This window comes from Chiloscyllium punctatum, chromosome 26, assembly GCF_047496795.1.
Source record: "Chiloscyllium punctatum isolate Juve2018m chromosome 26, sChiPun1.3, whole genome shotgun sequence".
NCBI classification, from domain to species: domain Eukaryota; kingdom Metazoa; phylum Chordata; class Chondrichthyes; order Orectolobiformes; family Hemiscylliidae; genus Chiloscyllium; species Chiloscyllium punctatum.
Window position 1 is genome coordinate 32,102,105 of NC_092764.1, and position 71,246 is coordinate 32,173,350.

Sequence of the window (71,246 nt, forward strand, 5' to 3'; positions counted from 1 at the left end):
CACATTTTCCAAACAGAAGGGAAAAGCTAAATTCCCAGTGCTACCATTAAATCAACCAATTTCTACTAGAAAAACTGGATCAGGTAACAGGTCACCAACTCAACAGGGATACATTAATACGTAGACAACTAGTCAATCTTTAAAATATATCAACCAGTATTCCAAATGGCTAGGCATTCAAGATCAACATCATCAGCGCCTGTTCAAAGTTCCAAAGACAATGCTTCCCCATACCAGATCCAACCCTCCAACTTGGCATTACCCTCTTGAACTGTCCTACCTGTCCATCTTCCTTCCCACCTATCTGCTTCACCCTCTGCTGTACCTATCACTATCACCCCCCACCTGCATCTATCTCTTGCCTTCCCAGCTACCTTGCACCCCCCCCAACACCACCCCCCCAGCACCCCTCCTATTTATCTCCCAGCCCACTTGCCCCCTATATTCCTGATGAAGGCTGATGCCCAAAACGTGGATTCTCCTGTTTCTCAGATGCTGCCTGACCTGCTGTGCTTTTCCAATGTCACATTTTTTGACTCTGATCTCCAGCATCTGCAGCCCTCATTTTCTCCATACCTTGGTGACTGCTCTATACTGGTTGAGCCACAAGGGAAGAACAAGCTGCATTTAAAATAAGTTAATTACATTATGTGTATTTATATATAGATAATACATACGTGTTGTTGCCAGTTCAAATTTTTACCAAGAGGTTAACCAAGCACAATCAAGACTTGCTTCCCTGATTTGTATGGGCAAATTACAGCTACTTTCCCAAGGTAAGTAATGGAATTGCAATGAGTCACGAGCACGGTGAGTCAGACACTTGCCAATCCCAATTAGCCATTCTGAGTTAGCACTTTGTTTCCCTGATGATGTTGAAATCCTGAATTATTTATAAAACCTTTCCTTAATGAGTAATTTCCTGTTACAGTTGATTGCCCAGGGCACTGTGCATGGGAGCCTTCAGGGGCAGCAGTTTTAAAGCTAATGGCAATTGGACAAGGCACACTGTTGTATAGTTCACTCCTCATTTTAAAGTTTTACATTCTGTACTTTTATCTTTGCAGTATAAATTTCAATGCCCACATCTTTAATAGAACCTGTCTAGGTAAACATTAATTACAAACCTTACCAGTAATGTTACCATCACCTCTTTATAAGGAATGTAGAATTACAGCTTAGAAACTTTTCATGGGCAGTATGTGTTGTAAACATGTGCACAGGCACTTAAAAGGAAAATTTAGACAAGCTATTTTAATAAATTAGTCTCTTTCCCAAACATCTTTATGTCTCCTGTATTTAATATGTAACTAACTATTTTTTAATTAGTTAGAGATTTGTGAATCTGTAACTTCACTGCAACCGTCAGTTTTCATATCCTTCTGGAACATCCTACTGGGTATATTTTTTTAAAGGCTTAAATTTAAGAATTAAATGAAAAATTATGCTTTCATTTAACTGAATTAATCCATACCCCCTCCGTTGAACATCCTGTGCTTCTTCAATTCTTCCTTGCACATTTAATCTGTTTGCTTGTGACTGTGCTTTCAGCTTCCTGAGCCATAAAGCCTGAATTCTCTTCCCCTTTGATCCTCTATTATAACACTCTTTAAAACACACCTCTGTGACCAATCTTTTCTTGTATCCTTACATGCCTCAATTTAAACAGTGTGTTTGATAAAACTCATGTGAAGATACTTGTAATATTGAAGCTGTATTTGTGCATTTTTTTTAAAAACAGCTTTGGGAATCAATAATGTTCCAAACTATATTTTCTGCTTTTACTTCAGGCTTTATTCCCTTTATCAGCTTTGGTACTCACTCCAACGCTACCACTGAAGCAGTTTACAGATAATCAAAACAAAGCCCATGGGAGGTGACACTGAACACTAGCATATCTTAACATACATTATTTTTTTTCTGAACCAGTCACATCATGGACAGTTGGATTTACTAGATTATCCTGTAGTAAAATAAAAAGGTAAGCAAAAGAAATTGGTCAGTTTATTTTCCTGGGCATTTTCCGCTGGAGATGTTATCATTTATTCAGTGCAGAAGCATGGACAAATGTACAGGCAAGTATCAGGTCATAAAGGAGCAGTGCCAAATCGCTCCTTTTGCAATATCAGTACAATAGTGATGCTGAACATACTGCAAGCCACATCTTGGCACCCTATATAACAAAAATTGATACAGACATGTTTGTTACTAATTGCACAAAATCTTACTTGAAGGAAAGATTCATCAGTTATGACGTGTGGAGACTACCTTGTTCACAAAACTATATTAACTTTCAAGACATATGACTGTAATGTAGACATTCATTTATAGGGGCAATACTTCAGAGTTTTAGTTTTGAATAATACATCTTGTTATTGATTTTCCAATTTTAAACTCTCAGATGTTAGAATTTATTACAGATTTATGACAGATAAGTTACTACGTAAATACTTGAACACATCAGCCACAAATATTTCATTGCTAAAAACAGGAAATAGTGGCCAATGTAACATTTGATAAGGCATAATAATTACAAAAATCCATATCCAGCAATTAAATACAGCGCTGAAATATAAGCATAAAAAGTCAAATTGTGAAAAATACATATGAATATACAGAATTTAAAATGATTGTTCAGAATAAATTCTCTCTATACAAAAGATATGACTAATTAGACCTCTTGCTGTAGCAATATGATGAGCAGTATATAGTTATATTCACCAAATAATGTCAAATGACAACACACAGTAATTATAATCATTGAATTCAGTATGACCAAACCAATTACATTCTGACAGGATGATTCTGCAATTAATTTAAATGATGAAAATGTTAAACTATACAGAATACTAATAATCACCCTGTGTCAGGAGTGTCTCAAGTGAACAGCAATATTCAAGCTTTAACAAACTCAAACACAGAAATTTCTGGGAAACCTCAGTTTTCGGGTTGAGTGATCCTTCCTCGGAACTGAGGAAGGATCACTTGAAACAAAACAGTAACTTCGATTTCTCTCCACAGATGCTGCTAGACTTGCTGACCTTTTCCAGAAATTTCTGCTTTTGTTTCTGACTTACAGCATCTGCAGCTCTTTCGATTTTTTTCCAAACCTTAACTGGTGGGTACGTAATCTAAACAGGCAAGGACAAACATAAGGTGGACTTTGAAAAAACAAATTCAGAGCGGTGATAATGTAACCAACACAAGATGAACAGTTTACTGCTCGTGAACTTAGTAAGTGAAAGACATGACACTACAAATTGAAATTTAGGCATGGTAATGTTCAAATTTTCCTGTTTCGAAACAATTTTGCAAGATTATACGGACACTTCAGAAATACAGTGAAACCCAATAGCTATTTCTCTTCCCCACATATTTACTTTTCACCTTGATCTTGTTGTGAAATTAAAGTGACATAGGCTACGGTAAAATCCATCATAAATGTTATCCTACATCTGCAGCAATGCAGTCAAGTCAATGCAAATATAATTCAATGAATGTCTGAAATGATCAACCCCATCCACAGTGACTGGAACCATTGTTTAGAATGAGAGCATTAGCCTCTTCAGAAGAGTTGACAGAGATTGAAGAAATAAGGAAGCTAAAGAACAATGAACTTCACTTCAAGATAATATTATTACTATAAGGTTAGTGACAATACCAGACTTTACTGAAGAAATAAACAAAAAATTAATTACAGAAAGCTTTGGAAATCAAGAAATTTTCCAGAAATTTGGACGAGACTATTGAATAGAGAAAAGATTAACTTTATTAGCGCGTATTATAAAATAGAATCAATCACACTTAAGTAGGAACTTGTAATCTAACACTTAGAGATAATTTAAATCTTCATCAAAAGCATTCTGCATTAGATCAATCAGGTTAACAAAGCACCTTTCAAGTCTTTTTCCCATTACTTCTTGAAAGAATTTTATGATTGTGCTATGTTTAAAAGTTGCATTTTGAAACAAAACAATTAAACAGGTTTAAAGGAAGTCAAATGCTGCAGGGTTGGAAGCTAAATGAGCTGCTGTGCAAAGTTCACCAACAATTACAGCTAGTTGCTTGGTCCCAGGCAATTCCAGGAAAGCCTTCCTGTTCTTAAAAATAGCAGAAGCCCGCAAAGCTCAAAACACAAAGTAACGGTTAATTTAATTCACAGGCCTACCATGACAAGAAACTCAGCTGTACATCTCTCCTCTTCGCCACCAACCTACACCTGCTCCTCCTCCTCACCACCCCTCTGGAGACATGAAATTTATATGGCTAGCTAGGATAAAAAAAGGAGACAAAAAAATGCAAGCTGTAAGCCCAGGGCCAGCAGCTGCAAAAGATCAATGTTGTTTGCAGGAGAGCGTTGCCTTGAAGGAAAAGTAATGACAGGAGCAAACAATCAACAATATTGTTTGCTATTCCTCCTACTTTTTGGGGAGAGAGAGGTAGGTTTGAAATAATACATGGTACTTGTTATCTGTATGTTCACTTGCTGCCCATTAAATAAAGCAACTAACAATTCAAATATGGCCTTGTTTCATTAAGTGTTTCCCAATTAAGCATTGAAAAGTTCAAGGAGGAAATAAGGCAAGTGTGAAAGCACAATACCCAGCTCAGGTCACAAATGGATGTAAATGAGTAACAATATGATAAATACTGGACAGTATATATGTGTCTGAAACACAACACACTGTTTATGGGAGTGACCAACTGCAATGCATCACAGAATTTCTAATTTAGATGTTTAATACATTAGTATTCATGATTCAAAGAGATCAATCATTTATGAAACGTGATCAGTGTGAAGAAGTTAATGATCCAGCAGACACGGTATTATTTTTGAGTGCTTAAATGTTACATCTATTTAGTAACTTCAGTAAGACTTGGTAGTTTGAAATGGACTTTTAGGGGATAGAAATACATTTTGTGGGGTTGGTGATTTTTTCAAATATATTGTCATTCTACACTAGTTTAGGTCTATGCATATAATTAAAAATGAAATGGGTTCACGTTTCAGGTTTAGATTTTCAAGCAGCAAAACTAATTGCTGTAGATAGTAAAAATGAGGAAAATCAAAAGTTACAAAGATTAATAATCACAATACTAATGACAAATGCGCACACGCATATCCAAGTACTGTCATACATTTGAATGAAATTCAAGTCTTCTTGAAGTAACCATGTTATAAATTTGGTTAATTTATTAAAGGAACCTTTGAACTCTTCTTTAGATTTATTTTTATTCCATCATGTGCCAATAAATAGACTAAATGCTTCTTCCAGCCAAGGAGACAATGGATTTACTAGAGTCAGCCCAGTTTCTGAATTCCTGCAGGCTCAGTCCAAACTACTTTCAATTCAGCCACAAAATGTGACCATCACCTGGGTTAATGAAAGGTATCATTTCATGAGCTGTTCCATTTGCCTACAGTTATCACCTTATGGGAGAACTGCTCCAAATTACAGTGCAGGCATTTTTAATTTTATCCTAGCAAAGTAAACCTTTCAATTTGGTTACCACTAAACTCTCCAGTTGACATAAAATACAAAGGTACTTAACACATTTCATGCCAGCTGTTTGTGTGGCAGTTCCTCATTACTCTCCTCCCTCTCCTGGTTCCAGTCCTTCAGACCTTCAGGTAAAGTGGTGTCCTCTTCAAAGCTACCAGTGCCTTCAACAAATTCTTCATAAGTGGATTTTTCTGAAAATGGCCGAGGACCCAAAAGATCAATCATGTCACTTTTATCAAGCACTTCCTTTTCTAGTAATCGTTCAGCTACCTGATAAAAGAAAGAGACAAACAAGATAATTAGAGATCTCAAATTTGTGAGATTAAAAGTAGTGTTTCACACCTGGAAGGCAAGAATATTTGCAGAAAAGCTTCTGATTCCAAATTGCTGTTTTGTTGCCATCAGCTGGTATTGTCAATAAAGCCCATTATTTTGCAAAAATTGAATTTGTTTTGTTGCTTCAGAACTCTGGGAATTCTGCAAGTTTATAAAATTTAGTGTCAGAAAATATGTTCATGTTCTATAGTTCTCCCGACAACCTGTGAATGGTTTATTTGAAGACAGATATCCCCCTGTAGGGGAAAACAACAAACATGATTTAAAAATAAATATCTTCAAGATCTTATGTGCAACAGGGAATTACGGTTCTGTGCATTTTGAACTTGACAATTCAGACTACAAACTGAAGAATGGAACACTGAAAAATGCAAGGACTTTCTTTTGAGCATTAAATTCACTCCTTTGTTCAGTTCTCTGTACAAAGGTTATAAATCACAGGGAAAAATTACATTGGAATCTAGAAATTTACAGCATTAATCCATTAAATTGGCCTCAATCAGAGGCCCTTCTCAGGAGCTGCTGCCAGCTTAAATATATAAAGGCTGATTTTTTTTTTAGATGAACATAAATTAGCACTGAAATATGAAAACATAACCATTAGTAACGAGTGCAGGAATGAAAAGTATTAGAAATCTTGAAAGGTGTAATAGAACTGACTGTGAAGATTTCACAGGTTAAGCACAGAGTATACTTGCTTATTTATAATGGGATGTGAGCTATGGATTGGATAGCATTTGTTGCCCAACCCTAGTCGATCTTATGGTGGTCAGCTACCTTTTGAATTTTTGCAGTTTATGTGCTGTTAGCACATCCACAATAGTGTTAGGGAGGAAATATGTGGATTTTGATACCATAACACTAGAAGAACAGCAGTATAGCTTGGAGAGGAAATTTCACCTGAATGTGTTCCCATTCAAAAGGTATTGCCCGAAGGTGTCTTGGTGGATTTCTGCTATGTATTTTACAGATGGTCCACACTGTCACTGCTGCCTGTTGGTATTAGACTGTTTATGAATATGGTGCCAATCAAGCAGGCTGCATTGCTCTGGATGGTGTCAAGTTTCAAGAATGCTGTTAAGAGTTGTTCTCATCTAGACAATGAGTATTCCACCACTTGCTGACTTGCTACTTGCAGATGACGGACAGGCTTTGGGGAGTCAAGAGATAATTTACTATACTACTGACCTGCTCGTGTAGCCCCAGTATCTTTCTGGCTAATCCAGTTCAGTTTCTATAGTAACGCCCAGGATGATGACAATGGGGGATTCAGTTATGCTAATGCCATTTACTGTCAAGGGATGATCGCTAGATCCTCTATTGAAGGAGACGGCTAATTCCTGATACTTGGATGCATGAATGTTACTACCAGTTTTTTGCCAAAGCCTGTCTAGACATGGACCATTTCAATATCTGAGGAGTCTGAATGATGCTGAACCTTGTGCATTCATCAGCAACCATCCCCACTTTTGATCTTATGATGGAAGGAAGGTCATTGACATAGCAGCTAAAGATGGCTGGACCAAGATATGACACTGGTCAACTCCTACAAAGCTTCCTGGATTGACTTCCAGTGTGACTTTGATCAGTGGAGAGCTTTCCCTCTGCTGACTGAGGGGGCCTTAGTAGAATTAGTCAGGAAATGGCAGGATGCTATTCCTATAGAATTTTTTGGAATACAGTAACATCTCAAGAGAAACCATAATGGATTACCAGCTGGTGAATAAAGGAAACCGAAACATGACGAATAATAGTGTGGAGGAAGAAAATCTGATAATGCATAATTCCTGCACTAGGAACAATGCAAACAATTACCTTTTCAACTTCCAGTTGCTTTTCCTTCAATAATTCCAAGGTTCTCTGGTTTGCTGTACCAATAAGAGCCCGAACCTCTTCATCAATAATCTGTGCTGTGGTCTCACTGTACGGCTTTTCAACAACTGTATCACCTTGTCGTGGAAGGTCAAAGGACACTTGCCCAAGTTTTGTACTCATACCAAATTGAACAATCTGGAAGGGAAAAAAGGATTCATAAATAGATCAGAGCTCCCAGATAGGAACAGTACCAAATGAGTTGCTGAGTCAGGTGGAGCACATGTGACAAAGCTCAATTTTCAACTTTTGCTGAACCAGCTGATTAGATGCAGAGCTCTGACAACAGCTTCACGAAACTTGATGATAACGCATAATTATAAAGAATAAATTCCACAGTAAAAATTCACCACTTACTGGATTGTTTAACAAGTTACATATTCTTCAACTAATTAATAGCATAACTGAGTAAAGCTAAGCATACACACATTAGAGAAGGACTTTCTTGTTTTTTTGTATCATTGTGCACAAGTCAGCATTGATCACTTGATGATAGCCTCCTGAGATAACAAAACTGTTTGCAGATTCAAGAACTTCTACTCCTCCAAAAGTATTTAATTTAAACATCCATACCAATGGATACATAACAAAACACAGACTGATATATAATGATTTTAGTTTTAGGAAAGCAGATGATGGAGCAAAGTTTGAAGGTATGGGGTGTGAATACGTAGTTTTGATCTTCTCAATATTGTAGATAATACAAGATTTAATTTGGGACAAGCAACTTGCAAAGAGGCCAGCTGAGTACTATAAACTCAAATGAGGAATATGCCGTCATGCATGCAGATAAGATTACTGAAAGGAAAAGATACAAGTACAGTAAGATAAATTTCCATTGTTACTGGTTCCAGCTCAATAGTGAAGAGTTGACATAGAAGATCCTTGTAGTGGCTGTGTTGGTTGGCCAAAAATTCCATTTTGGAAATGCTTTCTCTAACTGGAATTCAAACAAGAGAAGTCTCAAGAAGCTGATAATAGAGGAAAGATTTTGGGGGAGGGTTATATGGTTGACTGCACAGATCTTGGGAATAAAGGAAGTAAAGGATTATTGCCACATAAAATGCAATGTAACTTTTTTCAGGGCTAAATCTGTAGTGTGTAAGTGGTCATAACTAATTCAGAAGGATTCAACCAAAAAAGTTATTGCAGTTCTGGTCTCCTTCCTATCGGAAAGATGTTGTGAAACTTGAAAGGGTTCAGAAAAGATTTACAAGGATGTGGCCAGGGTTGGAGAATTTGAGCTATAGGGAGAGGTTGAATACACTGGGGCTCTTTTCCCTGGAGCATCGGAGGCTGAGGGAGTGATCTTATAGAGATTTATAAAATCATGAGGATAGGATAAATAGACAAAGTCTTTTCCCTGTGGTGGGGGAGTCCAGAACTAGAGAGCATAGGTTTAGCCTGACAGGGGAAGGATACAAAAGGGACCCAAGGAGGAAGTAGTGGAGGCTAGCACAATTGCAACATTTAAAAGGCATCTGGATGGGTATATGAATAGGAAGGGTTTGGAGGGATATGGGCCAGGTGCTGGCAGGTGGGACTAGTTTAGGTTGGGATATTTGGTCAGCATGGACGGGTTGGACCGAAGGGCCTGTTTCCATGCTGTATATCTCTATGACTCTATGCCACTTTGAGAGACAAAACTGGTACAAGGCGGAAAGAAAAATACATTTTAGGAAAATATTGGAGAAAGTTCTGAAAGACGAAGTGAAGGAAATCATCAAAAATCAAATAGTGCTGGAGAAATTAATGGCAGTTAATTGTAGTTAGCTTTTCCCCTAGGATGGGGGATTTCACAACGGGGGGCACTTTTTATGCATATATTTGTTGAAAACATGTTTCACTCTTTTATAGCTTTTTTGGTTTCTTTTATAAAGTACAAAAGTACAGAAAAGTAGAAATAATATCGTATTATATTACATTACAGTAACATTGACAATGAACTGCCTACTATTCTTCAAGATACAGCCACCTCATATTTACTTTACTTAAACCAAATTCGCATAAACTCAAATTAAATAACATTAAATTAAATTACAATCCAGTAAATTACACTACATTGTACTATATTACATTACTCCACTCACCATACCTCCAACCAGGCTCCTGTCCACAGGAGCAACAGTTATAATACCCATATTTTCCAGCCCCCCCCACCCCCGGCGGACCCGAACCACCATATAAAGGCCCACCAGTAGGTCCATGCAATTTAGAAAGGACCACCAGGTCTTAAAAAATTGCTCTGTTCCATGGCGCACCATACTTAGAGTCATAGAGATGTACAGCATGGAAACAGACCCTTCGGTCCTTGTCAGGTAATCTTGAGAGACATGCTCCATCACAAGTCTGTGCCACCTGTTATGACCTGGAGGCTTTTCAGATATTGAATACATTAAGATGTTCTTCCTTGCACAGTGTATAAGAATATTGAATAACCTCTTCCGTGCTCACCCAAAGAGGGAAGATTCGGTAGTCCCAAAAGGAGGGACACCGGATCCTCTGTAACTTCCATTCCCAGGATCCTCTTTAGGTCATTCACTATCCGTGCCCCCCCCCCCCGAGTATCCACGGATCTTGTAACAGGACCAAAAGCAATGTGTAAGGGTGCCATTATGGTTTTTACATTTGGCACACTTTGGACAAGATTCTTTCTTAGACTTTACTCTGGCGCCATATGGTCCCTATGGAGGATCTTCAACTGCATCACTTATGCCTTTTACATATTAAAATTTTCTTTACATTCCCCCATATATCCTCCCATGTTTCTGATGAGATTTCTTCCCCTAACCCCTAATTCCAAATTTCATGGAGTTTCTCCATATTGCCCAAGGCATTCCCTCTCTGCCTTGGTACTATCAGAGAGCACCTCCACATCAGAGCACTCTTCATTCTATATCCGACTTGTTGGGCTGGGTCAAGAGCGTGGTCTTCTTCTGTATGTAATTCCTAACCTGGAAATATCTGAAAAAGTCTCTATTAGGGATTCCATATTTCTGACCTAATTCACTGAAAGACATCAAGATCTCTCCCTCGAATAAATCTCCCAGACAGGAGATTCCTTTATCCTCCCATGCTGTGAAGCCAGAGTCCATTGACCCTGGTCTAAATCCTGGGGCTCCCGCTAATGGGGTGAACTGCAAAGTAAATTTCCGAGGGGACATCTTGCCTGCGAGGCCTCTACATCAAGCTATATCGACTTATAGTCATTGCACACCCATTCGCTTACATATGACAACAGGGTGCCTATTTGGCATCTCTTCAGATCTGAGAGGTTCACCCCCTATATCCTATGGAAGTTGCAACTTGGTAAATTTAACTGGGTGGGGGGGGGGGGGGGTGCCTTTGGCACCAAATAAATCATCCAAGCTATCCCGCAAACCTCCGCAGCACCTGTTTGGGTATTAACAACAGGAGCATCCTCATAGGATATAACAACCGAGGAAGAACCATTCATTTTAATCAAGTCTATATGGCCTATCCGTGATATGGGTAGTCCCTCCCATCGCTGCAAGTCCTGCTTTATTCTCTCAAACAGCTGCACAAAGTTAGCTCCACACAGCTGCAGCAAGTAAGGGGTAATAAAAAGTCTGAAATAGAGAAAACCTGTCTATGACCATCTAAAAGAAAACTCCATTCCGTCCTCCAGCTTTGGTACTTCCACCAATCCCCTCCAAGGGCATGATTTTCGATTTTGTGAAATTTATCCCTTATCCCAAAAAGCTACCAAATAGTATTTTTTTTGTATTACCGGGGGTATGGACCTTTTGGGGTTAGCCAAAAGCAGAAGGACATCATCCGCACAGAGAGAATTCTGTGTTCTCCAATTCCCACCTTTAGTGCAATTATTTCAGGGTCCTTTCGGATAGCTTCCGTAAGTGGTTCAAGTACCAAGGTAAACAGTAGCGGCGACAGGGTACATCCCTGCCAGTTGCCCCTCCCCACACCAAAATTGCTCGCTTTAACCCCATTTGTGAGAATCGCCACCTTGGGGTCTTTATGTAACACTGTCACCCACCTGGCGAAGGCCCCTCCCAGACCAAAATGATCTAAAACAGCAAAGAGATACGACCATTTCACTTGATCAAAAGCCTTTTCTGAATCCAGGGAGACCACCAAACCCAGAATCAGTCTCTGCTGACATATTTGCACTATGTTCAGTACCCACCTGATATTGTTGGAGGAGGTCCGGCCCTTGATAAAACCAGCCTGGTCCTCTTTTATAATAACGGGCAGCACTTTTCCAACCTCCGAGCCAACAACACCTTTGATAGAATTTTAAAATCCATATTCAACAACAAGATGGGTCTATACGATGCGCAATCCTCAGGGTCTTTCCCTTTCTTCAAAATAAGGGAGATATTAGCCTCCCTAAGAGAGGACGGAAGGCAGTCCTGGCTATGGGAATGACTATACATCTTCAGCTAACATGTGCATAAACTCCTTGTAAAATTCACATGGGAACCTGTCTGGACTGGGTGCCTTGCCACCCTGGAGCTGCCTTACCGCCTCTTGTGCCTCCTGTACTGTCAGACATGCCTTTAAAAGGGAGGCCTCATCTGTGTTTATACCAGGGGTGTCTAAGTTTTCAACAAAGGATTGCATTCTCGCTTTTCCATCCACACAGCACTCCGACCAGTATAATTCTGCAAGTTAAGAATGGACACCCACGCCCACCCCTCACCCTCACCCTCACCCACACCCACCCCCACATCTCAACCTGACACATCTTTACATCAAAGTAGTAACCACTTCTCACCCAGCAAAACAGCACAATAGAGTAACTAATAACCACCAAACCACCAAACCATCAAACATACTGGATTTTACATAATACCAAGCCTATTAGGCCCCAGACCCCAAAAGGGAAAAGAACAAAGCGAGAAGGTTATATTATGCCATTGTCCAGACACATCTTTTCCTCCTTCCGCCTCGGCCAAAGTCTATCATTTCAGCGAGTTCAAAAATTCTTTTACTTTTTCTGCTGAGTCGAAGTTGTGGACATATTCCCGTAATTGAAATGTAGCATTGCTGGGTATCTCAGAGAATATTGAATGTTTAAATCTCTTCATTTTTTCTTTACATCATCAAAAGTCTTCCTTTTCTTAATTATGGCCCCATTAAAGCCATGAAAAAAACATTATCTTTGAACCTTAATAGGCTGAAGCTTGTGAATCTCCTCCCAGTCTTCTGGCGGTTTCTATTACTAATTGCTCTTTTTGTAATGCTGGAGTCGCACTAGGAGCGGGTGGGGGCGTTGGGGTAGCCCTGATCAGCTCATCGTGATGCAGTGGGCCCACTCCACATTCACCTGGCTCGACTCAATCTCGAGCCCCAGCAACTCTGGAAGTCACCTCTCGAGAAAATCTTCACGCTCCAGGAAGCCCAAGATCCCTAGATTTTTTTTCTCCGACATAGATTTTCGAGGTCGTCTACTTGTTCCTGCAGGACCTGAACCTGGCCTCCCAAGGCTTGGATCCGCCCCTCAGATCTATCCTTCGTGGCCTCAGAGGGCGTGATCCCCTATTCCACCACTTTTATGCACTGATCCAATGCCCGGGTATCCAGCTCATGCTTTGTCAGCATGGCAGTAATTGGTTCCGGCGCTCCCTCAATTCTTTTCATGGGGGTTTTGACGCGGGTGGGTAGGAGACTACCTTGCTTGGGGTATGGCACAGAGCCCAACACAGCAGACTGTTCAGACTGCTGTCTTATTGAATCTCCCGGGGCATATTTTTGAGGTGAGAGGAGAGAGATTTAAAAAACTACAAGGGGGCAAATAATTTTACACAGAGGCGGTTTGCATATGAAATAAACTTTCTGAGAAAGTGTGGATGTGGGTACAATTACAATGTTTAAAAGAAATTTTGATAGATACATGAATAGGAAAGGTTAGGAGGGATGTGGGCAAGGACCAGGCATGTGAGAATAGTTTAGTTGAGATTACATTCGGTATCAACTGGTTAGACCAAAGGGTCTGTTTCTTTGCTGTATGACTCTATGATTCAATGCAAGCTGATAATATCTTTGCGTCTGATCAGTCATATCCCAGGATATGACAAGAGGTAGCCATGGAAATTGAGGATGCATTGGCTATGACTTTCCAAAGTTTTGCAGATCTGGAATAATCTTGGGAGATTGGAGGGTGGCAAATGTAACTTCAATGTTTAAATAAAGGAAAGGAAAAATTGGATATGTTATTTGAGTGAGTGTGTTCTAGACCCCAGGTCCTACAAAGTAGGGCCTCCGCTAACCTAACTTTAAAGTCCACAGACTTGCCCCAAAAAGAGAGTCCAGGGAAGTTCCTGTTGAGAGAAGAAAGAGTCTTTAGCTCAGGAGTCTTCGACAAGGAGGTTGAGTGAATTGATTACGCCATAGTTGAAGAGGGTGAAGACATGACTGTCCAGCTGGTTCAGTGTGCTACGTGCATAATGTGGGAGGTCAACGACTCTGGTGTATCTGGCTCGTATATCTGTGGAAAGTGGGTGCACGTTCAGCTACTGACAGAGCATATTGCAGCACTGAAGAAAGAACTCGAGGACCATAGGCTCATCCGAGAGAACAAGATCTTTCTGGACAGGACCTTCAGCGAGGTGATTACACCGACCATACCAGGAGAGAGTAGTAGAGAGAAGATGATGAGGAAGGCAGAGAGGAGACAGGTGCAAGAGACCACGGGGAAGTACCTGTCAGGGACAAGTTGAATCTTTTGGAAACAGTACAGACAGATGACACTGCCAGTCCGCGAGGTGGCCAGGTCTCTCAATCAAAAGGTGGCATGGAGACAGAGCGGAGGAGTCAGACATCGCACAGAGCCAAGGTGATAGGGGACTCCATAGTGAGAGGAACTGAACGGGATTTCTGTGGCAACAGGCGGGATTTAAGGATGGTGTGTTGCCTCCCTCGTGCCAGGGTTAAGGACATCACAGACAGAGTGCAGGAAATCCTCAAGGGCGAAGGTGAAGAGCCAAAGGTGGTGGTACATGTCGGCACAAATGACGTCGGGAAGAAGAGGAGGAACAGACTACAGCGGGACTTCGGAGAACTAGGAAGAAGGCTGAAAAGCAGGACGTCCAGGGTGGTTATCTCCAGTTTCTCGGGCTGGTGAGGCCAGAAACAGGGAGTTAATGGACTTGAACGTGTGGCTGGGGAACTGGTGCAGGAAGCAAGGATTTAAATTCTTGGATCACTGGGATATGTTTTGTGGTAAGCATAAATTAAACAAAAGAGACGGTTTGCACCTTAATAGGTTAGGGACCAGCATTCTGGCAGGCAAGTTTGCTACTGCAACACAGCTACGTTTAAACTAAATAGGGGGGTGGGGGGACAAACTGGAAGTTTAAGAAGGAAATTGACGGGGAAGTTAGAACAAGGGAAGTCAAGAAAGACAACGGTATCAATGAAGCAGAAAACTCAAAAAGGGATCATGCCGTAAGGTTGAGTGAAATAGGGGTTGATAGGAAGGGTGAGGGCAGTAACAAATTAAAAATACTATATATGAATGCACAAAGTATTAGAAATAAGATCGATGAGCTTGAGGCTCTTTTGGAAATTGGCAGCTACGATATTGTGGGGATAACTGAGACGTGGCTTCAAGTGGACAGGGCCTGGGAAATGAATATTCAAGGCTACATGTGCTATTATAAGGACAGACTGACGGGCAGAGGGGGTGGGGTGGCCCTGTTGGTAAGGGATGATATTCAGTCCCTTGCGCGGGGGGACCTAGAATCAGGGGACGTAGAGTCAGTATGGATAGAGCTGAGAAATTCTCAGGGTAGAAAGACCCTCTTGGGAGTTATCTAAGGCTCCCAAACAGTAGGAATGGATGTAGGGTGTAAGTTGAATAAGGAGCTGAAATTGGCCTGTCACAAAGATGTTACTACAGTTGTTATGGGGGATTTCAACACGCAGATAGACTGGGAGAATCAGGATGGTATTGGACCTCAAGAAAGAGACTTTGTGGAGTGCCTCTGAGATGGATTCTTAGAACAGCTGGTGCTGGAGCCTACCAAGGAGAAGGCAATTCTGGATCTGGTGTTGTACAACAAACCAGAATTGATCAGTGACCTCGAAGTGAAGGAGCCATTAGGAGGTAGTGAACATAATACAATAAACTTCAATCTGCAATTTGAAAGGGAGAGGGTACAATCGGAAGTTACAATATTTCAGTTGAATAAAGGGAACTATGGAGCTATAAGGGAGGAGCTGGCCAAAGTTCAATGGTATAATACCTTAGCAGGGATGACAGTGGAGGAACAATGGCAGATATTTCTGAGTATAGTGCAGAAGATGCAGGATCAGTTCATTCCAAAAAGGAAGATAGATCCTATGAGGAGGCAGGGGTGGCCGTGGCTGATGAGCAAAGTTAAGAAACATATAAAGTCAAAAGAGAAAAAGTATAACATAGCAAAGATGAGTGGGAAAACAGAGGACTGGGAAGCTTTTAAAGAACAACAGAGGATTACTAAGAAGGAAATACGCAGAGAAAACATGAGATAAGAAGGTAAACTGGCCAAAAATATAAAGAAGGATAGTAAAAGATTTTTTAGGTATGTGAAAGGGAAAAAAATGGTTAAGACTAAAATTGGGCCCTTGAAGACAGAAACAGAGGAATATATTACAGGAACAAAGAAATGGCAGAAGAATTGAATTGGTACTTCAGATCTGTGTTCACTGGCGAAGACACAAGCAATCTCCCTGAGGTAACAGTGGCTGAAGGACCTGAACTGAAGGGAATTTATATTTGCTAGGAATTGGTGTTGGAGAGACTGTTAGGTCTGAAGGCTGATAAATCCCCGGGGCCTGATGGTCTACATCCCAGGGTACTGAAGGAGGTGGCTCTAGAAATCGTGGATGCGTTGGTGATTATTTTCCAGAGTTCGATAGATTCGGGATCAGTTCCTGCGGATTGGAGGGTGGCTAATGTTGTACCACTTTTTAAGAAAGGAGCGAGAGAGAAAGCAGGAAATTATAGACCAGTTAGTCTGACCTCAGTGGTGGGAAAGATGCTGGAGTCAATTATAAAGGATGAAATTATGACACATCTGGATAGCAGTAACAGAATAGGTCAGAGTCAGCATGGATTTATGAAGGGGAAATCATGCTTGACTAATCTTTTGGAATTTTTTGAGGATGTAACTCTGAAGATGGACAAGGGAGATCCAGTGGATATAGTGTACCTGGACTTTCAGAAAGCCTTTGATAAAGTCCCACATAGGAGGTTAGTGAGCAAAATTAGGGCGCACGGTATTGGGGGCAAAGTACTGACTTGGATTGATAATTGGTTGCCTGACAGGAAACAAAGAGTAGTGATAAACGGCTCTCTTTCGGAATGGCAGGCGGTGACCGGTGGGGTACCGCAGGGATCAGTGCTGGGACCGCAGCTTTTTACAATATATATTAATGATATAGAAGATGGTATTAATAGTAATATTAGCAAATTTGCTGATGATACAAAGCTGGGTGGCAGGGTGAAATGTGAGGAGGATGTTAGGAGATTACAGGGTGACCTGGACAGGTTAGGTGAGTGGACAAAGGCATGGCAGATGCCATTTAATATGGATAAATGTATGGTTATCCACTTTAGTGGTAAGAACAGGAAGGCAGATTACTACCTAAATGGAGTCAAGTTAGGTAAAGGGGCAGTACAAAGAGATCTGGGTGTTTTTTTTTAGATTAGATTAGATTACCTACAGTGTGGAAACAGGCCCTTCGGCCCAACAAGTCCACACCGCCCCGCCGAAGCGTAACCCACCCATACCCCTACATCTACATTTACCCCTTACCTAACACTATGGGCAATTAGCATGGCCAATTCATCTGGCCTGCACATCTTTGGACTGTGGGAGGAAACCGGAGCACCCGGAGGAAACCCACGCAGACACGGGGAGAATGTGAAAACTCCACACAGTCAGTCGCCTGATGCGGGAATTGAACCCGGGTCTCAGGCGCTGTGAGGCAGCAGTGCTAACCACTGTGCCACCGTGCCGCCCACACCAGTTCTTGTACACCAGTCAATGAAGGCAAGCATGCAGGTACAGCAGGCAGTGAAGAAAGCTAATAGCATGCTGGCCTTCATAACAAGAGGGATTGAGTATAGAAGTAAACAGGTTCTTCTGCAGTTGTACAGGGCCCTGGTGAAACCACACCTGGAATATTGCGTGCAGTTCTGGTCTCCAAATTTGAGGAAAGACATTCTGGCTAATGAGGGAGTGCAGCGTAGGTTCACAAGGTCAATTCCTGGAATAGTGGGACTATCTTATGTTGAAAGACTGGAGCGACTGGGCTTGTATACCTTTGAGTTTAGAAGACTGAGAGGGGATCTGATTGAGACATATAAAATTATTAAAGGAATGGACATCCTGGAGGCAGGAAACAGGTTTCCGCTGATGGGTGAGTCCCGAACCAGAGGACACAGCTTAAAAATAAGGGGTAGGCCATTTAGGACAGAGATGAGGAGAAACTTCCTCACCCAGAGAGTGGTGGCTGTGTGGAATGCTCTGCCCCAGAAGGCAGTGGAAGCCCAGTCTCTGGATTCATTTAAGAAAGAGTTGGATAGAGCTCTCAAGGATAGTAGAATCAAGGGTTATGGAGATAAGGCAGGAACACGATACTGATTGAGAATGATCAGCCATGATCATAATGAATGGTGGTGCAGGGTCAAAGGGCAGAATGGCCTACTCCTGCACCTATTGTCTATTACAGATCAATTAATCCTGACATCAGCGATAGACTTGAATGTATTCCCTAACATAAAGGTTGTGATAACAGGACACTTAGAAAATATGAATGGGATTATGCAAAGTCAGAATGGATTCACGACAGTGAAAATCTGTTTGAGAAACATACTGCTGGATGTAACTAGCAGAATAAATGAAGGATGCCTGGTCGATGTGGTGTATTTAGATTTTTTTAAAATAGTAAAGCTTTTAATAAAGTCCCACCCAAGAACTTAATGAGCAAAATCAATGCACACGGGACTGTTGGCAATATATTAGCATGGACTAAGAATTAATTAGCAGACTGCAAAGAAGAGACTAGGACTGAATCAATAAGTTTTGTGGTGGAAGATGGTGACAAGTGGAGTTAGATTTCCAGAAGTTATAAAGTGTCAATGGTTATGGGGAGAGAGCAGGAACATGACATTGAGAGGAAGGACTAGCCATTATCATGTTGAATCGTGGAGGAGCTCAATGGGTCAAATGGCCTACTCCTGCTACTATTTTCTCTGTTTCTATGAAATGGGAGAGGTGTTAGTGAGGACCAAGATCTCTGAATTGCTGAACCTTATTTTTAAAAGGTATGAAACTGTATCTAAAGAAAGAGGACCTCTTACAATAATTAGCAATAGTAGAACCCAAGAAAGGATATTGGGCAATCGGGCAATTAGGATATCAGCGTGAAAAGGGGCATGTGTGTGTAGAGCAGTGAAAGAGAATGCAAGACAAAGAGGAGAAATGAGGAAAAAGGTAAACGTTCAAAGAATTGCAGAGAATGGAAGATAGGAAGGACTGACTTAGGTGCAAAGGGAAAGCCAAAGCAGGTTGCTGCATGATCACTTTCTTGGAGCTGAAGAAAGCTATGAGCTCAGTGAATTTGTCACCAGAGGTGAGCCTAGAATGAGCAAATCGGAGGAGTTTGACAAGATAGTTGCCAGTGACAGCCGCATCCCAGGGAAGAATAAAAAATACTAATTCAATCACTTAGGAAGGCAAGTGGGATAGCATTTGCCACTGCATTAAAAATACTCTTTAACTGTAACATCTAACATCTATAACCATGGCTAAGTTCAGTGATGGAAATAATGTTACAAAAATAACAAACACTATTAAAGCATTATTAGTGATAATAGGTCTCCAAAAAGTTTTGCAATTGGCCCCATTCCACTAGGATGAAAGAACGTAATGTAAATGAACAATGCACAACTTTGCTTCTCCCAGGAATAAAAATACAAGGAGGGCACCCGCCTTTTCCAAGTGGCTTATTTGAAACCGAAGAAACTCTATTTGTCGAGCCCCAAAATGAATCACAGGTCAAACAGGGAATCAAAACAATTGAGATGATAATGAGGTATGAAAGGAGGTTTACCTGGGCATAAGCACTCTGTGTGATTCTTTTCAGATCGTCCTGAGCACCTGTTGTGATGCGTTCAAAAAATATCTGCTCAGCCACTCGGCCACCAAGCATCATGCACATGCGATCAAAAAGCTGCTCTTTTGTGTAAAGGTACTGCTCTTTAGGCAAGTATTGTGCATAGCCAAGACCTTTCCCACGAGGTATAATAGAGACCTGCAGAAATAAATTAGGCATTAGATCTTTAAGGACTGAAAATTTTTAAGATAAAACAATACTTCTTTAAATCTGACCTACAATTTATGTCATACAGAGTGATCACAAACTTTCAATACATGCAGGAATGATCTACTTCAAATACTTTTCATTTAGAATGTTTCCATAGCTTTAGCTTCACAATTAAAACATGAGCTGTATATATTTGAAAACTTTATTGGCAATAAAAAAAACCATCAAAAATAAATGAAATAAATTGTTCTCTATTTTTCTAACTTGGTAATTAGAAATAAGGTTGGTGCAATCACAATCTGAATTTGATAAAATGAGAAGATCATATAATTCAGAAATTAAACTGTTTAATGGTTTTTAATATACATTGCAATGGATGTTATTCCTTGATAATCTTACGAGTCCACACATTTTTGTTTTGCCATTAAAATAATGGTAAATCTCTTCCTACAAATGAAAAATCATAAAACTACCCTTTTATCTTCTTTTTGGGTTGTTGTGATACAAAATAGCGATTTAGCTTCTACTAAATAGGTCATTGGTTACAAATAAGAGGTAGCTTACTTAAACAGAGATTAGGTGAAACATTTTCTTTCAGAACTCTCTTCTTTAAAGGGTGATAGAAGCAGTGTCCCTGAGTAGCTTAAAGGCAGAGATAAACAGATTCTTGTTCACCAAAAGGGTAAAAGCTTTTCAGGGGTAGGCAAGAATGTGGACTGAAGTTTGTCAGGTTAGCTATAATCTTAACGAACAGCACAGCAGGCTTGAGGGGCTTCATAGCCCACTCCTGCTCCTGTGTTCATATTTAATAAACATATAGCAAAAACAGTACAATTAAATTCCCACTCAATTCATCACTTGTTTTTATAATATCTTGCTCCACAAATTCTTTCACCTTCTTTGAAAGAACCGAGCTTTCCCATTTAGTTTTAAAACACAAACTGCTGAAGAAACTCAGCTGGTCTGGTAGCATCTGTGGAGAGAAAACAGTCAACATTTCAGGTCCAGAGACCCTTCTTCAAAACCTCTCTTCAGTGATGCTGCCAGACCTGCTGAGTTTCTTCAGCACTTTTTGTTTTTGTTTCAGATTTGCAGTTCTGTTTTTTTGCTTCTCATTTTATATGTTCATTAAGCAACCGATTTGGGAGTAACAACTTTTAGGTTCGAAGAATCAAAGTGTAAAGCCAGAAAACTTCCATTCATTCGCACAAATTATTACTCGACTGTCCTGTGATACTGAGTTCTTATATCCTACTTGATGTCAAAATATTCACTCATACTTTTCATACTTTTCTTCAAAACAAACAACAGTGATTTTTTTTACTTTAAGTAGAGGGTCTGCATGTTCCAAGAACCATCCAACTACAGCATGTCCTGCCTCATGGTAAGCAACAACCTTCTTCTCATCAGGTTGCAAGACCTGTGTTTTTTTCTCTAATCCTAAAATGGAACAAAGAACAAAAAGCGATCAACAAAAGAAAGATGCAGTTTTAAATGGATAGATTGTTCAGGGAAATTTTAGTTTTGTTATGGACCAGACCAAACCCCCTCAAAATATATTAAGATGACAGTCCACACTCTAATATTTTCTTAAGTTAAAGATAAGTGTAAGGCATTGCATTCTAGATGATATTCAATTGGTCAAGCTATCGACTTTAAGCAAAACACACTTTATTTTTACAGTACAGTTAAAATACAAAATAAAAATAAAAGAATTCGCTTAACTGTAACTCTAACGAAATGCTTAACAAAATAATATGTATATTAACTACTTCGAATTAACTGTTCCAATGTAGTAACATCTGATAAATACACCCTTGGCAAACTCAGTAAAATAGATTGTCTTATATGCAATTCTAGCAGCAGGAAGAGAACCCCAGTTTTTAGCAGTACACAGAGGGGAATAAACGTTTCCACATCCAGCTTTAAGAACCCGGCAAATGCTAAAAGCTAAAACTGAAAATCCTGGTTCTGTGGGAGCTTGACCCCACCCTGGCTGCTTCTATTCTTCCAAGTTTTAAAAAACACCCAAGGCCTCACAAGCTATTTACTCTATTGGCTTTGAGCAGAATGCTCAGCATCTCTGTCTTAAACTTTCTTTGTTTTTTTAAAAAAAGGTCAAATACACCTCTTAAAGCCATAGTATCGTCACAGTTTAGATGCTAAGTGTACCCTCTGCCCTACTGCTCTACTGCAGTTTTCAAATACTGCGTAATGATGAATGAACTGGATATCTAATCAATCACAGAATGATAAAATTTTAAGCTATACAAGTTTCAAATCTCTGACAGTCAAGAAAAGACAGATTTATTTCAAACATACCAGCTATATGGATATATGAACAGGTAGGGTTTAGAGGGCTATAAGGTCTAATGCTGGCAAATGGGACTAGATTAATTTAGGATATATGAACGAGTTGCACCGAAGGGTATGTTTCCATGCTGTAAACTCTATGACTCTATGTCACTCTGAGTGCTATGGTATACAATGACGCGATCAGAGAATGGCCTTGGTTTTAAGAGACAGTTAGAGTAAACAGAATAGGTGGCTGCTTGATTAAATTATACAAATACAAGTTGTTGACATACAGATTGAAATTGTTCAATTAGGATGATACATTCATCACATATACAGAAGTATAAAAATCACAATTCAGAAAACTTTTCTAACTCCAAAGGGACAACAGGCGTCATAAACTGACTATGTTACTTAATTCTAACACTAAGTACCCATCAGCACCTATCCTCCACCCAGCCAATATCATCTCTTTTACTGCTTAAAATCCCTTTCCTCAATAATTTTAATGCAGTATACAAATTCCATTCAAATATTTAAAGCTGTCTTTGCACAGCACATTGCCTATCATATGACCTAACTTGATTTGGGTTTGAGCAGTACGCTTTTGCACATATGGAAATCTGCCTGCACTTGACTGCAACATCTCGTCATTGGGATTACCCTGCACACTGGATTAGAATATGCACTGATTACTGTCACATGACTTTGCATCTAACTGCACCATTTTTAAGGTAAGTAATTTTAACCTACTATTACTGACATCCTCCTGCTGCTGTTATCGACTGAGGTTCAGGGCTGTACTTCTGCACACACTAGCTTCTCAGATTTAATCTGCTGCTACCTTTGAACTTGGATAGAAACATGCTCTCTTTTACACTTCACCTGAAGAAGAAGTGCTCCAAAAGTTTATCATTTCTGGTGTTGTGTGATTCTGACTTTGTCCACCCTAGTCCTAAACTGGCACCTCCACATTACGACACAATTGGGAGATATTATTGCAAACAATGTGCCTGCTATTTAAGTACATGAAACAGTGAGACAATATAAACATTACCAGGACTAAACTCCTCATTAAGCCTCAGAAGAGAGCCAAAGTTAAAGTTACATTAAGCACAATAAAATGGAAACAATCATAGGAATTCAATGTTTGTGAGAAGATTTGAAGCCCGGGTGCTCGTTGTTGTGGTTATGTTCGCCGAGCTGGGAATTTGTGTTGCAGACGTTTTGTCCCCTGTCTAGGTGACATCCTCAGTGCTTGGGAACCTCCTGTGAAGCGCTTCTGTGATGTTTCCTCCAGCATTTATAGTAGTTTGTCTCTGCCGCTTCCAGTTGTCAGTTCCAGCTGTCCGCTGCAGTGGCCGGTATATTGGGTCCAGGTCGATGTGTTTGTTGATAGAGGCATGGCACTTATCCACAGATTCTAGGAATTCCCTGGCTGTTCTCTGTTTGGCTTGTCCTTTAATAGTAATGTTGTCCCAGTCGAACTCATGTTACTTGTCATCTGCGTGTGTGGCTACTAAGGATAGCTGGTCGTATCATTGGTGTTCACCAACTAGCCACGAAACGACACGACCAGCTATCCTTAGTATCCACACACGCAGAGGACAAGCAACATGAGTTCGACTGGGACAACACTACTATTATAGGCCAAGCCAAACAGAGAACAGCCAGGGAATTCCTAGAGGCTTGGCACTCATCCACAGATTCAATCAATAAGCACATCGACCTGGACCCAATATACCAGCAACTGCAGCAGACAGCTGGAACTGACAACCAGAAGCGGCAGAGACAAACCACCATAAATGCTGGAGGAAACATCACAGAAGCGCTTCACAGGAGGCTCCCAAGCACTGAGGATGTCACCTAGACAGGGGACGAAACGTCTGCAACACAAATTGCCAGCTCGGCGAACAGAACCATAACAATCATAGGAATTTGTATGATTACAACAGGTTTGCTTGCAAACCACCATTCCATGGCATTGCTTATAGTGAAGTACATGGCTTTTGCCAGTTTCATTTTGTCACATTCAGAGGTTTGGGACAGATAGATAGTACTTGTTGACATTGCTGGAATATAATATTGCATTGTATTACAAACTCTCACATTGCTAATTGTAATCATTGCTCTCTATTTCTGATTTTGCAGCTGAATTAAGGTTGTTCACGGAGGACACCGAACCTACAATATAAAGGAAATACTTGCATCATGCAGATAGAAAGTAAACAGAACCTCTGAAAACAATAACTTAAAACCATAATTAGATTCAAAAGAAAGAAACATGCTATTCTGCAGTTCTTTAATGCTAGATGTATTAAAGATAGCAATCTGTTCAGGTGCATTTAACACTCAACATAACAACTGTAAACTCTCACCATCTGATATCCCCAAGCTGCAACATTAAGAACGAACGAACTTTGGCTTTGATAGACTCTAAGAAGATACTAAACCATTTTGTCCATCAATATTATAATGTTAATTGCTGACATGATTGAATGTTCTGCATATGTCAAAAAAGATCAATTTAAGTGATCATTCTACAATAGGTATATTTAAAGGCTGAGCAAAGGGAAATTGAATGAATGAGAATACACTTGTCTGAAGAATAAATACTTGCAGAGACTGGTTGGACAATTTCCGTACTGTACATTTTGATGCCAATCTACCAAACCGAAGGAAGTTTATTTGGAGGAAATACTTTCTGTTCAGCAATCATTGAACGAGTGAAACAGACACAAAGAAATGCAAGACTGGCTTTCCTAATTTTCCTAAAAGCACATTTTGTTCTTACCCTCATTTTCTCCTATGGGTTAAAAAAAAGATGACTACTTTTACAAAGATTTAAGTTTGGCTGATTTCTCACAAGCACCAAAAGAGTTGAGAGCAGCAGAGAATCATAAATTTAAAAGATCTATTTGTATTTTTACCAAAAGTTATACAAATATGGAATAAACAGAATGTTTTCACCAGCAGTGGTGGCTCTTAGCAGCCTTTCAAAGAACACAGCTCACTTAAACCTGTAACTAGTGAAGCAGCCATCACCAGTGACCATCACAATGATGCATTTACCATTTGATGTCAAAGATAAAAGGTAGAAAAATCATCATAGTGTCCCTACAGCATGCAAGCAGGCCATTCGACCCATCAAGTCCACACCGACTCTCTGAACAGCATGACACTCAGATCCATCCTCTTACTTGATCCCCGTAACCTTGCATTTCCCATGGCAAATCCATCTAGCCTGCATATCCCTGGATACAATGGGCAATTTAGCATGGCCAATCCACCTAACCGGCACATCTTTGGACTGTGGCTAAATGTACAGGCACATTGGCACATCTTTGGACTGTGGCTAAATGTACAGGCACATTCCAAGTCAATCTCACCTCCAATCACACGTTCTATTGCCTGTTCAAAGTGCTTCACATGGATTGATTCGCTTAAATGACGAGCAGCAATCAGAGCAGCTTCATTACAGACATTGGCAATATCAGCACCTGGAAAAAAAACAGCATATTGTATCAGTGTTGAATATGAGTTATAAGGGTCTTGATTTTTGTGGATGCTGTGGGCTTCCACATTAGGGAATAAAAATTGCCTTTTTCTACCAATCTTCAGTATTAAACTCCCTAACCATAGGTCGACCAAGAATGAAATGCACACTAAAACTAGTTCTGCAATGGTCCAATCTTAATGTGAGGTCTCTCCTTGCAAAACACAGCTTCTTACCTGTGTTACGGAGTCAATACAACACAGAAGGAAACCATTCAACCCACAGATCATTAAGAACTACATAACTGTCAACTACACATGTATCAGATAGCTATCCACATGGGAGATTTGCATTGCATCATTCTGACATGGATTTAAACCCAACAAACTGAATTACGCTACAACATGCAAACCCACAAATCACTAAGTCTGTCTATATAATGGTATGAGTCAATGTGACAAAGTTTGCTTTCAAACTGTTGCACTGGTCTGAACTGCAATACTCATTCAACCTTTTCTTTCATCTCATGAATACCTGGGGAATAAATACATAAGGCTTGGTTATTAACTTGCTAACAAGTTCTAAACCACAGAAGACTGACAGTATAATTAAGTACTCTCTCCTTTTTGAAGACTCACCAGTGAACCCAGGAGTAAGTGCAGCTAGTTTACGTGCCAATGTTTCCTTACTGATACTAGAGTTCATCTTCAACGGGCTAAGATGAACTTTGAAAATTGATGCTCGTCCTTTGATATCAGGTGGACCTGCAAGTCAAAACAAATCCAGCAAACCTTAGATGAATTACAAAACTGGCTGAGTTCCCAGTGATTAATTATATTCTAATATAGTCTAAACACTGATTAGGTCCTGTAAAACATTATGTATTGTTATTTTTGGAATGGACAAAAATATGCATTTTAGTTATAATAACTTCAATTGTTTAATTTAAAAGAGGCTATGGCAAGGATCATAACTGTGACACAAATTTAAATGAAACTATTTATGGCATGAATGCTATTCACTTCATCTGCAGAAATATTGAAATAATCACATCATCATTTCTTTTACATTGTAGCTGCTGTGAAACAGCTATGCAACGTTCGACAACTACATCTATTTGATAACTCCAAGGGAAAATTATATTCTTGATGTGGAAAAACAGAACCAAGATTAAAAGCAAAATACTGTGGAAGTTAGAAACTGAAATAATAATGAAGTGCTTGAATAACTCAGCATGCCTGGTAATATCTGAGGAGAAACAAACAGAATTAAGGTTTTGAGTCCAGCATCACTCTTCTTTGGAACTTATCATTATTTCAGAACCTAAGGTGTTCGTAAACTATCAACTGACATCTGGTTTATTCCAAACAAAGCAACACTGAGCAATTTAAAATAAAACATTTCTTTTTAATAGTCCTGGGACATAAAAACCAACATCATTTTTAATTTATGGAAGATCTCTCGATGCCGTATAAGACTTTGTTATAGACACTTAGTCCATATTTTAGGTTTCCTAATTCCTTTCTTGTACCAAAGGCTAATAACTGGCAACACTGACCTACCCATTAGTAAAAACTCAAACTGCACCTATCAAATCGATTGTGTTGCACATGGAAGCAATTTGTTTTTTAAAAGATTAGATGAACAATACTGAACATTGTGGGGTAACGATTATGTTTTGAACAGGATTGGGAAATTATGCAACAAATATGCTTGAATAATCATAAACAAAACCTTCCATGATGGTTTTTTTTTTCTCCAAGATACTTATTGCTATATTTAAATGGTAAATTTGTGCAGTTTTGTTAATATAGATAAAAACGAGTTAATCCAAAAGTAAGCATTTTTAATTTGAATTCCCCTATGAATAACAATGACTGAGAAAACTCCACAACATTTAATAGCCTATTTGGTGTACACTAGCCAACTTCTTAATAAAACAAGACTGTTTCAACATTAAAAGATTTCTAATAAGATAAAATCTGAAGAGCCTACTGGAAACAGAAGATGCTTGCAATTTTAACCTGAAAATCGCCACTTTTTTGGGAAGGGCCAGATTCCAGCAAATTGAATCTTGAACCAGAACAGAAGATCACAGAAAGTACAAATGCATTGCTTTTGGATGCAATGCAGTTTTACAATTCTTTTGCACAAATTTGGCTAATTACATTGAAATCTGGATACAGAAACACTACATTATATATTGAGACTGCACCTGTTTAAAGTATACACACAAACAGTAAGTGGCTTGCAGCAAAGGAGCACAGTGCTTTCTTAACACTACCATGATGGTTCAAATGCTGTTTAAATCATGCCAAATTAGGAATTTCAAATCAGCTCAGCTACTCAGCTTCTGTAGCAAGAAAGCCTACCACCAATAATTTGATCTTATCCATTTGCTAAGAGCTGGCATAGTAAGTCATGTACTTTGTCAGCTGCCTAAATCATTAGCTGTCAACCTACCAATATAAATTTGTCTATCAAATCGCCCTGGTCTCATCAATGCTGGATCAAGGATATCAGGTCGATTTGTTCCTGCCAGAACAACAACATTGGTGCTTGTGTTGAATCCTAAAACAAGAATAAAAATTAAGATGATAGGTAAAAGCATGATCAAGTAAGTGCAAATATAAAACATGGTGTTAATATCGATAGAGAAAATAAGTAACATAACCATGCAATTAGTTTGGAAATTTACTGTTAAATCTAGAGTGCACAGGTTCAAAATGTTTCCTCAAAATTATTCTCAGTTGTCAACTTTGTATACAAGAGGCAAAGTGGCTTATTTTCATTCTCCACAAAGGTAAAATGAATTTGCCCATTCATTATGAAAGCCAACTTTTGCCCATTTTCAAATGTCTTTCATCAGAGTCTCCACTGCTGCAGTCAACTCTCTAAATGAACTATTCACAGAAACCATCCACAATCACATTCTCTTGTGATAATTCTATTTATTTTCAAGATGGGTCCACACCATCCTGCCCTCTATCCAGAATGTGATTGAACTTTGTTTGCCTGTTGCTCTGATATTCACTATTGCTTAGGTTTGCTCTGTATTGCTGGTCTACAGAAGTAATTTGATAGGTAGATGGCCACAATGATAACTCTTCTTTCCATATAGTATTGCAGATGCTACCTTGATGTCAATGTAAGACACTATCCTCACAATGACCAATATGTGACAAAGAAATACAAGTACAAAAATTGATGAAACACACTTGCAGTCTGTTTCTCTTTTCCAGAATTTAGAAACAAATGCGCATAATAATTAAAACATACTTGCATGCACTATATTGGAATCACATGTCCATTACTTAGTTTAATTTACTAGTTATTAATGCAACTCGTCAATCCTAATTCTAAACTAATGACATGTGGCTAATGTATTGGAGAACATTAGTGAAAAGACAGTGCATGTGTGAATATCCTGAATTTATGAATTACTTTTATATATTTTTATATGGATAGGTTTACTTCAGTCTGACTGATCTTTTTAAATTCAATTGCCACGGCTAATGATTTGTAGCTATGCAAGGCTACTGACATTCTGTTAATGAAAATGATCATGAAGATTAAAAATTATTGGCTTTTAACAGTATTAAACACTCTCCAAAATTTACAAATAGAAATGCAACAGCAATTGTAAGGTCACACATAATACAAATACAATCGTGGGATTTCATCGCACAGAGTGAATTCAAGGACATTGTTTGTTAAGCAACAAAGAGATTATTCAGTGCACTATATTAGTGGTGTTTTTTTAAATTATGGGATTTAAAAGCAACTCTTTAAAAAAAAAATCAAATCACACTGCCATTTTTCTTCTGTACGGCTTGCTGTAAATTAAAAACCGGGGAGTTACAAAAAATGCAATGGGAAAACCACATCAGATGGTATCAAATTTATAACAAATAGGTAAAAATATATTAAAACTAAAGAAAATTCATTAATATAGCTCTTTTCACAACCTCAGGACACCTTAAAGTGGATTGTAGCCAATAAAATACTTTTGAAGTGTAGTCACTGTTGTAACATAGGAAATGCAGAAGTCAATTTGGACTGGTTTCCACAACAATAAGAATGAAATGACCAGATTACATATGCTATTTTCAGATATTGGTTGATGGTTAAATGTTGATCAAGGCACTGGAATGAAGCCACCAGCTCTTTTTCAAATAGTACTGTGGATTCTTTTGCATTCACCTAAGTAGGCGAGGCCTGACTATAATATCTCACCTGAAAGTGAGCAGCTCTGATAATTCAGCACTGCTTCAATACTGGGATTGAAGTATCAGCCCACATTATATGCTTCAATTTTTAAACTGGGATCCACAATCATTTGAAACTGAAGTTCTACCCTTGTCCCAAAGACAGCATTTTCGATTTTTTATAGCTAATTTGAAGATATATTCAATGCTGAAAACCATAACTTGTTTTGATTTATTATGTTCGCCATGTACCTAATTGACCATACATTTTTAAAGGCTATGAGATGAGATAATAAGCATAATGTAGTAGGTTGGAATTAAGGAAACAAGGTGCAGGAATATACTATTCAGCTCTGTCTTTCAATATGATCATAGCTAATCATCTATCTCAATCCCATCTTTCCACTTTCTCCACCAATCCTTTGATGCCTTAAAAATCTAAAAATTTACCCTGTATCTTTCTTTAGAAAACAGGCGACTTCTTTAGAAAATTGGCGACAGGTTTAGGGGAAGGATCTGGATCAGTGCAGGCTTGGAGGGCCGAAGGACCTGTTCCTGTGCTGTAATTTTCTTTATTCTCTTTGTTTTTTGTATATTCAGTGACGTGGCCTCCACAGTGATCAGTGATAGAGAATTTGACAGGCTGACCACCCTGTGTGAAAAACTGGTGTCCCCATTTCAATGCTAAAGGCCCCACCCTGTATCCTGAGATTTTGACCCCTGGTTCTAGACTCCCCAATCAGGGAAAACATCCTCCCTGCATTTATCCTGACCGGCTCTGTTAAAATTTTAAACAACGCACTCAGATTTCCTCTCATCCTTCTAAACTCTAGTAAGTAATTGCTCAGTCAAATCAATCTTTCCTCATATATTGTTCCCAGCACCGTGTGGTATCCGCTGCACTCCCTCCATCCTTTCTTTGGAAGATCAACCAAAACTGTACGCAATATTCGGAATACAAATCCTCTTTTAATTAATTGCTTGCTGCCTATTTTCATTGACTCGTGTACAAAGACAACAAGATACCTATGTATATCCTAATGCACCATTATTTAAACAATACTGTCTGTTTTTCATACTGAAGTGTGTAATTTCCCATTTAACCACTGTGTACTGCACCTGCCATTACTTGCCCACTCAACCTGTCGAGTCACTTTGAAGCCTCCTCCTCACAATTCTGTCTAGTTTGATATAATCAGCAAACTTGGAAATGTTGCAACTGATTCCCTCATCCCTGTAATTTATATGTCATGAATACCTGGGGTCCAGGCACCAATCCTTGTTGTACATAATGAGTCACTGCCTGCTCTTTGGAAAAAAGGCCTATTTACTCCCACAATCTATCCAGTCTGTCAACTGATTCTCAATTCATGTCAATATATAACCCCCCATCACGTGCTTTAATTTTGCTCACCAACCTCGTGTGAGGAACCTAATTAAAAATCTTCTGAAAAATCCCACATACACATCCATTTGGTCCTCTCTTAACTATTCCCTTAGCTGCATACTCAAAAAAATTCTACTAGATTTGTTAAGTTTGATTTGCCTTACATAACCTATACTGCTTTTGTCCAATCACATTAATGCTTTCCAAATGCGGTATCAAACAAGTACTAAATTAATTTGTGGGATGAAGGGAAATTCCATTCCAAACCTCCTATGACTAAAACCCAAGACTCCAGTGCTACAAGCTACATATTTCATAACAGACTCCATAATAGGCTAACTAGTCTGTAAATCTCTGTGGTCTTTTTCCCTCTTATTTTACACACTGGGGTTGCATTTACCACCTTGCAATTTGTAGAAACTGCTCCAGAACCTACAGAATTCTAGAAGATGATCACCAATGTATCTAATAATTCCAGGGCCACTTCCTTTGGTACTCTGGGTTGTAGATTATTAGGACCTGGGGATTTATCAGACTTTAACCCCATTATTCTCCCCATCACTACTTTTTTGTTCAATTGTGCAATCTCCCTTGGCCCATTGTTTCTTAACATTTCTGGGAGGCATTTGTGCCCTCTTTTGTGAAGATAGGACCAAAAGTATGCATTCAAATATTTTGCTATTTCTTTGTTCTCCATTATAATTCCCCAACCTCCAACTGTAACTGTCCTATATTTGTCTTTACCAATCTTTTTCTTTTCACATATTTATAGAAGCTTTTATGGTCAATTTGTGCACTCCCAGAAATTTTACTCTCATAATTTAGGTTGAAATTAGGTAGCTTGTAGCACTGGAGTCTTGGGTTTTAGTCATAGGAGGTTTGGAATGGAATTTCCCTTCATCCCACAAATTAATTCAGTACTTTACTTGTTTGATACCGCAATTGGTGAATGCACTTATGAACATTTTGGACAAGTTCAATACAAAGTAAGTTTTTCAATAAAAACTAGCTTCACGTCCCTTCATTTATCCAAGAACTGTGGTGCCAGGGGTAGGAGAGAAGAGTATATTTAACTGTACAGAAAAGTATTACAGGAAGTCAGTGCATTTTACATAAAATCCTTTTATAGCAGAATATGCATACTTGGTATTAAATTCTTAGTTAAAGTCAAATGAATTTTTGTGCTATCCAAGTAGCAGTCATGTCAACATTTATCCTCATCACATACCATCCATCTCGACCAGTAGCTGATTTAGGGTGTTCTCCTGCTCACTCTGTCCACCAAAGTTTCCCCTACCCCGCTTCCTTCCAACAGCATCAATCTCATCAATGAAAAGAATGCATGGAGCATTTTTCCGTGCCATGGCAAACATGTCCCTCACCTGAAACAGGAAATAGCCACTCAACTATTAGCAGGAGTTCCAATTCTTGTTTTTGTAATATGCTCTGCTTAAAGTAGAAACATTAACGCTTTAATATCCGACAAAACCCATCTCAGAACTACTCAGATAACAGCAAAATATACACTAGAAATCAAGACAGGAATTAAAATGTAGGTGGCCTTAAACTGCAAAACCTGAAAGCAAGGGGTTGTGTATGAGAGAGGTGGGAGAAAACAGTTACAAATTGAGTACTCACTGATATTCAAAACAATGGAAAGTGTTTAAGCTTAAGGCAGTCTACAGTTTTACATGTTGAGTTACCGGAATGTAATATTATAGCTCCGTTATGTGATATGAATTTAAGAATACTTCACATGAAAGGTGCATAATTAAAACTTTATGGTTACAAAACTGGTAGTATTTAGCTGGGAAATTTGCAGCCTGATTGCTTCACATGGTTAATTCCATACACTCAAGGCAGGGACCATACTGCATTCATACCTCATGTAACTAAAATTGGTAAGCTGCTAGTGTCTCACTGTTTAATAGCAGCTCTCGTATTGTGTGGGATGGAGTAGAAGACAAAAAGTTAGGAGTCCCCAACAGCACTGAAAGCAGACTGCACTTATTAAACAGGAATTGCATTTGACTAAGTACCAAGGAAGGCCAGGATAATGCAGGAGTAAACACCTAAATGTTTAGCACTGCTCTAGCGGTCAGATGGGAGATTATTAGCAGAAATAAAAACAAAAGAACTGTAGATGCCGGGGATCTGAAATAAAATAAAAGGTCTTGGAAAAACTCAGGTTTAACAGCACCTGTGGTGGTAAACACAATGTCTAATATAGCTATTTTTCAGAATGGGAACAAAATAATGGGTTAATGCAAGCATCATTATCACAGCCAGGTCTTGGGCTCAAAGAAAGAAACTCATTGTGCAGATAAGGGCTTCTAAAACAAGATTCCAGTTCTAACTTTGATCACGCTCTCCTTAAAAATTACACACACAAAACCTGCTCCCAAAGAACCATTTCAATCAATCCTTTAAAATCACTGCTATGCACTTCATTTCCTGCATTAACTACTGGCCTCACAATTACTTCCTTACACCAGCGCCATCTTTCATAAGTCATCCATACTCTTCTACCCTGATGGACATACACCTCATTTGCACACACTAACACAGTATCTTTGATCTTGTGAGACACACATATACCAAAACAGAAAGCAGACAAGGACAGGCCACTGTCAATCCACAAATAGCTCCCCCGATAGAGGCAAAGGTCATAGGTGGGGTTACAAGAGAAATAGTGACTGTTGAGTCTGAAGGACTTGTCCTGCCGTAGATCTGACCATCTCACCACCAGAAAATATCAAGGCATTCAACCACAACCCAGCTAATTCCAGTTTGAAATGGGCATCTCACATTCGTAACATAGAGATCTGAACAGAGAGTTTCTTTGCAACAATCAGGAAAAAGGGCAGAAGAATGAGATGCCAAGGAACCAGCTAATTACAAGGACTGACCTTGCATTCTAAGTCTGCTGTAGAGAACAAACTTCAGCTGTAAATGCTGATCGATAGCAATCTGTCAGGAACTTCTAAACAAACAGTCAAGAAAACATGGTGTAGTTCAATTCCAACCTGCACTGACCACTATGAATAGACTCTTCTACAAGTCCCCAGCAATACAGAAAATCCCATTTACTCCACATGAGATCAAGAAATGACTGAAAGCAATGAATACTGCAAAGGTTATGGGCCCTGACAAGGTTCTAGCAATAGTACCAAGACCTGTGCTCCAAAACCTGCCACACCCCTAGTCAAGCAGTTACAATATACTATAACACTGACATCTACCTGACAATGTGGAAAGTTACCCAGTATTTTATGTAGGAGAAAGTGAAGACTGCAGATGCTGGAGATCATAGCTTAAAAATGTGTTGCTGGAAAAGCGCAGCAGGTCAGGCAGCATCAAAGGAGAAGGAGAATTGACGCTTCGGGCATAAGCCCTTCAGGGCAAATCCAACCTGGTCAATTTCCACCCCATCAGTCTACTCTTGCTTATCAGGTTATGGAATGGATTGTCAAGAGTCCAATCATGCACTTGCTTTGCAATAACCTGCACACTGTGCTCAGTTTGAGCTCTGCCAGGGCCGCTCTGCTACTGACCACTCTATTTAAATAATCTGATTCAGCTTGTGTTTTTTTTTCAGGCCCAAGAAGACGAAAACACAATGAATCAAAATAGTATCCAGCATAGTTCAGGTGCAGATCAAGCAAAGGCATCCCAGCATGATCTTTTGGTCAGCTTTTCCCTAGGGTCACATGTGAATAACGAACTAAGCTACATCAGAAATTCTTCTCCTACTGACATTACAATGCAATTAAAAGTCTTAATAAACAGAGGTTGCTCATCTCATGTTTGAGGAAGGATACTGTATAGAACATATGCAAAAACAAAATGATTGTTGAGCTGAAAAGGATCACTAGAACAAGAAAATCAAGTCAGACAGAAACACACTATGAGAAAATGGGTGCAACAGATAAAATTCACTTCCTTTAGAATATCTGTAAAATGATAGTGTATTTGCAACACCTTTTCTTTTTTTGCTAGTGTCAAATATAAAGACTTCAGAATTGTGATAAGACAATGACAGTCATTTTACATCTTTAAAAAAATTATATCTTACTTGATTGTTTTGGGAATGAACAAAAATGCAGAATTAGGAATTTAAAAAAAACACAGTTCTACAAACATTGCATCAAGTAAATTATTCAAACTGCAAAGTAAGAATTGTTCAATATTCTTAACAGTTAAATCAAATGCCCCATTATGAGGTCTACTACCATTGCTGATCCAGAGTTGATTACCAAATTGGAGGATGATAATGCTTAAAAATAACATTCATATAGCAATTTCTTTTCTTACCCTGGCTGGTCCAACACCAACAAACATCTCCAGGAATTCAGATCCATTAACAGTTATAAAAGGAACATTGGCTTCCCCAGCTGTTGCTTTAGCCAACAGGGTTTTTCCAGTTCCTGGTGGTCCAGACAGAATAGCACCCTGTAACCATTGAGGGATCATTACTACAAATATTCGGCACATTTAGAATCAACAATACAACATTGTTTCAAACTCTGCTGTATTAAAATAAGAGATGTAATGCTTTATCCTCCTTTGCAGATGTTGCAATATAAATTGGACATGGATACCATCTAGTTTCTAACTTGCTTATAGCTTGAAATGGTATAATTTATATTTGTGCACTGCACTGTTTCAATAACCTGCAAGTAAAAACACAGCAACACAGAATAATTAAATTGATTTCCTTTATGAATTAATGCCCTGCATGACAATGACCTTTCAAAAACGCAAAATTTATAATGTAACAATCAAACAAACTTGGTTTTTAGATTGCAGTTCTCATGAACCTTAGGACATTCCAAAGTGTTTCAGAATCAATTAAATACTTCTGAAGCGTTGCATTGTTCATCTCAAAGGCGGAGATATTCTACGACATCCTCCAAGGCACATCTATTGTCAGACAACTATTGTTGTATGTTGAAACAGAAAGGTTTGCCAGCGCTATTTGTTTACGATTTTGTGACCCTCCTCATGCAAAGCACCATAATTTGAACATTCCTGCAATTAAGATGTTATACTTTTTTCCCGTTGCTTCAAACATTCTTCAGATTATCAATATAGTTTCCATACCTTTGGGATCTTGGCCCCCAAATCCTGATATTGCTTAGAGTTTTTCAGAAAGTTAACAAATTCCATGATTTCTAATTTAGCTTCTTCACATCCTGCAACATCCTTGAATTTGACATCAATCTCGTCTTTCAGCATTTTTGCTGTTGTTTCTCCCACACTGAAGAGTCCACCGCCTCGCCCCCCACGGCCTGCTGCCATAGAACCTCGTCGCAGTGCATACAGCAAAAAGCCGATGAGTAACAGTGTGGGGAATATGCTTAGCATGAACGAACTGCATGAAAATTAAAAACAGTTTAACAATCAAAAAGATTTTAGTTAAAATGATTACATCAAGCCTTGTTACCATAGAAACCTGCCAATACACAAAAAAATTGCTGGAAACACACAGCAAGACTGAAGGAAACAAACAAGACAGCATTTCGGCTGCAAACTCCCTTCTCTGAAATTAAAATTGAGAAGTGGACAGGAAAATTAATAAAATACATTGAAAAATCAAGGTTACTAAAAGAAAACGTGCAAACAGTTAAGGATGTTAAAGGCCTGGGGAAATGCATATAATTGGAAATATGCAAAAAACGAAAGCCTGGGGTGGTCAAGTGTTAAATTTAAACTTTTCAATGTAGTGCAATGTGCAGGCTCGTCAGCCCAGGAGCCCAGAGCTTGTCTAATCCGTCTGCTTTGCTGGTCTTTCTTTCTACGTTTTCTTAATGTTTCCATTTATTACGGTTCCTTACCCAGCAGTCGCTGGAGGAGGGCCAGCAGTCAAGTTGGAATGGGGCAGTCACAGGGCCGGAGCCGACAGGACGGCCGGCGGTCACAGGGCCAGAGTCCGAAGGACGGCCGGCGGACACAGGGCTGGAGTCAGAAGGACGGCCGGCGGACACAGGGCCGGAGTCAGAAGGACGGCCGGCGGACACAGGGCCGGAGTCCGAAGGACGGCCGGCGGACACAGGGCCGGAGTCCGAAGGACGGCCGGCGGACACAGGGCCGGAGCCCGAAGGATGGCCGGCGGACACAGGGCCGGAGCCAGAAGGACGGCCGGCGGACACAGGGCTGGAGCCAGAAGGACGGCCGGCGGACACAGGGCTGGAGCCAGAAGGACGGCCGGCGGACACAGGGCTGGAGCCAGAAGGACGGCCGGCGGACACAGGGCTGGAGCCAGAAGGACGGCCGGCGGACACAGGGCTGGAGCCAGAAGGATGGCCGGCGGACACAGGGCTGGAGCCAGAAGGACGGCCGGCAGTCACAGGGCTGCAATGGGCAAGACTGCCAGTGGTTAGCACTGAGTTTGATGTCCAGCCCGCGTCGGAGTGGGGTCTGGTGTGGTCAGCCTGTCACAGACCTTGAGCTCAACAGTACAGGGAGAAATAAGACCACATGTGGAATGCCCACAGCGTGCAGAGACTGCAGACCATAGAAGGACTGTAGCGTTTATCTTTTAATTTTATTTCTATATCTTCCTAAATTTTACTATGAAGCTCTGTGATGTAGAAATTTTTGCTTTTGTCTTTATTTCTCTATTTTTGTACCTAATCTATTTTAGTACCTGAAATAACTGCACAGAAGTTAGTGTCCTGTCATCAACTCACCCTTTACCTAATGGGTTAAAAATCACACAACACCAGCTTATAGTCCAACAGAGTTTTTTGGAAGTACAAGCTTTCAGAGCGCTACTCCTTCATCAGATAGCTTATGGCGTAAGATATAGAATTTAGAGTAAAAGATCAAAGTGTCATACAACTGATGCGGTGCATTGAACAAACCTAAATTGCTGTTAAATCTTAATTGTTTAAAATGGGTTGCATTAGTTTGTTAATCCCAGAACTTCTTTCAAGTGACAGTCCTGAAATAACTAAAGGTTTTATAAAAAAAAGTGGCATCTCAGCTCAACATTTTGAAGGTGTGTGGTTAGAGTCTGTCTGTATTCCAACCTGGAATCTAATGGTTCTATTTCCAAAGTAGGAATTGATAAAATGTCACATGGACTGACTGCCTACAGACTGTGTGCTTTTTGAACAAAATAGAATGATGTGCAAATGTAAATCTGAAAATGTAAAATCACCCCACTGATCTATGTGTGGGCGCACGTATGTGCTTGTTAGGGGGAAGGGGGGGGGGTGGGAAGAGAGAGAGAGAGAGAGAGAGAGAGCCTGTGTGTGGGAGAGAGGAAGTGAGTATGTGTGCGTGCAGATGTGATGGAGAATATGATTGAGAGAGGGTGTGCGCGTGAGTGTGAGTGTCAGTGTGGCCGTCTGTCTCCGAGAGACAGCATGTGCATGAGAGTGGGACTGCATGTGTGTGTGTGAGATTCTGTGTGAGCGTATATAGTGTAGTGGCACCTGTAGTGTGAAATGAACCCAAGATCCTACTTGAGGCCATCCTCTGGGCACAAACTTGGCTATCATCATCTGCTCGGTGACTCTGTGTCATTGTATATCCCGAAGTCCAACTTTGAGATATGCAACAAGCAGAGTCGCCAAGCAGAGGTTGATAGCCAAGTTTGGCACCCATGAGGATGGCCTCAACTGGGATCATGTCACACTACAGGTTATGCCACTACACTGTACACTCTCACACACACCCAGATCAACTCTCATAAACATGGTCTCTCAGACACACGCATACACACCCCCAACACCCACACTTACATGCATATATCTGTCACATTCATGCGTGCACACACATACATACATTCTCTCCAACATGCACACACACCCATATAAGTCAATGGGGTGAATTTGCATTTGCAGATTTATATTTGCACATCATTCTATTTTGTTCAAAAAGCACACAATCTGTGGGCAGTCAGTCCGTGTGACATTTTATAAATTCCTACTTTGAAAATAGAACCAGTTGGACTCAAGGTTGGGATACAGACAGACTCTAACCTCATACCTTCAATGTATTGTCTGAGCTGAGGTGCCACCTTTCTTTTATAAAACCTTAAGTTATCTCGGGACTGTGACTTGAAAAAAGTTCTGGGATTAATATATTAATGAATCGAAACCTGCCACCTATTCTAAGTGATTAAGATTTAACAGCGATCTAGGATGGTTAATACGTCGCATCTTTTACTATAAATTCTGTGTCCTATGATCCTGCCCCACTAGCTACCTGACGAAGGAACAGCACTCTGAAAGCTTATAGTTCCAAATAAACCTGTTGAACTATAACCTGGTGTTGTGTGATTTTTAACTTTGTCTACCTTAGTCTAACACTGGCACCTCCACATCATTTATTTACTTGTGGCCGGCCAACCAGCTCCGAGTCAGTTGCCTGAAGAGGTGATTCTCATTTCCTGGTTATTTTAGTCAGCCAGGGCTTTCTGATTGGGGCTATTCACCTAGGCCAATCAATGACCTCGTAGTCAACAAGGTCAACCTGGTTCTAATCATTACAGTATCTAAGATTTGTACCTAGGTGCTTTGTATCTAAGATGGCCCCATTTGTGACGACATTGTACACAAGTACATGTGACAATAAACCTAATTCTCAATTCTAAAAGATTCTAAATTCTTAAAATCAAACACTTAGCTGATCAGGCTCAAAAACCAAAGGTTGTCCTCTTCTGCGATTTCAAGCCATGATTTTCTAAATCAATGAAACCTCTGCAACAATCCAGGAAAGCTGGCTATTAGACTTCCCATATCAGCTGTGAAACTTCACTGCATGTTTTAGTGAAATCCCATCTCCAGAGCTTTTATGCAATTTCTCAGTCTGACAGCTGTGAAACTACACTGTTCGCTGCTTCATAAAAACGGATCTCTGAGATTTATGCAATTCCTCAGACTCCGACTTTACCACGTGGTCACTCTCCCGAAACTCACTCTTCTTCCTCCCTTTTAAGGGATCTTTATTTTTGATCTTTTTGACAAAGTTCCAAAAACAATGTAACAACGTGTAAAACAAAGCAGCAAGTACTGCCTCAAGGAAGTGACTAAACCCAGCTGAGCGCTGGAAAAAAAACCCTCAAAACCAACAGCCAAGATCTCTCTCAGCCACGATCCTCTCCTGTCCACCATTTTGTTTTGAAAAGAATAAATAACATGTAATCAGAGAGACCTTACTGCCGTACATATTTTAACTTCTTGCAGTGGCAATCAAGATTTGATGCCAGTAAGATTAGCAATTCCTATAAGACAACACTGTCCCTATAACTTCAATGCAAGCACCCAGCACAGGGATGTTAAGACACCATATATACACATTCACATAAACCTAAATTCATAGTGCATGTTTTTATTTTGAAATAAACAATGACATATTTGGGTTCCTACTTACCCATCGCTCTCAGTATTGTACACTACAGCTGCACGATTTGCTGGTTCAATCCCTATCTCTTGTTGCACATTTTCCAAATTACGCTCAAATGTATCCACACTTCCAATATTAAACCATACATAGCTCTAAGTGGGTAAAGGATAGAATACCAAATTAGTAATCTATCCAGTATGCTGTATTCATATAGTTAGTTCATACCATTGAGTAACAAATTTGATAAAATTAGTAATTTTTTCTCTGGGGCAACAATAAACTAAATTGAAAATTTAATTCTAAATTCTTATTAAATTTACACAAATTGTTTAAATAAATAGATTATTCCTCCATAGGGAGGATGAAAGGAAGTAGTTGTCACAGTGGAGTGCCACAAGGATCAGTGCTACGGCAACAATTATTTACCATATGTATGAATTACATGGACAACAGAAGTGAATGCACTATTGCAAAGTTTATGGAAAACACAAAAATAGATAGGAAGGCAAGCAGTGAGGAGTTTACAAAGGGATATAGTCAGATGAAGTGAGTGGGTACATACTTGGCACTTGGAATATAATGTGGGGCAATATGAAGTTATGCACTTTGGCAGGAGGAATAAAGGTGCTGAATATTCTTTAAATATGAGAGGGATTTAGAAGTCCTCATACATAAATCGCAAAAAGTTTGCAAACAGGCCCAACGTAAAATTAGGAAGGCAAATGGAAGGTTGGCCTATATTTCAAAGGGAATAAAATATCAAAATAGGGAAGTCTTGTTACCACACCTAGAATACTGTGAACAGCTTTGGTTCCTCCAAACTATGGAAATATATATTGACATTGGAGGCACAGGTTCACTAAATTGATCCCAGTTATGCAGGGATTTCCTTATAAGGTGACATGGCGTAGGTTGGGCTCGTACTCATTGATATTGTGACCTTAAGGAAACATATTTGATTCTGATGAGGATTTAGAGGGGACATGGAGAGATTGTTTTGTCTTGGTTACAGGTTAGAACCAAACGACAATTCCAGAGCAAAAGATCACCCAGTTAGGATAGAGACAAAGAGGATTTAGTTCTCTCAAAATATTAGTGAATCTGTGTAATTCTTTACTGCAGAGGGCTGTAGAGGCTGGGTTGTTAAGTATATTCCAGATCGAAACAGACAGATTTTTGATCAATAAGGGAATCAAAGGTTATGGGGAAAAAGCAGGAAAATAGAGTTGAGGAGCATCAGATCAGCCATGACCTGACTGAATTGCAGAGCAGACTCAATAGGGCCCAATAGTCTACTTCTGCTCCTATTTTTGACAATCTTATGAAAATGCATATGACAATGTGTGACAAATAGAGCAATTTTTTTCCTCTAAGTAAACTCAATAAATTATTTGCATGTTGAAATACACATCAATGTTTCATTCTAGAAAAATTCAACAGTTAAACAGAAATGGGATTTTGGGATACAAATGGAATTATTTTTTGCATAGTGTCCTTTGACCTGAGACCTAAGTTCACAAGCATTGTTTTGTATGAAATCTGATCGGACATCATCAACATAATTCCTAAAAGACAATACACTGCAGCGAATAACTGAGCGCACTCTGCTTATTTCAGAAGCTACAAAAATGGGGGAAAACAAACTTTTTCGCTCTTGCTTTAAGGCATGCAATGGGGAAATGTTCTACCAGAGATACAAGACATTCAGTACTCAAAGCCTTCCTTTGTAGTAGTATTCCGCACCTTGAGTGACAGAATTTAAATAAAGAAACAATTTTAAAGTTCAGCATGCTTCCCCGGCTGCTTGCTTGGAGCAGCAAATAGTAAGTTTTAGGGTGGGGGATCAAAAGGAGGCAATCTCCTGGAAATTCAGAATGCAATACTCATGGCATTTCGGAAAAAAATATCGACCGCTTGAAAATACATACATCTCATTTAATGAGGCTTCAAAAACATTACAAGTCCAAATGAAACTTCATTTATTGCATTCTCCTGAAGAATTGCAAAATGTTTTTGCACTTTATAACTACATTGCATAGCAAACGCTGCAAAAATGAGACTTTAACCCAGATTGTTACAATCTCAATTATAAGGACAGCTGCTGAGCATACTGAATGTTGGACATATGTGCCCTCTGCTGGCTACCCTCATTATTAAAGTTAAATAAAAACACAAAATTCTCAATAGTCAAGCTACATCTGTTGAGAAAAGAAGAATTAATGTTTCATGTTTATGATTCTGGCAAAGATTCAAGCATCAAAAATGAACAGCATAGGTTCCTTCCTACTTACAACATCAGTTGTAGTTCCTGGAGTGAAAATCACCCGCACAAACTGCTTGTTGACAACCTCTAGGCGATCAACCTGAAATGACAAATAAATAGTGAAGAGACTCCTATGTCAGGAACAGTGAAGGATGTATTTTGTCAATAGTTATGAAATGATATTATAACATTCCAGAGAGCCGTTATAATTTTGTAAGTTTTCTTTTGTATAGTCTGTATACAACAATTACCAGTTTGTAGCTTTCAAATTTAAAAAATGCAAATCCCTAAGTTTCTGTGAACCATCAGAAACGAAACTCAGCAAATGTCATCTTCAACAAAGAAATATCTTCAAAAATGATGTCATATTACTGAAGCACAAAGGTGGTAATAACTTCTTCCCTTCAGTCAGTCCTGACTAAAATCATAAAGTTGAAGTTCGGTTAAATGGAACTCAAGCTGACAGTTTAGTAAGCTACTAAGTTTTAAGGATGAGCAATAAGTGCAGACATTACATGAGATGAGGATATCCAGAAAGTGAATGAAAACAAAAGCAGCGATTATTTTAACAGAACACTCAGTTGCACTATTAATTCTCTGCATCACACAATTACATCAATGAACCAATTTCCCACATGGAGTTCATGAAAACATGAATACACCAGTTACAAGATAAACAATATTGGGATGTAATAAACAATAGTAACAATGAAATATTGTGTTGATCTTTTTAAAAATACACCAAAAGGGATAAATGAATATAGTAATTCAATGGCAGCACTCACAATGACAATAATCTGCAGAATCAGCCAATATGCAAAAAGAAGCAACTATCCATGCATCATATTTCACTTCATGTGATGTAGTCACTCTATCTTGGTTTTAGCAAAACTGAAGCAACAACTGATTTGACATTTTGTGTGTGTGGAGTGAGGAGGAAAGGTTCTATTCACACAGCATGGAAAATAGACATGTTGGACATCATATAAAATATTGAGAAGAAATTGACAAGTACCTTTGAGACACATTTATTTGCTCCTTGTTTAAGTAATATTAACTTGTGGCATTTGTAAAACGTATGTTTCTTTTCTGCATTGATCCAGTGTACATGCCCTGGTCTAGTTCCACGTTGAAGAAACACAATCAAAATATTTAATCCCACTTATTTTGCACTTTGAGCTAATTATTTAAGCATTCCACATTTCAATGGAGGTCTTTAGAAGCCCAATGAAATGTGTAATGTATGACTAGTGATGCATGGAACAGGAGTTCAGTCCCACTTTTAACAAGATGTCTAAAAAAACTTATTTAAAGGAACAGAAAGAAATAAGTTTGTTATTTATTTTAATTATACATTTTGTATTTTTGGGCCAACTTTGGTTGTATGAAAGTATTTTTCAGTTAATCTTTGGTGTATTTTTATTTCAATAGGTATAACATTTTGAATGTGATTTTTTCAAGCAAGTCTTTCATCTCCCACTTTTCTGAACCAGGTCAATAAAAGGATTTATCTAAGCAGAGCAGCAGGATCATGTTCAATATTATTAAGAAACTTGCTGTATTGAAACACCTTCCAGAATCCTGAAAAACACGGTGCTTCTTAAAGATAATGGGCTCTGTTAAGCATCAGCTATAATATAAAACTTATTTCACTGAATATGTAATATTGCATCCAATTGGAATAAACCTTTATAACACATTATTCTCACACTAATGCCAGGGATACTTTGAAAGCATTCCAGTCATAATATTTCCAAGTGCCACTTGATGTAAGAAGACATGCCAAAGAGATGAGAGAGTATCAGGACAGGTCTAGCTGCGTCCACCTTGATACCAGCCAAAACCAAAAGTTTCATGATTCTATTTATAATGGTCCAAAGAAAGGGAGGATAATGGGACAGATGGTTCTTTCGAAGAGAATACAAGTGAAATAAATTGAATTGCCTTCTTCCGTGCTCTAAAAATTTGATGTTTCACTGTTTTCCACTGGCCTGGCACACCTACCTGTCAATGAGCTGGCTCCGCATCAGCTGCTTGCAGATCTGCTCCATCTGCTGCAAGAACGCTGGCACCCAACCTGCACCATAGGGACAGCACCATCAATGGCGGGTACGATTACCAGCACAGTCAAATCTTTTGTTTCCACGATCCAGTCTAGCACACAGATTATCAGCAGTATCAACCAATAGGCTGCCTGCAGAAGTGTGGAACAAGTGACTGATGCTTGGTTAGAATAAAGTGCTATTTCACTTCCTCTACAACTGACTAGCAACAGGGACTGCTTTAATTGAAAATTCACTACATTTTAAAAGGTGTTGCTAGTTGGTGGGGCAAGAGCTTACTTTAACAACTCTACAAAGTATACATTCATTTTAAGTTTTCTGATTGAGCCAGAACCTGATTTCTGTAAAGGTGCCATCAAGTTCAACTTAAGCAAATTGGCAGAGACAAAGTGCACCACAACTCAAAGTGGAGCCTCAAGAATCAGCACCAAAAATAGCTAAATGCAAGTATCAGCTTTCAGTACAATGATAAATATCACACGTGAGCCTTATAATCATAGAGTCATAGAGCCGTACAGTATGGAAACAGAACCTTCGGCTCAACTTGTCCATGCTGACCAGATATCCTAAATTAATCTAGTCCCATTTGCCAGCATTTGGTCAATATCTCTCTAAACTCTTCCTATTCATATAGCCATTCAGATGCCTTTTAAATGTTGTCATTGTACAAGCCTCCACCACTTGCTCTGGCAGCTCATTCCATACGTGCACCACCCTCTGGATGAAAAAGTTGCCCTTTAGGTCCCTTTTAAATCCTTCCCCTCTCACCTTAAACCTAAGTCCTCTAGTTTTGGACTTCCCCACCTTGGGGAAAAGACATTGATTATTCTCTCTATCCATACTACTTCACAATTTATTAACCCTCTATAAAGTCAACCCTCAGCCTCTAAAGCTTCAGAGAAAATACCACCAGCCTATTCAGCCTCTCCCTACAGCTCGAACCTTCAACCCAGCCAACATCCATGTAAATCTTTTCTGAATCCTTTCAAGTTTCACAACATCCTTCCAATAACAAGAAGAACAGAACTGAATGCATTATTCTAAAAGTGGCCTAATCAATGTCCTGTACAACCGCAACATGACATCCCACTTCCTATATTCAATGCACTGACCAGTGAAGGCAAGCTTACCTAATTTCTACTTTCTGGCAATAAGTAGGAGCAGGAATCATGTGAAGTGAAATCATCCAACTTGTCTGCAACAAAGGTTTTAATTTAGGGTTCTCCTTCCCAGTATAGGTGAATGCCTAACCACATGGTTAATAATGGACTCTCATGGTATGCCAAAGCAATACACATTTACTTCCATACTGTCACATTCACACAGAGGGTAGTTCACATGTGGAATGAACTGCCAGATGAAATGGTAGATGCAGGCACACTTTCAACATTTAAAAGACAATTGGATAGGTACGTAAATAGGAAAGGTTTAGTGGGATATGGGCCAAGTGCAGGCAAGTAGGGAAACTTGTTCGGCATGGACGAGTTGGACTGAACAGTCTGCTTCCATGCTGTATGACTCTATGCTTCATCCAAAGGGATGCACATTTTAAAATGACTTACCACACCACGTGCAAGGTAATAATTTACAAAATCTTTCCAAGTGATTTCCCTGCCAGGATTTCGGTAGTAAAAATACATGAATCCAGAGAGAAGTCCAGCAACTCCCACAACCAAATAGCGAAATTCCTTATCATCCCATGGAAAGTCTCCCTAAAATTAATGAAAAGGACATAGAAGACATCACATAAAAGTGCTTGCATCAATCATGGAGTTTCTAAAAATGATTAGGCATGGAAACAACTGACAATCAAATCACAAATCAATTTTCTAGTGTGAAGTTTCACAGTTGTGACATTATTAAAACTATTAGTTGGAAAAAAGATTGAATTCCTAGTTAAATATCAGGTTACGCTGAAACCCACATACATATTCAACTAATGAAGTTATAACATTGCATATAATTGTTCCTCAAAGAATCCCTTGAGAATCTACCGTCATGTATTAGCAGTGTAACAAGTTTGTCATGCTTATTAAAAAAAAACACTCTCAGAATTATCTTAGGACTATTCATGTATTCAAACGCTAAAATTTCAGATTCAAAGCTAAAAGTAACATTTGAGTCAGGTTCACAATGGAACTGTAGGACTGTTAATTAAAACAACTGTTTAATTTAGAAATATTCAACAGTAACAAATCCTTCAACAGTAACTTAATTTTCTACATATATATAGATCTGGTTTAGTAGATTTTTTTCTCTACACTTTTGGTATTTGTTTCAATTACAGAATACTGGATAAGATTTACTTTCACATAATCAATAACTTAAACATAAAGTATGAGTTTGACCTAATTAACTGCGTCTATTCGCCAGCAAGAGGTGAATGAACTTTACCAAAAACAAACCTTTTGTAACCGGTTCCACCAAGCAGATTCCTCTTTCTTCCCACTTTTCTTACCACTGCCTCTTGGTTCACCTCCTTTACCTCCTCCAGACTCCTTTGGCTTTGCTGCAGACAAAGGTACCACAATATCTTTTGATCTTTTATTCAGAAGTATTTATTTTTATTCATAGGATATAGGCATTGCTAACACCCACAATTTATTACCTATCCCAAACTGCCAATGAGAAGGTGACCTTGAAACACTGCAATCCATGTGGCAAATGTTCTCCTATGATTCTGTTAGACAGGGAGTGCCAGAGTATTAACGCAGCGATGATGGAAGATCAGCATTATACTTCCAAGTCAGAATGATGAATGACAAAGTGGTACTTGCAGGCAGAGATGTACCCAGATTCCTGCTCTTTTCCTTCCAGATGGTACAGGTCATAGTTACCCACACAAAAAAATCATCAAAATGATGTAACACTATGGGTAAAAGTCATATCTAAGGGGTAGGGCAGCTAATAGTTGGTGTTAGGGCAAACTAACACCAACTAAGTCATACTAGCATAATTAGGAACGCTATATTTTTAAATTAGTAATCCAGAGGACATAATTTCATGGTAACTAAAAACAAATACAAAATTTTTTAAAAAACTGGTATCAGTAAGAGTCACTACAAAGCTCTGCAGCTGTCATATTAAAAAAAAATCTAATTGGTTATTAGCATCATTTAGCAAAGAAAATCCATTGCTTTTTCCAGTCTGACACATACACGATGCTGGTTTTCACCAATGTATTTGACACTAAACTGTCCTCGGGAGCTTAACAATCCACTTTGTCCATCTTAGGTACCCCAAGAAGGCAACTACGAGTACCAGCTAGAACTACACCGCAGAACGAAACTTAAAAGTAATGCACTTTAAAAAAATTATTACAAATAACAGTAACGTAACAAATATTAAAGGCACAAATACAGGGAGGTGATTTATTCAATCAAGAAATTCAATTTCAGAAGCTAAAGAGTGCATTACCTTTAATGTCACTTGCTTTTGGTCCTGTTGCAGTTTTATTTTTGGGAAAATACTTCTCAAATCCTGAAGGAAGAATCAAATAAATTGAAATGCCATCTCTTCATTATCTCTGAAAATATTAATTACTGAAATAATTTCAAATACCTCACAAGATAAAATAAAACAACTTATATGCTGAAGAAAAAGATCATGTAGGATTCAGAGCAATGGCAAAGGTTTTAATAGGATGTCACATGTTTACAATCTGGTCCAATTTCTATAGTTCAACGTTACTGCCATTGTTACATTTGACACTGCACATCAACTCCACATGAGAGTAAATTGATAAGTTTATTTGGATATCTGTAGAATCTTCAACCATTAATATTCTAAGAAAGTTAATAGACTGACCTTTTGTAAATAATTGTGATGTTAAAACTGCATGGCATAAAAAAAATCAGCTAATGAATATTCAATATACTCAGATGCGATTCTTTGTTTGCCATTTTACCTAATGTCTTAACCAGCCCAGTAAATTTCATGGGAATATTTTGGGCATTTGTAGGTTGATCAAATTCCCTTAGCTGATAGGGAAGGAAGCAGCAATCTGCCACAATTCTATTGTTGTCATTAATTTTACAGAAAACATGACACAGAATCAAAGAAGAAAAGTGTGTTGCTGGAAAAACACAGCAGGCCAGGTAGCATCCGAGGAGCAGGAGAATCGACTTTTCAGGCATAAGCCCTTCTTCAGGAATGAGGCTGGTGTGCCAAGCGGGCTGAGATTAAAGGTGGGGGGCAAGGGGGGGAATTTGGGGGAGGGGCGCTGGGAGGTGAGGGTGAGGGTGATAGGCCAGAGAGGGGGTGGGGGCAGAGAGGTCAGGAAGAAGATTGCAGGTCAAGATGGTGGTGCGGTGGTTTGGAGGAAGTGGGAGGATTGGAAGAAGTTGTTAAGAGTGAGGACCAGTTCAGTCAGTCGAAGGAGGGTGTCAGTGGAAGGATACTTGTTGGGTCGGCGGGAGAGGAAGAAGCGGAGGGCTTGAAGGCCTTCGTGATGGCAGATGGAAGTGTATAGGGACTGGATGTCCATCGTGAAGATAAGGCGTTGGGGGCTGGGAAAGCGAAAATCATGGAGGAGGTGGAGGGCGTGGGTGGTGTCCTGAACATAGGTGGGGAGTTCTTGGACTAAGGGGGACAGGACAGTGTCGAGGTATGCAGAGATGAGTTCGGTGGGGCAGGAGCAGGCTGAGACAATGGGTTGGCCGGGGCAGTTAGGAGGTAGAAACGGGCGGTGTGGGCTTGTGGGACTATGAGGTTGGAGGCGTTGGATGGGAGATCCCCTGAGGTGATGAGGTTATGGATGGTCTGGGAGGTGACAGTATGGTGGTGGGAGGTGGGGTCATGGTCAAGGGGTCAGTAGGAGGAGGTGTTCGCGAGTTGGCATCAAGCTTCAGCGGTGTAAGCTCCCCCATCACGAAGGCCTCCAAGCCCTCCGCTTCTTCCTCTCCCGCCGACCCAACCAGTACCCTTCCACTGACACCCTCCTTCGACTGACTGAACTGGTCCTCACTCTTAACAACTTCTCTTTCCAATCCTCCCACTTCCTCCAAACCAAAGGAGTAGCCATGGGCACCCGCATGGACCCCAGCTATGCCTGCCTCTTCGTCGGATATGTGGAACAGTCCATCTTCCGCAGCTACACTGGCACCACCCCCCATCTTTTCCTCCGCTACATCGATGATTGTATTGGCGCTACCTCGTGCTCCCATGAGGAGGTTGAACAGTTCAGCCCCTTTACTAACACCTTCCACCCCGACCTCAAATTTATCCGAACCATCTCAGACTCCTCCCTCCCCTTCCTAGACCTCTCCATTTCTATCTTGGGCAACCGACTCACCACAGATATTTACTACAAACCGACCGACTCCCACAGCTACCTGGATTACACCTCCTCCCACCCTATCCCCTGTAAAAATGCAATCCCATATTCCCAATTCCTTTGCCTCCACCCCATCTGCTCCCAGGAGGACTCATTCCACGACCGAACAGCCCAAATGAGGGCTTTAAAGACTGCAAATTTCCCCTCCAACATGTTTGACAATGCTCTCCACCGCATCTCCTCCACTTCCCGCACCTCCGCCCTTGAACCCCACCCCGGGATGCCACCAGGACAGAACCCCATTGGTCCTCACCTTCCACCCTCACCTCCGGATACATCGCATCATCCTCCGTCATTTCCGCCACCTCCAAACAGACCCCACCACCAGGGATATATTTCCCTCCCCACCCCTATCAGCGTTCTGGAGAGACCACTCCCTCCGCAACTCCCTCGTCAGGTTCACACGCCCCACCAACCCAACCTCCACTCCCGGCAAGAAGTGCAAAACTTGCGCCCACACCTCCCCCCTCACTTCCCTCCAAGGCCATAGTAGATCCTTCCATCTTCGTTGCAAATTCACCTGCACCTCCACACACATCATTTACTGTATCCGCTGCACCCAATGTGGTCTCCTCCACATTGGGGAGACAGGCCGCCTACTTGCAGAACATTTCAGGGAACACCTCTGGGACAACTGCACCAACCAACCCAACCGTCCTGTGGCTGAACACTTTAACTCACGCTCCCACTCTGTCAGGGACATGCAGGTCCTTGGCCTCCTCCATTGCCAGACCCTGGCCACACGACACCTGGAGGAAGAGCACCTCATCTTCTGCCTAGGAACCCTCCAACCATGTAGGATGAACGTAGATTTCTCCAGCTTCCTCATTTCCCCACCCCCCACTTTATCTCAGTCCCAATCCCCGGATTGAGCACCGCCCTCTTGACCTGCAATCTTCTTCCCGACCTCTCCGCCCCCACCCCCTCTCCGGCCTATCACCCTCACTCTCACCTCTTTCCACCTACCATATTCCCAGCGCCCCTCCCCCAAATCCTCCCACCCCAACTCCAACACCTTTTATCTTAGCCCGCTTGGCACACCAGCCTCATTCCTGAAGAAGGGCTTATGCCCGAAACATCGATTCTCATGCTCCTTGGATGCTGTCTGGCCTGCTGCGCTTTTCCAGCATGATACTTTTCAACTTTGGTCTCCAGCATCTGCAATCCTCACTTTCTCCTACTGAATCAGAGAATCCCTACAATGTGGAAGCAGGCCATTTGGCCCAATAAGTCCACATAACCCTACAAAGAGCACCCCAACCAGACTCACCCCCCCCCCCCCCCCACCCTATCCCCATAACCCTGCATTTCCTATACCTAATCCACCTAACCATATACCCCTGGCCACCACAGGTAATTCTGCTATAATACATATATTGTTAACACAAATTGGTTGTAACGCGATTGGGTGAATAGGGATCATTTTCCCTAAAACGCAAATTTTTAAAGAGTGTGTTGGCTATAATGTGATTACATTGCCAACATTTAAAATGCTTTTGTACTGCACGGATTTTGCACAGCATGGGGTCACAAAGAAGAAAACTACTGTATAATAGCAGAACTACCTGTGTGTGCAGTTTACCATGTCCAATCGACCTAACCTGTACATCTTTGGACTGTGGGAGGAAACCAGAGCAGATACGGGGAGAATGTGCAAATTCCACATAGACAGTCGCCCAAGGCTGAAATTGAACCTGGGTCCCTGTGAGGCAGCAGTGCTAACTACTGAGCCACTGTGCCGCCCCCACATAGCACATTAGATTAGACTGTAAAGCTGCCAAATTTGCTCTGAAATAAAGAACCTAAATGTTGTAAATTACCAGTTTGGCTATGGTATAAATAAAAATGGATTATTTTACATTACCTGTTGGTTCTTTCGAAGTGTGCAATCTAAAAGCCAACCTATTTTCCTGGTGTCCTGAACTTCTGTCAATACATCTTCTGATATACTGGAGTTAAAGACAAAAGCAATTAAAACCAGGGCTGAGATTTCTCAGCACTAACATCAAAATATGGTAGTTTTCTAACAAAGTTATTTAGTATCATAGAATCAGGCCATTTAGTATAGAGGCAGGCCATTTGACCCACTGAGTCAACACCAACCCTCCAAAGAGCATCCCATCCGGACCTACCTCACCCCTGTAACCCTGTATTTGCCATGGCTAGTCTACCTAGCCTGCGCATTCCTGGACACTATGGGTGGATTAGCATTGCCAATCCACCTAAACTGCACATCTTTTCATTATGGGTGGAAAACAGAGCAGCCAGAGGAACCCATGCATACAATATGCAAACTCCACACGTTCACCCAAGGCTAGAATCAAACCTGGGTCCCTGACACTGTGAGGTAGCAATGTTAACCACTAGGACACTGTACTATCCCAAAACTTGCTTCAATTGAAGCAAAACTTGAAACTATTTTAGTATAAAACTATAACTTGTGACAATATTTCAATAAACCATATTTCATTTGTACTCCATCATTAGCCTTTTGAGAGATAATGGTAAAAAATAATGCTCAAAGCAAAAAAAGACTTAGATAGAGCTAAAAGGATCAAAGAGTATGGGGGAAAGCAGAGACAGACTACTGAGGCAGATGATCAGACTTGATCACATTGTATGGCAGAACAAGCTTGAAACACTGAAGGGCCTACTCCTGCTCATATTTTCTAGTTTTATTCAAATAGAAAAAGATTCAGTTCCATTAAATCAACCACAATTCATAGCAACTTGTATCTAATAAGCTTCAGTCTTACAGAAAACATCCAGTACCCAAATGCAGATTGGGTCTGAAAAATAAATCAAGAATTTGCATTTATATAAGTACCCAGTATGATTGCTGGATGACCCAAACAACTTTACAGCCATCAATATGGCAAAGTCACCATTGCAAGGTGGAAAATACAGCAGCTAATTTGTACACAACAAATTTTCATTGTCAACAAAGACATAGCAATGTGTTTCTGGGTTTTTGTTTACCATGGTTAACCCACCTAATCTGTATATCCATGGACACTAATCCACCTAAACTGTACATGTGAACTGTGGGAGAAAATCTGAACACCTCAAGGAAATGCATGCAGACAAGAGGAGAAAATGCAAACTCCACATAGACAGTTACCCAAGGCTGGAATTAAACCAAGACCCTGGCACTGTAAGGCAGCAGTGCTAACCACTGTGCTGTCTAGAACGTTACCTAAATCCCTGGATCAACAGTCCATTGATAATGAATTTCATAAACTATTAAGACTTAAAGCACTTTTTCCAGTATAATCATAGCTAACAGGTAAGTTTAAAATGATCTGTTGAAATTTTCATTGTCATCCTCTAAGTCCCCTTCAATTCGTAATACCCAGGAACTTATCTCCACTTCTTTAGTCTGTTCCCATCAAACTGCTGACCCCGCTTTCCTGGTTCCCACATTAGCTGTTATTGAGAATGGTACCCTCTCATAAGGCACTGTCCCCTACTCTTCAAATTTACTGTAACTAGTACCCTCGCTAAAACAACAAGTCTGTCCTGGCAATCTACTATGATAAGAAAGCGCTTTTCCAGCAACACATTTTCAGCTCAATCTACTACGATATAAAAGTTCTTTATTAAGATGTCAATGCCCACTTTGCCAAAACTATTTCTGATACCCTTCAATCAGGTTCCCACCTCAACCACATGGTAAACTATCTCTTCTTATTTTTGGACTTTCTACAGATTGACATGATTGCCATACCACTGTCCTCCAACTGAGCTCAACCAGTTTCACTATCCATCTAATGATATTCCCCCTTGTTGGGGAGACTAGGACTACAGAGCACTGTAGTTTAAAAAGAAGAGGTCTCCAATTTATGATAGAGATATGGAAATTCCTTTTCCTCAGAGGGCCATCGTTCTGTGCAACACAGTGGAGGAAGGCTCGTTGAATATCTTTAAGACGGAGTTGGATGGACTCTTGACAAGGGAGATAAGAGGGTAGAGGAGAAATTGAAGCTGAAGCCAAAAATCAGATCAGTCATGAACTTATCAAATGGCAGAGCAGGCTTGAGATGCCAAATGGTCTACTCCAGTTCCTAAATCATATGCTCACTTCTGTATAAGATCACATGCAAACTGGCTTATCATATTCCCAAAATCACTGCCTCTGCACTGTCCAAATTAATTATCCTTGCACCCTTTCTATCACATACCTGTGTTGTCCCTTAATAAGTCCTCACCGCTTCTGATTTGTCATGCTGCTTTGTCTGAGATTCAGTAGTCCAACTAGACTTCCAGAAGACTACAACCACTATATTTAGGCACCATCTAAAATGTTTACCTTGCCACTATCTGAGGCAACATTAGACTAAACAGACCTCTGTCATTTCATTTGATGTTGAGCGGAGCCTTCAAATCACTGAACTCTCCATTTTTGGGGTCACTGCTTCTTGATCTGTCACAATGCCCTACTCTCCTCCTTTATTATCAATGCCTTTATTAATTGTAGGTTGTTCCACTGTTCTCTGGTTCAGCCTTTCATCTTTTCCCATCGGTAAACTTGAAATTCATCCAAAATCTTACGAACTCTTGCCAAATCCTTCTCCACTTATCAGTACTGGAGTAGGCCATTTGGCCCCTGAAGTCTCTCCAGTGGATTGCAGTCCAGCAAAACCTCGACCTTAAAACAATCTTCCTTGATTGCTAATCTCACCTTGGTCCTATTCCTGTAATTTTTCCTATTCCAGAAACTTATGTCTGCATTTCATTCCTCTAATTCTGGTCTCTAGCTCAGCCCAGATTTTAATCCTGTGTCATTGGTAGCCACAATAGTAGCTGCCACAACCCAAATTCCAACTTCTGGAATTTCCTTCCTAAATCTCTTCATTTCTCTACCTTTCTTTCTTTCTTAATACCGACCTTTGACCAAGGTTTAGGTTCCTAGATTCATTCAGTGCAGAAAAGGCCCTTCAGACCATCAAACTACTCCAAGTGCGCACTAATCCATATTCCCTGCACTTGTCCCATATCCATTGAATACTGTAACAGTTGAAGAGCTCATTCAATTTTTTTTTTAAAAGGTTATAATGTTTGTGGCCTCCACTACCTTTCCAGGTAGTGCATTTTCAGTTTCTCACCACCCTGAGTGAAAAAAGGTTTTCACAAATCCTCTCTGAATCTCCTGCGCCTTACCCTGAAACTATGCCCTCTCGTGATTAATCCCTCAACCAAGGGCAACAGCTGCTCTCTATTCACCCAATGCATACGCATCAACCTTTTACACCTCAACCATGTCCTCCTGACTTCTCTGCTGCACAGAAAACAATCCAAGTCTTTCTAGTCTCTCCTTATGAGTTAATTTCTCCATCTCAGGCAGCATCCTGGTGAACCTCCCCGTGTCCCCTCTAGTGCTATCACATCTTTTCTGTAGTGAGGTGACTAGAACTGCATACAGTACTCCAGCTGTGCTTAGACAATGCTCTGTACAATCCTAACATTAATTCTTTGCTCATACTCTATGCCATGACTGATGAAAGTGCCCCATATGCGTTCTTAACCATACTATTCGCATACTCTGCTGACTTCAGGGATCTGTGAACAATTACCCCTAGATCCCTCTGTTCCTCTAAGCTACCAAGTGTACTGTCATTCATTAAATACACCCTCATCTGGTTTCTTCTTCCAAAATAGATCACCTTGCATATTCCAGGGTTAAATCCCATCTGCCTCTGGTCTGCCCATCTACCAACCCACCTCGATCTTCCTGTAACCTACAACCATTCTCTTTGCTATTAACCACTCTATAAATCTTGGCATCATCAGCAAATTTGCTTAACATTCATCCACATTTTCATCATTAATGTATATAACAAACAATAATGATCCTGATATCGATCCTCGAGGTATACTGCTGGACACCAGTGTCCAGTCAAACAACTTTCTAACACTCGCCTGTGTATCCTATTACCAAGTCAGTTTCCAACTTGCCAAGATTCCCTCAATTCCGTGTACTTTCTCAACCAGTCTCCCACATGGGACCTTGTCAAAAGCTTTGCTAAAGCCATATAAACTACATCAACTGAACTTCCCTCATCCACATAGCTGACCACATTTTCAAAAATTTTCACAAATTTGTTAGACATGACCTCCCTCCGACAAAGCCATTCTGATGATCCCTAATTAACCCACACCTTTTCAAGTGGGTTTACTTTGCTCCTTCAAGGTTTTCTCCAATAGTTTCCCTACCACTGACGTGAGTCTGCAATTTCCTGGTTCATCTCTACCACCCTACTAAGTTGGAATCATATGAGCCATCCTATGACCAAAGAGGAATTAAAGATTTATATTAGCGCCTCTGCAATTTCCTGCCTCGCCTCCCACAGCAGCCTGAAATGCAATTTGTCTGGGCCAGGGGATTTGTGTGTTCTTAAGCCTAATAGAGCCTTCAATGCCTCCCAATTTCCTATGTCAAACTGTTCAAATTCGCCACAGTCCCCTTTTCTGAATTCCATACCTACATTCTCCTTTTCCATAACGAAGACTGACGAGAAGCCTTTATTCAACATGCTTCTAATATCCTGCGGCTTCACACACTGGCTGCCTCCTTGGACCCTAACAGCCCCTACACATTCCCTCATTAACTTCTTCCCTTTTATGTATTTATAAAATACCTTAGCATTCTCCCTAACCTGTTTGCAAGTCCTTTTTCTCACCACCTTTTTGCTCTTCTAACTACTTATTTAAATTCCCTCCTGAACTTCCTGTATTCCTCTAGGACCGCAGCTGAATTGCCACCTTTAGACTTGCTAAAAACCCTATTCGTTTTCCTCACTCAGTCCTGAACTGTCCTCGACACCTAGGATTCTCAACTTATTGCTCCTACATTTCCCTCTAAAGGGTAGATATTGTACCCAAAAGATGGTCATGATGGGAGCAAAGTAGGACGTTCCTGCCAGAACTCCTCTGCTCTGCCTGTTCCTTTCCCTTTCTTTCTTTCTTCTTCTCTCCCCTTAGCACAGGTGGAAATGCTGGCACAGCAGAAAGCACCAGCAAGTTCACGGAGCAGCGAGCCCTGGAGTACTGCGAGCTGCAAGCTCTGGAACAGCATATGGGCTGCAAGCCCCAGAGCATCGGCAAGGCAGCGAGTCATGGAGGGCAGTCCTGGCACTTACCTTGGAAAAGCAGAGTGTCAATACAAAGTGGGCTGGGGCTTGGAGTAAGACGGGGATGGCTGTTGGACTGGGGTCTGGCACGGGTGGTCAGACTACGTGCAGTGTCCCTGCGCTGAGCTACTACACTGTAATGTGTATTTTAAATTTTTTATCTTACTGGCAACCCTTTAATGTTGTTCTATATTATTTTTCAAAGTCTGTAAGTAATGCAACTACTTTTATTACTCTGCTGGATCCAAGAATTGTACCTAGATATTTGTACCTAAAATGTCACCATAACGTGGCAGGCATCGTAAATGTTTTTTACTGCACTCCTACGATGATGTACATGTAACAATAAAAAGATATTGTATTGTATTGTGTGATACTCTCCCCAATTCCTTTTTGAATGGCCCAATTGCTCCACTGTAGGCTTACCTGCAATGAGGTATTCCCAATCTACTGTGGCCAGATCCTACTTTATTTTAATAAAATCTGCATTCCAGTAATTCAAAGCAATCTTTTGCATGTCATCCTCATCCTTGTCTAGAACAAATTTGAACCGTTCCATGTCATGGTCATTATCACTAAAATCAGAGGATCCCTACAGCACTTAAGCAGGCCATTCGGCCCATCAAGCCTGAACTGACTCTCCAAAGAGAATCCCACCCAAATTCACTTCCCCAACACCCTGCATTTATCATAGCTAACCCACCTTACCTACATATCTCTCAACTGTCTGGGGCAATTTAGCACAGCCAATCCACCTGACCTGCACATCTTTCAGCTGTGGGAGGAACTGGAGTGCTCGTAAGAAACCCACGCAGACTCGGGTAGAATATGCAAACTGCACAGACACCCAAGAATGGAACCTAACCTGGATCCCTGGAGCTGTGAGGCAGCAGCACTAACCACTGATCCACCATTCCACCGAAACATGGCCCCACTGCCACATCAAACACATGCCTAGCTTTGTTTCTCCAGAACAAGATCCAGCACTGCACCATCCCTTGTTGAGCAGATGTGTTGATACAAAAGATACTACCCTCGATACACTTCAAGAAACCCCCTCCCTCTAAACCCTTAACACTATGACAATCGCAATTTATGTCGGGCAATTTGAAATCCCTCTAAGATGACCTGATTCTTACTCTTACACACCTCTGTTAACCCTCATTCCACCTCCCTATCAGGGGGATCAACTGCCTGTATTTGAATTCTATTTCTGACACGCTTCAATCAAGTTTCCACCTGTACCACATGGAAAACTGTCTCGCTTCCCTTTTGTTTTGTCCTTTCTGGAGATTTCAACATGATTGACACCGACTCCAACGCCTCCCCTTCTGATGCAACTGTGCTCACCCAGTTGCACTATCCATCCGGTGGGTGCTCCCGCTTGTTAGAAAGACTAGCCTCCGGTGCACTGTGTGCCTTTATGGACACCGTTTGTTCTGTATTTCTAAAACAGTTGGTGGAATACTCAGCCTGAGTCTCAGTGAAACAGTTTTAGGGGAGTCAAGTCTAAGAGTCACCAGCATGTGGCACATTAACCAGCTGCAATAACTCTAAAATAAATCTTTTACGTCTGCTTTTCCTTTTCTTTAAATCATCCCGCACCTCCTGAAATTGATCAGCAGCAAACCCCAAGCCGGTACCAAGGTCAATGTGCGCCTTATTTTACTTTTTTTATATAAAAGTTGGGTGACCCCTGCTCCCTTGTGATATAACGGTTTAAATGATTCGATTGAAGCGCCTTTGGGACACAAATTCATCCGGTGACAGACTCGGAGAGCACACCCCGCCAGGTCTCCCACATCTCACCCGGTAGCAGGAGGCACGTTGAGCCGGCCACAGAGCCCGGGCCCGGCGCAAGAGCCGCTGGCAGCCGCTCAGCTGCAGCCTGAGGGCGAGCGCCATGGTCTGGGCCCCGTCTCTCAGCTTTAATACAGTAGACGGCCGGGAGGAGGCACCCCCGCCTCTTTATCCCCCACTTCTGCGAAGTTTCTCTCTTCGACAGCGGAAGTCACAATAACATCGGCATCATCGAATAAAGGTCCCCCCCCCAACCCTCCCGTGTCCCGCAATCCACTCGGTCCGGGTGGAACAACGTGCTCCTGCCCCTGTGTTCCGGCCCATTGCAATCACAGCTCGTTTACTGAGCTGAGGTGTGAATGAACTATTGAATCGAGCAGATTGGAGAACAAGAACAAGGTGGTTGACAAAGCAAGCTGTATCCTAGGCTTTACTGGATAAGGGCACAGCATACAAGTTAAATTTGAGTAAAACACTTCAGTTTTAGCTGGCCAAAGTTCAATGGTGCAATACCTTAGCAGGGATGACAGTGGAGGAATAATGGCAAATATTTCTGAGTATTGTGCAGAAGTGTTTGTTTCAATGAAGACACGAATGCGTTAGAAAAATTGCAGGAAATATTCACAACACAATGGTTCCAGCGATGAGGAGTTTATTTTAACAAGTTGGTTTGGAAACGTCAGGACGGCTCTCTTTGAAGAGGTATTCAAAATCAAGAGGGGTCTGGACTGAGTAGATTAGGAAAAACTGTCATCTGCGTTTAAACTAAATGGGGGGGGGGTGCAAACTGGATGTTTAAGAAGGAAATTGACGGGGAAGTTAGAACAAGGGAAGTCAAGAAAGACAACTGTATCAATGAAGCAGAAAACTCAAAAAGGGATCATGCCGTAAGGTTGAGTGAAATAAGGGTTGATAGGAAGGGTGAAGGCAGTAATAAATTAAAAATACTATATATGAATGCACAATGTATTAGAAATAAGATGGATGAGCTTGAGGCTCTTTTGGAAATTAACAGCTACGATATTGTGGGGATAACTGAGACGTGGCTTCAAGTGGACAGGGCCTGGAAAATGAATATTCAAGGCGACACGTGCTATCGTAGGGACAGACTGACGGGCAGAGGGGGTGGGGTGGCCCTGTTGGTAAGGGATGATATTCAGTCCCTTGCACGAGGGCACCTAGAATCAGGGGACGTAGAGTCAGTATGGATAGAGCTGAGAAATTCTAAGGGTAGAAAGACGCTCTTGGGAGTTATCTACAGGCCCCCAAACAGTAGTATGGATGTAGGGTGTAAGTTGAATAAGGAGCTGAAATTGGCCTGTCACAAAGATGTTACTACAGTTGTTATGGGGGATTTCAACATGCAGGTAGACTGGCAGAATCAGGAAGGTATTGGATCTCAAGAAAGAGACTTTGTGGAGTGCCTCTGAGATGGATTCTTAGAAAAGCTGGTGTTGGAGCCTACCAGGGAGAAGGCAATTCTGGATCTGGTGTTGTACAACAAACCAGAATTGATCAGGGACCTCGAAGTGAAGGAGCCATTAGGAGGTAGTGAACATAATACAATAAACTTCAATCTGCAATTTGAAAGGGAGAGGGTACAATCGGTAGTGACAATATTTATGTTGAATAAAGGGAACTATGGAGCTATGAGGGAGGAGCTGGCCAAAGTTCAATGGTGCAATACCTTAGCAGGGATGACAGTGGAGGAATAATGGCAGATATTTCTGAGTATAGTGCAGAAGATGCAGGATCAGTTCATTCCAAAAAGGAAGAAAGATCCTATGAGGAGGCAGGGGTGGCCGTGGCCGACAAGGGAAGTTAAGAAACATATAAAGTCAAAAGAGAAAAAGTATAACATAGCAAAGATGAGTGGGAAAATGGAGGACTGGGAAGCTTTTAAAGAACAACAGAAGGAAATATGCAGAGAAAAAATGAGGTATGAACGTAAACTGGCCAAAAATATAAAGGAGGATAGTAAGAGCTTTTTTAGGTATGTGAAGGGGAAAAAATGGGCCCTTGAAGACAGAAACAGGGGAATATATTACGGGGAACAAAGAAATGGCAGAAGAATTGAATTGATACTTCAGATCTGTGTTCACTGGGGAAGACGCAAGCAATCTCCCTGAGGTAACAGTGGCTGAAGGACCTGAACTGAAGGGAATTGGTGTTGGAGAGACTGTTAGGTGTGAAGGCTGATAAATCCCCGGGGCCTGATGGTCTACATCCCAGGGTACTGAAGGGGTTGGCTAGATTAGATTACATTAGATTAGATCACATTACAGTGTGGAAACAGGCCCTTTGGCCCAACAAGTCCACACCGACCCGCCGAAGCGCAACCCACCCATACCCCTGCAATTACCCCTTACCTAACACTACGGGCAATTTAGCATGGCCAATCCACCTGACCTGCACATCTTTGGACTGTGGGAGGAAACCGGAGCACCCAGAGGAAACCCACGCAGACACGGGGAGAATGTGCAAACTCCACACAGTCAGTCGCCTGAGGCGGGAATTGAACCCAGGTCTCTGGCGCTGTGAGGCAGCAGTGCTAACCACTGTGCCACCCACAAAATCGTGGATGCGTTGGTGATTATTTTCCAGAGTTCGATAGATTCGGGATCAGTTCCTGCGGATTGGAAGGTGGCTAATGTTGTACCACTTTTTAAGAAAGGAGCGAGAGAGAAAACAGGAAATTATAGACCAGTTAGTCCGACCTCAGTGGTGGGAAAGATACTGGAATCAATTATAAAAGATGAAATTACGACACATCTGGATAGCAGTAACAGGATAGATCAGAGTCAGCATGGATTTATGAAGGGGAAATCATGCTTGACTAATCTTCTGGAATTTATTGAGGATGTAATTCTGAAGATGGACAAGGGAGATCCACATAGGAGGTTAGTGAGCAAAATTAGGGCGCATGGTATTGGGGGCAAAGTACTGACTTGGATTGAAAATTGGTTGCCTGACAGGAAACAAAGACTAGTGATAAACGGCTCCCTTTCGGAATGGCAGATGGTGACCGGTGGGTTACCGCAGGGATCAGTGCTGGGACCGCAGCTTTTTACAATATATATTAATGATATAGAAGATGGTATTAATAGTAACATTAGCAAATTTGCTGATGATACAAAGCTGGGTGGCAGGGTGAAATGTGAGAAGGATGTTAGGAGATTACAGGGTGACCTGGACAGGTTAGGTGAGTGGACAGATGCATGGCAAATGCAGTTTAATGTGGATAAATGTATGGTCATCCACTTTGGTGGCAAGAACAGGAAGGCAGATTATTACCTAAATGGAGTCAAGTTAGGCAAAGGTGCAGTACAAAGAGGTCTGGGTGTTCTTGTACACCAGTCAATGAAGGCAAGGATCCAGGTACAGCAGGCAGTGAAGAAAGCTAATAGCATGCTGGCCTTCATAACAAGAGGGATTGAGTATAGAAGCAAAGAGGTTCTGCAGCTGTACAGGGCCCTGGTGAGACCACACCTGGAATATTGTGCGCAGTTTTGGTCTCCAAATTTGAGGAAAGACATTCTGGCTATTGGAGTGCAGCGTAGGTTCACGAGGTCAATTCCTGGAATGGCAGGATTACCTTACACAAAGACTGGAGCGACTGGGCTTGTATACCCTTGAGTTTAGAAGACTGAGAGGGGATCTGATCAAGACGTATAAAATTATTAAAAGGATTGGACACTCTTTGGAGGCAGGAAACATGTTTCCACTGATGGGTGAGTCCCGAACCAGAGGACACAGCTTAAAAATAAGGGATAGGCCATTTAGGACAGAGATGAGGAGAAACTTCTTCACCCAGAGAGTGGTGGCTGTGTGGAATGCTCTGTCCCAGAAGGCAGTGGAGGCCCAGTCTCTGGATTCGTTTAAGAAAGAGTTGGATAGAGCTCTCAAGGATAGTGGAATCAAGGGTTATGGAGATAAGGCAGGAACAGGATACTGATTGAGGATGATCAGCCATGATCATAACGAATGGTGGTGCAAGCTCGAAGGGCAGACTGGCCTACTCCTGCACCTGTTGTCTATGGTCTATTGCACCGAAAAAGGACTGAAACTAGAGAGATTGCGTACCCTTTAGCTATGATGTATTTGTCAGATGCCTACTATCTTAAAAAACTTGTTGAAGTGATTCATTTGCGGTCTAATACTCTAGGTTTATTTCAGTGTAGTTACAAGGAAGCTTTAATAACAGTCTGGCATTTTTGCCTTTAATTTACTTGGGACAATCTTATATTGCAACTAAGTCACATTCAATATTACACACTCACCCAACCTGTGAGAAATTGCTGATGATTGTAAAAAAGACTTAACAACGAAGACAATGGAAGTTGAAAAAAAGACTGATAAGTTATGTTGTACATTTTCAATTGTTAAATTTGTACCTATATTGTTGTTGTAAAAGAGTATTTGACTCTCTACATAGCATCTCAGTGTCAAATATTTAAATAAAAATGCTTCTTTCCATTTACAAATCAGTTTCTAAATCAATCTTTTGATATTGGAGCTTGGATGAATTTTCCAAATAACGTAAATGTAGAACAGGGCGTAGATGCTTATATCTTTCCATCACCAAAACTACCTATTTCCACTACAAACTCACCTTCCTCATCAATGCGGTCATCTTACCTGTTGTGAAAACCTTCATCAGTGTTTGTGACTGAGAGACTCGGGGGTGATGGGCTGCTGATATTATTGCTGTACTATTAATCCAGAAATGTAGATACAGTTGAGGATTTGAGCTCAAATCCCATAATAACATGATAGAATTTGAATTCAAAATGAAAAAAAAATCTGGAATTAGATCCAATTAAAATACAATCATTGACAATTATTGGGGAAAAATGATATGATATACTAGTGCCCTTTCAGGAAGGAAATGTGACATCCTGCTTGGTCTGGCTTATATGTAATTCCAGATCAACATCAATATCGTTGACTCTTAACGGACCCAAAGTTTGCCCACAGAGGGCAGTTAAGTGGATGATACCTTTGTTATCACTAAACGAAACAAATTAGAGGAAACCTTCAAGACCATCAATAATACCCTCACTGAGATAAAATTCACTAAAGAGGACGACAACAGCAACAACAGTAGAGCAAACTGTCAATGGGGAACTTCAAACCAGCATCTACGGGAAAACAACACATACTGACCAAATACTGAGCTATAGCAACAATCATCCCAACAACCACAAACAAAGCTGCATTAGAACATTATTTCAATGAGCCACCACATACTTCAACACTGAGGGATCACGCAGAGTCGTGGAAAATGACCTGTACAGTGTATTCAAAAAGAATGGGTACATTCTCAGCAACAAACCTAATAAGCAGACAAAACACGTCCGGAAACCTTAGCTAGTCTCCCCTACAAAGACATCTCGGAAATGATTGCTAGACCATTCCGACCTCTTGGCATCACGGTAACCCGCAAACTCACCAACACACTAAAACAGTAGTTAATGAACTTGAAAGACCCTATGCAGACAACGAGCAAAACTGATGTCATTTACAAAACACCTTGCAAGCCCCCAGGATACATGAACATAAACTAGCTACAACAAAAAAAATCATAACCCACTGTCACTTGTATCCTTAATCACAGATAAGGAAGGACACCACTTCAACTGGGACAATACACCCATCCTAGGACGAGCCAAACAGAGACACGCTCGAGAATTCCTAGAAGCATGGCATTCCAAATGGAATGCTATCAACAAACACATTTTCTTGGGGTGGTAACTTGGATCCAAGTCAAAGAGGAAACCAACCCAAGCAAACCTAAATGCATAAGTAGAAAGCATGCCATGCTACTAGTGCTTCATCTGGAGGGTCACTGATGATGTTACCTAATATGGTGACGAAACATCTGAAAATGAACTTTCCAGCTCAGTGAGCAAACCTACATCCAGAACTTCAATCTGAACTACAAATCCTCTCAAAACTCGCTACTCTCGGTGTGTAATTAGGAATGGGCAGTAAATGTTGGCCTAGCCAGCAGCATCCATATTTCAGTGAATGAATTAAAAAAGAAACTTGACTCCCAGCTGGATTTCCATCTTACACCTGTAAACTGAAGCGTGTCCAAACTTCTGCTGCCTTTACACCAACTCAAACCAAGCCAAATTAACCACAACTACTGTGCATGCTGACCTAAACATATTAACCATGTCATAGCACCTCAGTTTTAAATTTCTCATCCTAGTTTTAAACTTTTTGTAGCCTCACTGCTATTCCTGCAACCTGAACAAATCTCCTCCAGCCCTGGCCTTTTCAGCAACCCCAGTTTTGCACTATCATGAATGGCTATACTTTCAGTAGCCCAGACCCAAAAGCTCTGGTATTCTCTGCAGACCACACACAAACTCTTCCTTTAAAATAGATCTTTAAAATATTACTTTCAACAAATTTCTGGTCAACTGTCTTAATATTTCATTATAGGTCAGTACCAAATTTCATTTGATAAGTCATTCCTGCGAAGTATTTTTGGATGTTTTCCAATGTTAAAATAGAAGAAATTCAAACAGTTGTATTATCTTTAGTCATTTCATATGCAACAATTTTCTCCGTCAAGCCTGCAAATGCCTACCCTTCTGACCACCTAGGATGATTTTTTAATAACCAGTTAACACACACACACACACACACACACACACACACACACACCCCTTATCGTCTCCTGTTAAGTGTTCATTTATTTCCTGAAATTTCTATGACCTGCTAATAGATTACCCATTTCAACAAAACTACTTCTCATTCCTTGAAATCCCAATGAATTGGACCTGGTAGGCTTATGCTCATTCAGAAGAATGACAAGTGATTATACTGAAACAAAGATTCTGAGCCACATTTCCCTTCGGGGGAGATTACAGATGGCAAACAGTTTACAAACTAAGAGTTTCCTATTTAAGACTGAGATGAGAATTTTTTTTATCATGGTGGGGTACAGTTAGTTGGGGCCATATTGAGATCTTGTTGATGGCAGATCAGGCTTAAAGACCTGAATGGCCTCCTCCAAATTTGTGCACGTCTTTTGGCCTATCAAGGTGGCTACAATTGCACTTAAGAGTAATGAAATCTAGATTCCTACTTTTAATAATACTTTAACCAAAAAAATGTCAAAGCAATCAGATCTCAGGAGAATTTGAAACTATATCCATATTAACTAAACATAGAAACATGGAATATTGGGAGGAGTAAGCTGTTTGGCAAATGGAACCATCCCACCATGCAACATGATCATAGAACATAGAACATAGAGCATAGAAGAATACAGCACAGTACAGGCCCTTTGGCCCTCGATGTTGCGCCGATCCAAGCCCACCTAACCTACACTAGCCCACTATCCTCCATATGCCTATCCAATGCCCGTTTAAATGCCCATAAAGAGGAAGAGTCCACCACTGCTACTGGCAGGGCATTCCATGAACTCACAACTCGCTGAGTAAAGAATCTACCCCTAACATCTGTCCTATACCTACCACCCCTTCATTTAAAGCTATGCCCCCTCGTAATAGTTGACTCCATACGTGGAAAAAGGTTCTCATGGTCAACCCTATCTAAACCCCTAATCATCTTGTACACCTCTATCAAGTCACCCCAAACCTTCTTTTCTCCAATGAAAACAGCCCCAAGTGCCTCAGTCTTTCCTCATACGATCTTCCCACCATACCAGGCAACATCCTGGTAAACCTCCTCTGTACCCGTTCCAGTGCCTCCACATCCTTCCTATAGTATGGCGACCAAAACTGCACACAATACTCCAGATGTGGCCGCACCAGAGTCTTATACAACTGTAACATAACCTCAGGACTCCGGAACTCAATTCCTCTACCAATAAAAGCCAGTACACCATATGCCTTCTTCACCGCACTATTTACCCGGGTGGCAACTTTCAAAGATCTGTGTGCATGGACACCAAGATCCCTCTGCTCATCCACACTACCAAGTATCCGACCATTAGCCCAGTACCCCATCTTTTTGTTACTCTTACCAAAGTGAATCACCTCACACCTAGCTACATTGAACTCCATTTGCCACCTTTCTGCCCAACTCTGCAGCTTATCTACATCCCGCTGTAACCTGACACATCTTCCTCACTGTCAACTCCACCGACTTTCGTATCATCCGCAAACTTGCTCACCCAACCTTCTAGCCCCTCCTCCAGGTCATTTATAAAAATGACAAACAGCAATGGTCCCAAAACAGATCCTTGCGGAACTCCAAGATCAACCTTTACCATCAACTACTACCCTCTGTCTTCTTCCAGCCAGCCAATTCCTAATCCAAACCTCCAACTCACCCTCAATGCCATACCTCCGTATTTTTTGCAGTAGCCTACCATGGGGAACCTTATCAAACGCCTTACTAAAATACACCACATCTACCACTTTCCCCTCATCCACCTCCTTAGTCACCTTCTCAAAGAATTCAATAAGGTTTGTGAGGCACGACCTACCCTTCACAAAACCGTGCTGACTATCCCTGATCACATTATTCCTATCCAGATGTTCATAAAACCTATCCCTTACAATTCTCTCTAAGACTTTGCCCACAACAGAAGTGAGACTGACTGGCCTATAGTTACTAGGGTTATCCCTACTCCCCTTCTTGAACAAGGGAACCACATTTGCTATCCTCCAGTCTTCTGGCACTATTCCTGTAGACAACGAGGACATAAAAATCAAGGCCAATGGCTCTGCAATCTCCTCCCTTGCTTCCCAGAGAATCCTGGGATAAATGCCATCAGGCCCAGGGGACTTATCTATTTTCACCCTTTCTAGAATTTCCAACACCTCTTCCCGACATACCTCAAAGCCGTCCATTCTAATTAATTGTGACTTCAGTATTCACATCGGCAGAAATTTCCTGTTCCTGAGTGAATACTGACAAAAAGTATTCATTCAGTATCTCTCCAATCTCTTCAGCCCTCACACACAACTTCCCACTACTATCCTTGACTGGACCTATTCCTACCCTAGTCATTCTTTTATTCCTGACATACCTATAGAAAGCCTTTGAGTTTTCCCTAATCCTACCAACTAAGGACTTTTCATGTCCCCTCCTTGCTGCTCTTAGCTCTCTCTTCAGAACCTTCCTGGTTACCTTATAACACTCAATTGCCCCAATTGAACCTTCACGCCTCATCTTTACATAGGCCACCCTCTTCCCTTTAACAAGGGAGTCCAATTCCTTACTAAACCACGGCTCCCTCACATGACCCTTTCCTCCCTGCCTGACAGGTACATACTTATCAAGGACACTCAACAGTTGCTCCTTGAACAAGCTCCACATATCAATTACGCCCTTGCCTTGAAGCCTACTTTTCCAAGCCACGCATCCTAAGTCATGCCTCACCGCATCATAATTTCCCTGCCCCCAGCTATAACTCTTGCCCTACAATGCACACTTATCCCTCTCCATCACTAGAGTAAAAGTCACCGATTTGTGGTTACTGTCCCCAAAGTGCTCACCTACCTCTAATTCTAACACCTGGCCTGGTTCGTTACCCAGAACCAAATCCAGTATGGCCTCACCTCTTGTTGGCCTGTCTACATATTGTGTCAGGAAACCCTCCTGCATACATTGGACAAACACCGACCCATCTAACGAACTCGAGCTATAACTTTCCCAATCAATATCAAGAAAGTTAAAGTCCCCCATAACAACCACCCTATTACTTTCACTCTTCTCCTGAATCATCATCACAATCCTTTCTTCTATGTTTCTAGGACTGTTAGGAGGCCTGTAAAAAACTCCTAATAGGGTGACTTCACCTTTCCTATTCCTAACCTCAGCCCAAACTACCTCAGATGGAGAGTCTTCATCCATTGTCCTTTCCACCGCTGTAATACTATCTTTGACAAGCAATGCCACACCTCCCCCTCTTTTACCCCCACCTCTGACCCTGGAACCTGCAACAGCCAATCCTGTCCCTGTTCTACCCACATCTCTATAATAGCCACAACATCGAAATCCCAGGTACCAACCCACGCTGCAAGTTCACCTACCTTATTTCGTATACTTCTTGCATTGAAGTATACACACTTCAAGCCACTTTCCTGTTTACAGGCACCCTCCTTTGAGATTGATGCTATGTTCCTAACCTCCCTACACTCCAGGTCCTGCACCCTAAAGCTACAGTCTAGGTTCCCATGCCCCTGTAGAGTTAGTTTAAACCCCCCCCCACCCCCCAAGAGCACTAGCAAACCTCCCGCCAAGGATACTGGTGCCCCTCAGGATCAGGTGTAGACCATCCTGTTTATAGAGGTCCCACCTTCCCCAGAAAGAACCCTAGTTATCCAGATACCGGAATCCCTCCCTCCTGCACCATTCCTGTAGCCACGCATTTAACTGTTCTCTCTCCCTATTCCTCGACTCTCTATCACGTGGCACGGGTAATAAACCAGAAACAACAACTCTTTTTGTTGTAACTCTGAGCTTCCAACCTAGCTCCCTGAAAGCCTGCCTAACATCTTCAGCCCTCCTCCTACCAATGTGGACCACGACTTCGGGCTACTTCCCCTCCCCCTTAAGGACCCGGAAAACACGATCAGAGACATCACGTACCTTGCACCTGGAGGCAACATACCAAACGTGAGTCTCTCTCGCCCCCACAAAACTGCCTATCTGTGCCCCGAACTATTGAGTCCCCAATTACTATTGCTCTGCTCTTCTCCACCCTTCCCTTCTGAGCAACGGGGACAGACTCTGTGCCAGAGGCCTGAGCCCCATTGCTTACCCCTGGTAAGTCCCCCCCCTCCACAAGTATCCAAAACGGTATACTTGTTCTTGAGGGGAACGGCCTCAGGGGGTACCTGCACTGGCTGCTTCCTCCCAGTCCCCCTCACTGTCACCCATCTGTCTGCAATCTTTGGAGTTACTACTTCCCTAAAGCTCCGATCTATGACCCCCTCTGCCTCCCGAATGATCCTAAGTTCATCCAACTGATCCAAGTCCATCCTAAGATCATGGTCGATCCTTGACCTCAATGCCATACTTCTGCTCTTTCCCCAAACCCTTTGGTTATACACAATCACGGTTATGCAGTGATCAAACATTTTTCACTTGGACTTGGTAATAAAGAATCAAAGTAAGAAGTTTAATGAAGGTAATGAACAAACCCTGAAATATTTATTCCACTCATTACACGGTATTGTCAGTTGTGTAATTACAGCACCATTGGCAGTAGATTTGAACAGGAACAGCATAAAACTGTTAACCTTAGTGGCCCCTATACAACAACATTTTAAAATTATTTTTATGCAAGCTAAATTACATTATCATATTTGTTTAATCTCCAGTATCTTAAAGATTTAATGAACAAATAAATCAGTGAATTTTTTAAAGGGGGAAAATGTACAGTCATACAAAATATTAAGAGCTGAAATTTTAAGCTTACCAAGAAATAAACTATTTATAATATTCTATGAAAAGTATTTCCATTTTATAGGTACACTACCAATCACTTGCTTTGCAGTCCAATTTAAAACTGGTGCCTCTATGCTTTTTTATGGATATACTAAAACTAAGAAAATGATCCAAGTGGTAGAAACATGCAATTGGCTTTTATGTTCTTAAAGGAAAAAAGTTAATGCTTTAATAAACTTACACTCAAATATATGAATTGAAGAATGAATTTGAATAAAATAAAATTCAAGATGCTAGAAATCAGAAATAAAAATAGAATTAGCAGGTAAAGCAGCATCTTTGAAGAATGGAAAAAAGGTTAGCCAGAATTTCATATCTTTGACCTTCCGTCATATCTAATGTTTCAGGGTTACGACCTTTCATCGTCCCACAAAGGAGGATACATAGACCCAAAATAAAACCCTAACCTTTGGAATTTTGCACAGATGTAGCCTGACCTGCAAGGATTAATGGCATTT

At 40.7% G+C, this 71,246-nt stretch overlaps 1 protein-coding gene across 1 annotated transcript; it reads right to left on the minus strand.

The window, feature by feature from the left end:
• Positions 1–1,999: 1,999 nt before the first annotated feature.
• LOC140496398 (mitochondrial inner membrane m-AAA protease component AFG3L1-like) lies at positions 2,000–59,574 on the minus strand. Its single transcript, XM_072596069.1, has 17 exons — positions 59,356–59,574; positions 52,281–52,365; positions 48,499–48,561; positions 47,487–47,590; positions 46,644–46,793; positions 43,047–43,118; positions 40,783–40,907; positions 36,502–36,772; positions 35,713–35,850; positions 32,627–32,780; positions 28,267–28,374; positions 26,442–26,567; positions 25,697–25,807; positions 21,337–21,452; positions 19,800–20,000; positions 7,656–7,850; positions 2,000–5,774 (listed from the first exon to the last, which is right to left on the minus strand). Exons 1-17 carry the CDS (start codon positions 59,449–59,451, stop codon positions 5,559–5,561), a joined length of 2,331 nt encoding a protein of 776 aa, XP_072452170.1. The 5' UTR covers positions 59,452–59,574; the 3' UTR covers positions 2,000–5,558.
• Positions 59,575–71,246: the final 11,672 nt, after the last annotated feature.

Bases quoted from the DNA above. Each gene is read 5' to 3' on its own strand.
- LOC140496398 (XM_072596069.1), bottom strand. From the start codon at position 59,451: ATGGCGCTCGCCCTCAGGCTGCAGCTGAGCGGCTGCCAGCGGCTCTTG. The intron at 35,851-36,501 runs GTATGGAAACTA...CAATGGTTACAG, and splicing joins TGGGGGCCAAGATCCCAAAG to GGTGCTATTCTGTCTGGACC. The intron at 21,453-25,696 runs GTGAGATTGACT...GTTCCATTTTAG, and splicing joins AATAGAACGTGTGATTGGAG to GATTAGAGAAAAAAACACAG.